Source organism: Passer domesticus, chromosome 2 (genome assembly GCF_036417665.1).
Source record: "Passer domesticus isolate bPasDom1 chromosome 2, bPasDom1.hap1, whole genome shotgun sequence".
NCBI lineage: Eukaryota > Metazoa > Chordata > Aves > Passeriformes > Passeridae > Passer > Passer domesticus.
In genome coordinates, this window is record NC_087475.1 from 1,474,096 (window position 1) to 1,543,873 (window position 69,778).

The 69,778-nt window shown below is 48.7% G+C and overlaps 2 protein-coding genes and 1 long non-coding RNA gene across 3 annotated transcripts; 2 read left to right on the top strand and 1 right to left on the bottom strand.

Moving 5' to 3' along the window:
• Positions 1-3,119: 3,119 nt before the first annotated feature.
• LOC135291350 (uncharacterized) lies at positions 3,120-10,430 on the bottom strand. The gene is made up of 3 exons (XR_010354154.1): positions 6,522-10,430; positions 5,197-5,444; positions 3,120-5,065 (listed from the first exon to the last, which is right to left on the bottom strand). It is a non-coding gene; the product is annotated as an uncharacterized LOC135291350 (long non-coding RNA).
• A 2,494-nt stretch (positions 10,431-12,924) lies between these two features.
• On the top strand, positions 12,925-34,520 carry SLC5A3 (solute carrier family 5 member 3). Its single transcript, XM_064405451.1, has 2 exons — positions 12,925-13,064; positions 26,217-34,520. Exon 2 carries the CDS (start codon positions 26,511-26,513, stop codon positions 28,656-28,658), a length of 2,148 nt encoding a protein of 715 aa, XP_064261521.1. The 5' UTR covers positions 12,925-13,064; positions 26,217-26,510; the 3' UTR covers positions 28,659-34,520.
• On the top strand, positions 12,931-56,578 carry MRPS6 (mitochondrial ribosomal protein S6). The gene is made up of 3 exons (XM_064405463.1): positions 12,931-13,064; positions 42,438-42,577; positions 55,948-56,578. Exons 1-3 carry the CDS (start codon positions 13,020-13,022, stop codon positions 56,126-56,128), a joined length of 366 nt encoding a protein of 121 aa, XP_064261533.1. The 5' UTR covers positions 12,931-13,019; the 3' UTR covers positions 56,129-56,578.
• The last annotated feature ends 13,200 nt before the right edge of the window (positions 56,579-69,778 follow it).

Below are 69,778 nucleotides of genomic sequence, written 5' to 3' on the forward strand. Positions count from 1 at the left end.
TGGGAATTTTACAGCCATGGAATGGTTTGGGTTGGAAGGACATTAAATTCCACCCAGTGCCACCCCTGCCATGGCAGGGACACCTCCCACTGTGCCAGGCTGCTCCAGCCCCAGTGTCCAGCCTGGCCTTGGGCACTGCCAGGGATCCAGGGGCAGCCCCAGCTGCTCTGGGAATTCCATCCCAGACTCTTCCCACCCTGTCAGGGAGAAATTCCTAATTCCTAATATCCCATCAAATCCTACTTTGAAGCCATTCCCTGTGTCCTGTCCCTGCAGGCCTTGTCCCCAATCTCTCTCCACCTCTCCTGGAGCCCCTTTAGGCCTTGGATGGGCTTCTGAGCTCTCCCATGTTGGCTGTATAATTTTGGGGTTGGTTTTTTTTGAGGTTGAGATCCTGAGAGAGGTTTCTGAGTTTTTATTTGAAGTGTGGCAGGAAGAGCTGAGCCTCTGGCACAGGGTGCCCAGAGCAGCTGGGGCTGCCCCTGGATCCCTGGCAGTGCCCAAGGCCAGGCTGGACACTGGGGCTGGAGCAGCCTGGCACAGTGGAAGGTGTCCCTGCCATGGCAGGGGTGGCACTGGGTGGGATTTAAGATCCTCCCAACCCAAATTGTTCTGTGATTCCCTGATGTTGATTTTTACCCACTCAGATTTTCCTGCCTGCAGAGTTTTCCTCCAAGGCCGTTCCTTTGTTGGTTCCCAGTGAATAAAAACTCCAGGCTGAGCTGGAGCTTCCTCCCTGTTCCAGAGGAGGCAGAGCTGTTTCCTGCACTGCCCTGAGGAAACTTCCTGCAGATTCCTGGAGAAGCTCAGGTGCCATCAGGGCACTGAGGTTGGTGATGCCCCTCTGGAGGAGCTGCAGCCCCTGGTGAGCTCTGACCTCAGTCCTGAACCCCAAAACCCCCAAATCTTTCACATCTTGGGGGGTTCAGCAAAATCTCCTGGCTTTTACTTTCAGTTTGGAAGCCTGGCTGGGTGAGGGGGTTGAAGCAAGAATATATCAGAAGATATCTTTCAGTTTCAAAAGGTATCAAAAAGATATTTTACTACTGAATTCCCATCCAGACTGAACAAAAATTACCAGAAATTTCAGAGCGGTTTGAGAAAAACTGTGATTAAATTCTTCAAGCCTCCCGAAGTCCCAGGTGATTTAATGCCCCAGGTCAGTGATATCAGTGACATCCAACACCTGTGAGCTCCTGATCTCTGGAAAGCAGAGTATCTTTGCACAAATGTTAATTGGAGGAATTAACACCTGCATTAATTACCAGCACAAACTGAGTTTGAGGCTTCTGAAGATATTCTGTGGTGTCTGCTGCTGGTTGAACATGCAGGAATAAGGGGATTATCCAAAAGATTTGAAATTATTCACATTGGACCAATCAGTTTCCTTAATGTTTTGTTGCAAGGACTAAATTCCTTTGGAGTGTGACTCCAGTGAGCTCTGCCCAGTGACTTGGGGAAAAACATGGAATCCTGTTTGTCACTTGAAATTTTAAATTTTGAATTGTCACCATGTAATAAAGAAACCAAGAGTAACAGCAAAGCCTTTTGTTGCCCCCAGGATGATTTTTCTTTGCCTGGTAGCAACAAAGGAGGTGCTTGATGAATCAAATTTGTTTCATTCCAAGAGAGAATTCCTGAATCTTGTGGAATCAATGATGTGGGATCTGCAACTCTTCTCCAGGTGGGTGGTGCTGGGTGGACTGGATGATCCTGAAGGTCTCTTTCAACTTTGTGTTTCCAGGATTTCTCATTTATTATTTCCAACATCTCTACACTGACCTACAGAGGTTTCTTTTATTTTTTTTTCCTGGGGATGTCTTGGACAAAACCCCTTGAGCATGTTCTGGATCACGGAATCTTTAAATGGAATTGTTCTTCAAATGGAAATCCAAACATTTCCTGTTCCATCAGAAATCCTGAACAGGGAATGAACTCCTGGAAGCACCAGGCTCGCTGTGCCTGGAGCACAGAGGGACCTGCAGGTGGGCAGCAGCTCCATGAGAGCTGGAGCAAAGTCACAATTCCAGATGGATTTTCCAAGACCTGAAAATGCTGAAGAAATGCCTGAAATCTGTATTTTCTGCCCAGACACACTTTTTGAATGTGAAAAGAATTTTTGAATGGAAAAAGGAATGAATCTCCAGGAAAACCTGGTGCAGAAATTGTCTTTGTAAAAAAAGGAGAGACAGAGCCTGGCTGAACATTCACCACTTCAATAAACTGGAATTTGGGAAGAGCCACCATGATCAGGGAAGCACAAGACAGATGGGCTCCAGTGGAACAAGGGAGAAATAATTTTTCTTGATTATTTTTTTTGCTTTTCTCATGCATTTCCCAGATTCTGAGCATTTCTGCTGGATATCAGCACTATGAACAGCAACATGGCTTTTGCATGTGTGATTTCTAAGGGTGAAGGGATCAAACCCCCTCACTTTCTAAATTAATCTGGGTTAGGGATTCCTTGGTGAAAATGTGAATTTAAACTTGATTAAATTGGATCAGTTGATTCATGATATTCTGTTTGCATGACACAATTTATCAGCAGCAAATTGCTGCCCAGAGAAGAGGACAAACAGCTGGAAAAGCAGAGAGAGGCTTCTGGGGGAGGCATCATTTTAATTGCACGGAATTCCATTATCACATCCCCGGCACGGGGAGGATTGCTCAGCACGACCTCAGAACCCTCTGGAAGGAGCTGAAGTGGCAACTCAGCCAATTTCCCAGAATTAGAGAATCCCTGAATCCCTGGGGCTGGCACAGCCCTCCCAGCCCAGGCAGTGCCAGCTGTGCCCCATGGCCACCTTGTCCCCAGCCCAGAGCACTCAGTGCCACCTGCAGGGGACACCTGCAGGGATGGGCACTGCCAAGCTCCCTGGGCAGCCCCTGCCAAGGCCTGAGCACCCTTTCCATGGGCAAATTCCTGCTGCTGGCCCAGCTGAGCCTGCCCTGGCCCAGCCTGAGGCCGTTCCCTCTGCTCCTGTCCCTGTTCCCTGGAGCAGAGCCCGACCCCCCCGGCTGTCCCCTCCTGCCAGGGACTTGTGCAGAGCCACAAGGGCCCCTGAGCCTCCTCTGCTCCAGCCTCAGCCCCTTCCCAGCTCCCTCAGCCCCTTCCCAGCTCTTGGTACCTCTGCTGCTTCTCATTTCCTCGCCTTGGCTCCTGAATGTCTGCAGAGGGATCCAACCACAGCCATCCCTCAGGTTCCTGACAAAACCTCTCGTTCCCTGGCACAGCAGCAGTGCCAGTCCCTGGTTGTCTCCCAGGTGATGGGATTGCAGGCTGCTCTTGCCAGATATGCACAGGATGCAGCCTTTATTTATTTATTCATATTTATTTATATATTTTTGCAGAAGACACCAACACAGCTTAACATCCCTTTTCTCACCTGTGGTAGGAAACCACTGGAGCAGAAATTCAGCCATTCTGGCACCGTCTGTGTCTGTCTGCAGTCATTGAAGGCACAAAGAGACCTCAAGAAATTATCTGGGACTTGGAAACCTTTCAATGTTTGCATCCTAGAACTGATTTTTCTATATTTTTTTTTCCTGTTTTGAGGTTGCTGGAAAGAACTTCCTGGGAGCTGAGAGATGCCTCACCCATGGACAGCACCCTTGGGATGTCTCCAGCTCCAGATGTCACCTGAGCCTTTCAAATCCATTTCTGCAGCTTTCTAGGTACATTTGCCTCAAAGCTTCTTCCCTCGGGGCTTCCCCAACACACCAATAATCTGTGGTGCATTTTCCAGCTGCATTTAATGCCCTCAATGCCCTCCAAGGCTTCCTTAACTCCCTAACTGGGAAGTTTTCCCTTAAATCCAGCAGAAACTGTAATTCCTGATATTGTTGAAGCTCCCTGTTCCCCTCCAAGCATTGAGAGTTTCCTGCTGCCTTCTACCTGTTACATATTTGAAGACTCTTATCATGTTTCTTCTGTGTCCTATTTTCTCTAGATTAAAACAACCAAACCCAGATCTTTGAGCTTTCCCTCCAGGGTCAGCTTTTTTACAGACTTTCAGCACCTTTTTGTGCTCTCAGGACTTTCCCTAATTGGCCTCGTGAGGAAGTTGGAGACCACGCTGGGGTTTCTCCAGTTCAGTGACCAGAGGGAATAATTCATTTTTCACTTTCAGGCCTTCCCAGGGCTGAGTGGGAGTGCATGAATTATTCCACACATCCCAACCAGCCTGTTTAGACATTTCAGGACAATCCTTGCTTTCCCACACTGTTTTTGATTTCCAGGGAGCTTAAGCTCTTCCAAAATCCCCACAAGTTTTTGTCTCATTTTTTTCTTGTTGGCTCCTTCCACTGGGGGTTTATTCTTATCTAAAACTGAGTTTACACTTGCACTGAATCCTGCTGGTTTTACACCATTACTTCAAGGATCGAGATGTTAATCCTGGTGGAACTTTCCACTCAATCCTTCATCCTCCAAAACACAAGGGAAACAGGGAATGGCCCAAACCCCAGGCAGGGCATCTGCAAAAATGCTTCCCATCATTCTTCCACACCAACAACAATCCCTCTTGGAGGGTTTTTGATGTTTCAAACAGCTGAGTCCACCTTACAATGGTTTCATTTTAGTTCCCTCAGTGGAGGCTGTGCTGAAAGCCTCGCTCCAGTCAAGATATGCAATATCTATTGTCCATAAGAGCTGCTACTTGTCAGGGGAGGAAATGAGCCTGGCCGGGCAGGATTTGTTCCTGGCAAATCATTCTTGGCCTCCACTTATCATTTCACTATTTCCCATGCACAAAAGAAAACTTTGTTTCATTATTTGTTTCCAGAAATTTCCAGGAATTCAAGTTGGGCTGTTTTCTCCTCTGACATTCCCCAAGCTGTTTTTTTTTCACTCAGGTGACTGCAGCACCTGTCCCTGCTCTTCCTTTTTCCAGGTGTGGGAAGGGATTCCTTGTGGATTCCTCTAGGATTCAGCCAGTCCTCCACGTCCTCTCAGCTGGATTCTGCCAGGTCTGGCTGACTGGAAAAACCCCAACTTGCTGAAATGTTCTGCTCTGTTCTCTCTGTTCTTCGTGGTTACTCAATGGACCATTGTTCATTCTCCTTGCTGAGGAGTGAGGAGAAAAAGCCATCAATCATTTTGGCATTCCCTGTGTCACCTCTCCCCATCCTGGAGAAAGAGCACATCTGTTTTTCACAGTTTTCTTGCTCTAACTCCTAAAGAACAGCCACACCTACCTGGAATTTTCTCTTCCATTTGCTAATTACTTTGATTTTGTTAATTTTCACTCTTACAGGCTTCTGCTTTTATTGCTGTTCCCAGTTTGCTGGAGTGTCTGCTCACACTGGAGGGTTAATGAGCCACTGATTGGGATTTAATTGAGTTGTGGCCAGAGGATGGGACACAGGAACCAAAGGTGTGCCTGTGGAGGCTCTGCAGCTTCTGCCAGTCTCCCTCTGCCTGCTCGTGCATTTAGAGCTGTTCCCTGATCAGAAAAACATGGAATGGTTTGGGTTGGAGGATCCCCGAGCTCATCCAGCCCCACATCATCGACAGGGAACCTTCCATGAGGTTCCACACCCAGCCTGAGCTGGGACACTGCCAGGGATGCAGGGGCAGCCCCAGCTGCTCTGGGCACCCTGTGCCAGCCCTGCCCACCCTGCCAGGGAACAATTCCTGCCCAAAATCCCATCTCATCTCATTTTGTATCTCTCTAATGTTGTATTCCACACAAGCTACACTTTGTTACAGTTACTTTTGGACTCTGTCACTGGCCTGCCTCTCTGCCAGTTTAAAGCTTTCCTTGGTTGAGCCATTTCTCCCCCTTGTTTCCCCAGGCTCTCCTGGCACTCGGCATTTGGGATAACCAGCTGTGCCCTGCTGGTGACTGCACCTCCCAAACCACACCTAAATCCCCTGGGTGCCAGAGCTTCCCTGGAAAACTGGGCCCTCCCAGAGCCCCAAATCCCTCCACAGTCATTCCCACCCCCTCCCAGCTGTGTTTCCCAGAATCCCCAAATCCCTGGTGCTGGCAAAGCCCTGCCAGCCCAGGCAGTGCCAGCTGTGCCCCATGGCCACCTTGTCCCCAGCCCAGAGCACTCAGTGCCACCTGCAGGGGACACCTGCAGGGATGGGCACTGCCAAGCTCCCTGGGCAGCCCCTGCCAAGGCCTGAGCACCCTTTCCATGGGCAAATTCCTGCTGCTGGCCCAGCTGAGCCTGCCCTGGCCCAGCCTGAGGCCGTTCCCTCTGCTCCTGTCCCTGTTCCCTGGCAGCAGAGTCCAGCCCCACTGTCTGTGTCCTCCTGGCAGGAATTTTGGAGAATCCTGATCCCACCTGGCAGAGCCATTAACACTCAGGAGAAGGCTGAGAGGGGCAGGAGAGTCACAACAACTTTCCCAGCCATCCTGGGTTTAGGTTTTTTTGGGCAGGACACTTCTGGGATATCAAGGCAAACAGCAGGAAGATGCCCCCTCCTCCCCTTTCCATGGAAAAGATCCATCAGCCATAAACAGGATTTGTTTCCTCCTGGGTGTGATGGGTTTGGGATGGGCTGGAATTACCTGCAGTTGAAGGTTCTGGTTCCTGACTTTGAGACAGTGAAGAGTTCAAGTGAATATTTCAAGAAGTTGCTGCGTTCCTCATTCAGAGCACTTCACATGTGTAGCACCAATTGAATTTATTCCATCTGGGATCATTCAGCACTTCTGCAAATGAGACCACAAAATGTCAATTCAGACACTCAGAAACTGGGAGGGTGAAATTCATGGCCACCTGCAAGAAGTGTGGTTTAACTGACTCGTGCAGCCCCACCCAAGTAAGGAAGGAGGGATTCAATCCCTTCCTAAGGCACATCCCAGCTGGTTTAAACCCAAGAGCTCATCCTTTTCCACATAATCCCCTGCAAATTCACTGCTCATCTTCTGTCTGCTGAAACAAATGTGGAAAAACTTCTGGAGACAGCAGCCTCCTCCACTATGTCATCCTGACACAGCTCCAGAGTGGCTCCACCCTGAAAAATAAATGTGGCACAGAGCCCATGGAAAAGAAAAGTGGGCAATTATCTACTTTGCATATGCAGATGCAAAGGAGAGGAAGGAGAAATAACGCTCCTCATTATGTGGTATTGATTTTGCAACCTAGTCCTCATTTAAAGCAGATTGGATGTGTGCAATTATGCAGCTTTTTAAAAGTAAACAGCAAAAAGAATCTGAACTCCTTCCATCGTGTGCAAGCATCACATTGTGGCAGATGGACACGGAGCTGCTGGAGCAGTTCCAGAGGAGGCACCAGGGTGGGCAGAGGGATGGAGGAAAGGCTGGAAGAGCTGGGATTGTTCACCTGGAGAGGAGAAGCTTTGGGGTGACCAAAGGGAAATACCTGAAGGGAGGTGACAAGAGAGATCCCGGATCCATGGAATGTTTGGGTTGGAGGGACCTCAAAGCCCATGGCAGGGACACCTTCCACTGTCCCAGGCTGCTCCAGCCCCAGTGTCCAGCCTGGCCTTGGGCACTGCCAGGGATCCAGGGGCAGCCCCAGCTGCTCTGGCAATTCCATCCCAGCTCTGCCCACCCTCACAGGGTGGAAATTGTTCCTAATATCTGATCTAAACCTGTAATTTTTCAGTTTGGAAGCCACTCCCTGGGTGCTGTCCCTGCATCCCCTGGAAATTGTCTCTCTCCAGCTTTCCTGGGGCTCCTGCAGGCCCTGCAAGGCCACCCTGAGCTCAGCCCAAAGCTTCTCCTGTGCAGGTGAACAATGCCAGCTGTGCCAGCCTTTGCTGCCAGCAGAGCTGCTCCATCCCTCTGCTCATCCTGGAGCCTCCTCTGGCCACACAAATCCATGATTCTTCTGTTCTCTTTTGGCTCATTCATCTTCCTACTTCCCCATCTTTCCCTGTCTTAATTTTCCTCAAATCGAGCCTTTCTTCATCCCAGTCTTTTCCCATTTATTCTCCTCATTTTCCTTTTACATCCTCTCATTAGACCCTAGTCCTAAATCCTAAACCCACCTGAAATGTGTGGTGTTTATGGACAAACCTGCTGGAGAAATGAGGAAACAGCAGTGAGAACAGGCCTGCACCTGTCCTGCACCCCTGCCCATAGCCAGGCAAACAAAACCTCACCCAGCAGAGCAATTCCTCTTTCCACAGACAATCCCTGCTTCCTACCAGCACCTCCAAATACCTCTCCTGACCTGGGGCTGGAGGTAACCAACATCCCAGTCCTAAACCTGTGATAAATTTTGATTTTATTTTGATATTGAGCGATGTGCCATAGGTGGAAATTAAGGTTTTTAATCAGAGAATTGGCTTTCTGTGATGCACGGAGAACCTGGTGCAAAATGAGGTTTTGTAGAGCCTAGGCAGGAGATGGCTAAAACCGAAAATAGCTGTGGTTAGAGAAGCTCTGAATGGTGATTTTGAGCTTCTGAAAGTGCCAAATTTTCTTTCATTTTCACTCTTAACTACTATGCTGGGCCAGCTTCTTTGTCAGAAGCCTCTGAGATATTGCAGGACATTTTTTCATGGAATCCCAGAATTACTGAGGTTGGAAAAGCCCTCCCAGATGATCGAGTCCAAGCTGTGACCCCCTTCCAAGTCCTGAGCACCCTTTCCATGAGGAAATTACTCCTGGTGTCCAACCTGAGCCTCCCCTGGCACAACCTGAGGACATTTCCCCTCGTCCTGTCCCCGTTCCCTGGGAGCAGAGCCCCACTTTGCTACAAGCCTCAAACATTCCCAACACCTTTCCCAAAGAAAACCTGCACTGACATATGTATATAGAATTTATGAGGACATATTTTTATCTGTGCTTTATTATAAAGGATGATGTATTAAGGGTGGAATTATTCATCCATGCTCTCTGTGCTGCTCTTTGGGATAGGGATGGATGGGATAGACACCAGGATGCAGAGAGGGTGGTTTGCCCAAACTGCAGCATGAAAAAGGACATTTTGCATTACACTTATCACTTAAATAAAGTAAATAAAATCTCTATAAGGGGAGTTTTTATTTCCTGAGTATTCAGGGCATGGTCACCACTCATTATTCAGACCATCCTCTCTAACCCTGTGCTTTTAAATATTAAATATTACATTTCCTACAGTGTTTGGATGCTTTTGGAGGAAAAACCAAACCTGTGAGATTCAAGGGAGCTCGGACATGGTGGACACCTTAGATTGGTGGTGAAAGATCTGGGGATCATCCTGAGATTCCATAAAGGGATGGACAGGGCAGGAGAGGGCAGGGCTGGAGCGTGTCCAGGGAAGGCAACAGAGCTGGGAGGGGACTGGAAAACTCCTGAGGGAGCTGGGAAAGGGCTCAGCCTGGAGAAAAGGAGGCTCAGGGGGGACTTCATTGCTCTGCACAGCTCCTGACAGGAGGGGCAGGGAAAGGAGGAGAGGAAATGGCCTCAAATGGCACCAGGGGAGGCTCAGGTTGGAGACTGGGACAGAAAATTTCCCTGGCAGAGTGGTCAGGCCTTGGGCTGAGCTGCCCAGGGAGGTTTGGAGTCACTGGGATTGTCCCAGTGGAGTCTGGATGTGGCCTTGGGGACAGGGTTTGGGGTGATGCTGGTGGCACTGGATGGTCCTGACGGGCTCTTCCCACATTCCTGATGACTCTGGGATGCTCCATGACATGCCCACACACGTGTGACAGACAGGTGTAGTCACTACCTGTGTTGCTGATATGCACGAGAGACCCTCAGGCCCTCAGATCTCATCCCAGGGATATCAAACATCCACCTGGGAATGGGTTTATGAGGTCTCAGGGTCAAAAATTTCTGCTGGGAGCAAATCCCATCATGGACAAAATGGACTCAGGCTCAGGCTGATGTTTGGGGAGTCTAGAGAGAGCTTTAAATACTGGAGGGGGAGATTCCCAAAAAGGGGGGGAGTTGTTCACATGGAGATGTGTATTTAGGGAGATTCCATGTGGAATGGAGTCAGAAGTGAGAATGAATAGAGACTGTAAATTCATATCCTACGGGGAATCCAATACTGGCATTTGAAAGCAGTGCTGGGAGGGCGACAGGGACAGGCATTGAGAGTTTCCTTTTCTTCTGCCAGAGGAATGTTTGAAGGAGGTAGAGCATTGGAAGAACTGGGAATTAAGAGCTCTCCCCACTCCTTTCTGCCCCTGGCCAAAATGTGACAGCTCCAAATGTGACAAAGAGAACATCATGGGTCACCTGTGGCTGCACAAGGAGCACCTGGAGGGTGGGAATGGCTGATGTAGGAATGGCAGGGATACCTGGGCATTCCCACCTCACCTGGATTTCCTCCTGAGCTTGCCAGGCACATGTTCAGAATAAGGAAGAAACTCAGGCCAGACAACACTGTATTAGAAAACAAACAGGGAAGCAAAGGAAAGGGAAGCAAACCCAGGGAGAGTTTGCATTGTGAACACCAACAGGCAGTAAATTCTCCCTGTCAGCTGCCTGGCAATTACTGCCTGAGCACGGAGGGCTGGGAGCTTGGGAATACCTGTAAACACTTCTGCACAGGCAATTTGTCTTGTAGCAGTACCCAAAACAGCTCCCAGGACTCGCACAGCCCTCGTGCCTGGAGGGCACAGGATGAGTTGGGAACCACGGGGAGCTCACAGCTGCCTGAGATGAGGAAGGCCCACAGCAGCACCGGGGCTGGCTGAGCTGCAAGTCCTGCTGAAAAGCGCTGGGAGGAGTTTTCCACTTCCACTCCTGCCCTCAGGATCCGTGGCACTGACTGTGGCAGCCTCCCTGTGCAGGCAGAGGAGAAGAAAACGTCCCTGGCTATGGAAAGGGCATAGCTGGGGCACTCAGGGAAGCGTTGAGGCCTCTCTGGGTGGGCTGCGATTCCAGTGACATTTCATTAAAGTTGTTTAATCTTGAGATTTGTCGCTTTCTCTGCTTCCCCTTGGGCATGATGGGGCTGCTCAATCTGCAATGGGGCTGCAGGATCGAGCAGTGAGGGCTTCAACAGCTTGGGCAGAAACTTGTCTCTGCCCAAAGCCAGCTTGCTGGCCATCGGTGTGAGGGACAAGTCTGCTGTGGACATGACAAAGAGTGCTCAAACAAACCCCCAGGCCCATCCAACACCTTCTTCAGCGGGAGCAAGTGGTTCAGCTTCCAGCACAGCCCGGCTGGACGCTGGTGTCGGATGTGCTGCAGCTGGAGGGATCCGTGTCGCCGACCTTGGCGGCTGCACGTGAGCACCAAGCGCGTGCCAGGCTGGGAAATGTACGTCCAGAGCCTCCCTCGCTGGGAGGACTCGGGCAGCAAGGCCAGACACGCAGCTTTACCTCCATCCTGCTGCTCCTGGGGCCTCCACACCCCAGCACATCCACCCGAGAGCCGCTCACCCCACGGCTATGACTGCAGTGCTCTGAGAGTAGGGAAGGACCTCGGGGTGCTTTCAGAATGGGGAATGTCCTGACTGTGCATTGGGGAATTCTGAGGATGGAGAAGTTCTGGGAGTGCTCTGAGGATGGGGAAGGTGCTGGACCTGCACCGGGGTGCTCTGAGGGTGGGGAAGGACCTGGGGGTGCCCTGAAGGACTCTGCAAATGGAGAAAGTCCTGGCTGTGCACTGAGGAGCTCTGCGAACGGGCACATCCTGTGGGCGCAGAGGCGCCCTGAGGATGAGGAAGGTTCTGGAAGGAGCCAGGTTGGCCGGGATCGAAGCAACCTGGCGCGGTGGAAGGTGTCTGTGCCCACAGCAGCGGGTGGAGCGGGGTGATTCCACATGTCCTGTCCCACCTGAGCTTTTCAGAGCCCCGGTGACACGAGCAGGGTGTCACACAGGCACAGGGTGTCCCTCACGAGCAGGGTGTCCAAGTGACATGCCCGAGGTGTCTCACACAGCTGGGGTGTCCCTCAGGAGCAGGGTGTCCCACATGAGCAAGGTGTCCCACACACCCGGGCTGTCCCACACACCAGCGGTGTCCCACACGAGCGGGGTGTCCCTCATGAGCAGTGTGTCCCAGTGACACGCCCGGTGTGTCCCACACACCTGGGGTGTCCTACATGAGTGGGGTGTCCCACACACCCCAGGTGTCCCACACGAGCGGGGTGTCCCGCTGACATGCCTGCAGTGTCCCTCATGAGCAGGGTGTTCCACACAAGCTCGGTGTCCCACATGAGCGGGGTGTCCCTCATGAGTGGTGTGTCCCACATGAGCAGGGTGTCCCACACCCGGGGTGTCCCACACACCCAGAGTGTCCCTCATGAGCCGGGTGTCCCGGTGACACGCCCGGTGTGTCCCACACGAGCGGAGTGTCCCTCATGAGCAGGGTGTGCCACACGAGCAGGGTGTCCCTCACGAGCAGGGTGTCCCACAGGAGCAGGGTGTCCCACACGAGCAGGGTGTCCCGCTGACACGCCCGGGTGTCCCACACGAGCGGGGTGTCCCACACGAGCAGGGTGTCCCGCTGACACGCCCGGGTGTCCCACACGAGCGGGGTGTCCCACACGAGCGGGGTGTCCCGCTGACACGCCCGGGTGTCCCACACGCGCGGCGCGGCCCGAGCCGCCCCCGCCACGCGCGGCCCACACGCGCGGCGCGGCCGCGAGCCCCGGCCCCCCCGCGGCGCTCCGTGCGCGGCCCCGGCCGGGAGTGAGCGCGGCCCGGCGGGGGGAAGCGGGGGGGGGGGGGGCGGCGCAGTGGAAATTTCCACTCCCTGCAGCAGCGGCAGCGGCGGCGGCTCGGGCGGCTTGGCGGGGCCGGGGGCGGCGCCGGCCGCGGGGGCAGCGCGGGGAGGGCCCGGCCGTGCCCGCGCGGGGGTCCCGGCCCTCAGGCCGCGGTGCGGGGCAGCCCCGGCCCGGCAGGGGCGGCGCTTGGCGCGGGCAGGGCCGGCCCGGTCGAGCGTGCGCAGCTCCTGCGCCCTTTAAGCCGCGCCGCCCCTGCCCGTACGGGCGTCTGAGCCGCGGGAGCCGCGCGGGAAGGAGCCGCCACAGCGCCGGGACGCGCCTTCCTCCACCTCCTCCTCCTCCTGTCCCCCCTGCTCCTCCTCTCCGACCTCGCCGCAGCCCCCTCCTCCCCACCCCGTGCCCCGCTCCTCCCGCCACTGCCAGCTCTAAGATGCCCCGCTATGAACTGGCTTTGATCCTGAAAGCCATGCAGAGGGTGAGTGAGGGAGAGGAGACGGGAGGAAGGGAGGGAGGCAGGTGGGACTGGCAGACCTTCCCCCCCCATCCTTGCCCCGCCGTGTCCCCTCGGTGCCCGCTGTCCCCGCCGCACCGCGTGGCCCGGCCGGCCCTGTCGCCCGCAGTGTCGCAGCGTGTCCCGGGCTCCGCGGGGCTTCCTCCGCGCTCCGGCCCCTCGCCCATCGCCCCTTCCCCGCCCGCGCCCGCGGGGGCTTGGCTGAGCCGCTGCCCCCGAGCCGCAGCCCCCTCTCCCCCTCCCCTCCGGTCCGCAGGTAAGCAGATCCCACGCTCTCCGAGCGGCGGAGATGCGGTTTTCCTCGCCCATCCCCTCCCTCCGAGCCTGGAGCAGGTGAAGCCGGCCCTTCCCATGCCCCTGCCAGCGCATCCCCCTCTCCCTCTGCAGCACCAGCGCTCTGCATCCCCCTCCCCGCACCTGCGCTGGCACCTCCTCGGCTCCCCTGGGCTCCGGGAAGCCTCGGGGCGAGGGGAAAAGGGGGAACAGCGAGGATTCGCTCCAGCCAGCTGCCAGGCGCGGGGTGCCAGGGGAGGTGCCGAGGATGGGTTTTGCCCGCAGCAGTTGAGCGGGGCCGATAGGCCGGGCCGTATCGCCCCCGGGAAGGGGCGCTGGGGGTGGCAGCAGCCGTTGCCGCTGTTTTTTGGCAGCGCGGTGATAACGGAGCTCGGTTAGATGATGCTCTTCCCATTCGGCAGGAGCTGAGTCAATACGTGGGGGAAGGGGCGGGGGGGGGGTGGGTGGGAATGGGGGATGTGTGTGCGTAAAAATAATAATAATAAAATAAGGCCATCTCCGTGCGGATGGGAGGTTTATTTGGTAAATAACAGCTGATACCGGCCCTTCTCTAGTACCTTCTATAGCCTTTGTTTATCTGCTGCTTTCCAGCTTAATATGCGGTGCTGGTGTTGGAATGTAGCAGCACTTGCGCTGGGCTGGAGCCCTCCGATCCAGCCCGGCGGGGATACTCTGGGATTTACCCTTCATTCCCACCAGCACCTTCTCCCACCGAGCAGCAGCAGCTCAGCAGCGTGGCCGTGGTTTTTTGGGAATTACGGGAGCACGTCTGGTGTGCCGCATGCACTAGTACATTTCCATTCATTTTACATGGACCATCCACATGTCGGGGCTGGCTTTTTTTTTTTTTTAATATATTTTTCCCCGTGGTTTAGCTGCAGAAGCTGTAGTAGAGACATCTCACCTGGGTCCTCTAGTGGAGAAACGCAGCAGCAGGGAGAAAGCCGGGTGACATTGCTGCACCAGCTCTCCGGGCAGAAATACGCTGCTTTTCCACTTGCTTGTCAACATATAATTTTTGTCCGATTTTTTTTTTGTTCTTTTCTACACCTCTCCCCTTGGGTGGATGAGGCAGAGGTGCTTTTTGTAGCCGTGCTGTTGATGTGGGAGATGCTTTAAGCCAGGCAGGCACTCCGAATGCAGGGCAGGACAGCAAGCGTAGCAAATCTGCCGTAATATTGAGGCAGGAATAAACTGACTTCTCTGAAAGGATGCCATGGAGTGCTCTCTGCTGGAAAGGCTCTCTGGTTTCTAGGATCTGACCACGGAGATGCAGGGATAAGCTTTTAGCCGTAAGATGCTTCTAATGAACATCAGTGCACTCAGGATTTAACATCTGCAACCTTTGCCTCTTTGAAGTTGGACTCTCCAGCATGTTCTTTCCACATGGATGTACCTTTAAGGGTTTTTTTTAGCTCTGTGATTATGTCCAAACATTTCAGTTTGTGCTGGTGTTTTTAACCCACCCTGGTTGTAAGTCTAAAATTTAGAGTCTGTTTGCAGGTGCTGCTGTTTTCATGCTGTTTACAGCACACCACATCTAGGTGGTTTCCCAATATTTTGCTGCTCCTGCCTTTCTTGTGCCATGAGGACACTTGGAAATATTTTCTCGAGTGGTTTTATGCTCCGTGGTGCTGCTGGATCTTGGCTGGGAGGTTTCTCTAATGACCCCTGTAATCTGTGCATAATCCTGGCTGTAATACTGAATTAAGTGAGGCAAAATGTGGGCATAATAAGCCGGTCTGAAATAGTGGAATGATTCCGTAACTCCTTCCCAGAGGAGAATAAATGACATTGCTTTTCCACACTGTGACAGCACCTGGGCAGGTGTTCCCTGTCAGTCCCTCTGTGGTGGCTGCGTGTCCTGGTGCTGTCTGAGCAAGTGCTGACTCTTCCTTTGGTGTCTGTCCTTCCTCACCTGTGGCAGCTCCCCTGTCCTCCAAAAAAACCCCAAACCCTTGTCACTTGGCTTTCCTGTGCTTTAGGGTTGTCCTGGACTTCTCGGGGCTCTCTGGCAGCTTGGTGCAAACCTCAGCCTGCAGACTTTGCTGCCTCTCTTCAGAGGCAAACTTGGTGCTTCTGTGGGGTTTTCCCCACCCACAACTTTCTTTTAATAATTCCCTTGGCATTCTCAGGGATCCAGGCAGAATAAGTCCCTCCAGTTCATTTTTGTTACTTTTAAGCCCTGTTGCTGCCCAGCCCTGCTCGTGTCCAAGTCAGGGATCCTTTCCTGTTCTTTCCCTGCATGTGCCTTCTGTTTGGGGTCTGTTGGGAGGGTCTCAGGTCCCATCCATCCTGCCTGATGCTCTCCTCAGGCTTGGCAGGCTCCAGAGCCTCTTCAGCTCTCCTTTTGTGCCTTAAAAATGCAACACCCAAGAGCTTTGGGGATGGGAAAACTTTCACTTTGCACTGGTTCCACTTACCAGCCTTTGTCTCTGGTTGTCTGCATGTACTTTCCACAAAAACTCAGGATTTTATTCTGAATTCAAAGCTGAGCAGCTCTTCTCTGCCCTGATTTGTGAGAGGTAATGGACTAAAACCTCTGTATTTTTATTTATTAAAACCCAGGATATTTTATATGCTCTGTATATATAGAGAATTTTTCATCAGCAGAGCCTCATTAGTGACTCTTAGGAAAACAATAATAAAAGCCACCCCAAAATAAATAATTCTCCCTACTCTGTGGTATATTTGGAGGGTGAGAGGTTTGTGTTGCTGTGTGTGAGTTTGTGGAGGAGATGCTTTGGGCAGAGCAAGGTGTGAGCACACGGAGGTGAAATGAATCATTTTGCCCATTGTGTTGCTTTCCACACTGCAGCATGGAAAGAGCAAATGCTGGGGGGAGCTTGGTGGCAGATTTGGGTTAGGGTTAACAGATTTGTTACCTGTTAGCATTGTCCAGGTGTTTGCAAACCAAACCTCACCTGCCCACAGCAGCCCCAGCCAAGCCCTGCAGCTGTGCTGGAGGAAAAGGTGCAAAATGAAGACACAGCTGTCCATGGCCTGAATTCCCTGTTCACAGCAAAAGCTGAGTTTCTGAGAATTCCTAATTTTCTCCCATCTTTGGCTCTGAGTGGGGGGATTGTGGTGGAGCAGCACCTTCAGCAGGGAAGGGCAGTGAATCTGCAGGAATTCTTACTGCCTGGAAGAGCAGGGCTCTGCAGGGAGCTCTGAAACTGCCTGGGAAGGAAGGAAGGAAGAGCTGGAAATGGTTTCCTGCTCTGAGGCTGTTTGTCAGAGTGACTGAGGGTGGCAGTGCCTGACCTCCAAGGGGACTGGGACACAGATGGGAATCCCACAGTCCTTGAGCTTGGAGAGGATGGATCCAGCCTTTGACTGATCCCCACCTTGTCACCCAGAGCAGAACACAGGGACATCCATCCCCAACAACACCCCTTTGTATCTGGAACTGATGGGCACTTTGTAAATAACTCAGAGTATTTCACTACAAACGAGGAAATTCATCAATATTTTATTAGCAGTGTGCTCATCTTCACCTGTGACAAAGTTCAGACACACAGAGTCATAATCTAAAACCTAACCACTGGTTTTTTTTACAGCAAATACCTGGACTAGGAGACCCATCCACCCACTTCTGGAATCCCAGAGTGGTTTGGGTTGGAAGGGGTCTTAAAAATCACCTTGTTCCACATGGCAGGGACACCTTCCACTATCCCAGCTTGCTGCAAGCCCTGTCCAGCCTGGCCTTGGACACTTCCAAATAATAATAATAATAATCCTGCAGTGAATGTGTGCTCTCATTTCTCCAGCCATGTTCTCACAACACAACTTGTCTTCAGCAGCTGTTTGTTGCTTTTGGAGTGGGTTGCCGTGTTTCCAAAATTCCCTACCTGCCGTGTGGGGATTGTTGGCTATTTTGGGAAAGCCAAAGTAAATGGGCAGTAGTGTTGCTTGACATCTTGACTATTTCACTTAATTGCTGTGTAGGCAGCTGCAGCAACTGGGCTTTTGATGTCTCAGTTGCCAGGAAGGAGGGGGAGAGAATGAAGCAGGAAGATACTGGGTTTATTTATTTTATTTTATTTCCTTTCCTTTCCGGTGAACCACCTGCTCTTCCAATGGAGTTGTGCATCTTCCCCACCCCTCTTCCCAGCTGAGCAGGTTAAAATTGCACAGAAGTTTTTTCCTCTGTTCCCACTGGCATTTTCAGTAGGCTGGAACAGGCTCTTGAGCCTGGCAGGGAGGGATCCTGGAGCTGGGGGTGGTGCTGGGAAGGAGACCAAAGCCTTGGAACTAAAGACAGGATCAGAAAACAGCAAGATCCAGCCCTGACTCTGCTGGAGGAGTCACCTCTTTGTTTTCTGCCTTGAGCATTCCATAAGAAGAACAGGATTTTGGAGAGTGTGGTGCAGACAGCATTTGGGAACGATACCCTCTTGCCTGATATTTGACATTTTCAGTCTTGGAAGAGCTGGAATTTTTGCCAAGTGTGGCATACGTGCCTGGGTCTGAGGGGACATACAGGATTATTCTCTACTGCAGAATAGTTTAAGCCTAATTTCAGTTTCTTGCAGGCCCCTGGTGGGATTTCAGTGGGGTTTGGCCAGTGCCTCTGCAGAGGACAGCAGTGTGGGCTAAGCTTTGAGTTCAGACTTCCCTGGGCTGCCCCTGGTTCCTCCTCAGCAGTGAACTCTGTGCTCCTGGTTGGGTTTTGTTCCTGATGTGTTGTAGCTGTGAACAGGGAGGTGTTGGTAACTTCAGCGTGGAGCAGATTCTGTCCCTAAACTCTTGGGAGAAACCTTTGTGCTGAACAGCATTAATGTCTGATTGTTGGAAAGCCCTGAAACGTGACTGACTCCTGTAAAAGTTGTCCACTGTAACACTGAGGGGAAGCTGCTCCTTCAGCTCATGTGTGTTTGTGTTTTCTGTCTCCTAATCTTCCTCAGTTCCATACTTTGGAATGATGGAAGCTCTGCTTTCCTCTGTGAGCTGATTTCTCCAGTTCCCTTGTTCCAGAACCATCGCTGCCACTCAAAAATTGCTTTGGCAGTTGTTAAGTTGTTGTCAAGTAATTTCTCTTCCCTCTTTGTTTCCTTTGCCCAGAGAAGCTGTGGCTGCCCCTGGATCCCTGGAAGTGCCCAAGTCCAGGCTGGAGCAGCCTGGGACAGTGGAAGGTGTCCCTGCCCATGGCAGAGGTGGCACGGGATGGGCTTTAAGGTTCCAACCCAAACCATTCCAGGATTTTATGATTTGTCAGCTCCATCCATGGCAGACTGATAATTCCTGGAGCCACAGCCACTCCCACCTCCCTGGCTGCAGATCTGGGATGAAGGAAGAGCTGTTTATGTGGAAGCAGTTGCTTGGTAGAGCTTTGTGTCCCACCCTCTGTGTCCCTTATCTGAGGGCAGCAGGAAACTCTGGGCACCAGGTTATTCCCTGGAAAAATTCCTGCCCTATGGAGCAGCAGGGATATCCCCAGTGTGCATTGAGGGGCTGATAAAAAGCTGAAAGCAGGGAAAAATAAAAACACAGAAAGAGGTGCAAAATAGAACTAATTATGGAGAAGTGGAACAGGAAAAATTGGAAGTAAATATGTGGAAAGTAAGGCAAGATGTGAAGACCTATCCTGTGGAGCACTGGTGCAAATACTGGTGCTGAAAATGAGATTCTAGAGTAAAATTTGTCACCCCTGGTGAGGAGAAGGGCAGGAAGGAAGTGGATGTGTAAAGGGAGGGCCATGAACCCAAGAAATAGCGTGGAGGAACTGCAGAAGAACTGTTGTTCTGCTATTTTTTAATCCTGGTTTGTCCACTTACAAACCAATCCTTGTGTTCAGTCCTGCAAATATCTAAGGAATAATAAAAAGCCAGGTCCATGCAGAGGAGGGAATGTGTTCAGTGGAGTTGGTGTTTTAGGAAGAGAAATTCAGTTCAGTAGCTTTTAATAGATATATTCTGCATCAAGCTTTGTAATTAGCATTAATTGTTTTAGAACCAACAGAATTTTACTGAACTCTGGCTTTGTTGTCTTTGAGATCTCCAAGAGGGATCACAAGTCTTGAAACAGCCCCCAACTGACTGGGAAGCTTGGAGAGCCTCAAATTCTTGGATTCTGTATGATCCTGCACTTCTGTCTCACTTTTCAATAATCCTGGGGGTGCTTTACATTCTTCCAAAGATTGTGGGCAGCCAGAAATGTGCTGGCAATTTGGGGAAGTCCTAAAGAAGCTTAATGAGCCTGGCTGTTTTTTTTTTTTTTTCTTTTTTTTTTGTTCTTCCTAGAAATTTGAAGAAGAATTTCCTCCTGGTATCTTGCCCAGTTTCATGGGGACTGACACTTCTCCTTTCTCATTTCCCAAGTAATTTCTGCACTCTCCCAGCCAAAAGCCTCCTCAAATGGGATGAACCAGCACATTTTTTGGGCTGGGATTATCCAGTTCCTGCTGAGTGGTGATCACCACCAGCTGCATCACAGCACTGAACCTCCAGCTGAAGGAAAAGTCATCCTCAGCAGTGGCAGAGATTTTGCAGCATTTCTGATATTGCCTTCTAAAAAGGTGATAACCTTGTCCAGGGAACTGAAGTGTCCCAAATCTACTCCAGAAATCAGATTCTTGGCTGATGAGGCTTGTTTAACCCCTTCTCTTGCTGCTGCTCTGGTAACCAGCTCTTCACCTCCTCCATCCCTGCCATGGCTGTGAAATTTTTGTGCTGCTGCATTTTTGGGTTGCCAGAAGAAGGGATTTGAGCCTTGGGACTCAGTGTCTAGCTGCACCTTCCAGTGCAGTGTGGCCTGGCAGGGAGATCTTGCTGTGTGATGCCAGAACCTTCCAGTTTTTGCCAGCCCCTTGCCACTTCCTTGGAAATGTCTGGCATTTTGCCCTCTGGTGCCCTTGGTTTTGCTGTTGGCCACGTGGCTTCTGGGTTGTCTCTGCCCCTTTTGCTTTCAGTTCCTGTGGAAAAGAACTGTGTCCTGTGGAGGGGGGGATGTCACCTCTCTGTGGTTTCCGTGCTGGGCTGGGCTTTGTGGTGACAAACTGAGCTCAGGAGGGCCCTGCTGGAGCTGCAGCCGAGGCAGGAAAGGTTCTGCAAGGCCCAATTCCTTGGCAGGAATACTTCACAGAATTCCAGAGCTTGGAAAAGCCCTCCCTGCCCATGGAGTGCCAGCTGTGCCCCATGCCCACCTTGTACCCAGCCCAGAGCACTCAGTGCCACCTCCAGGCCACCCTTGGGGACTCCAAACCTCCCTGGGCAGCCCCTTCCAGGTCCTTTCCATGAAGAAATTCCTCCAGATAACATTTGTCACCCATGGAAACACTTTGGGCTGACAAGGGGAAAAGGAAGGTATTAACTCCTTATTTTCTTTAAATTGATAATTGATGGATTAATCTCCTGGGTATGATGGGTGTCCTGTCTAGGTAGGCCTGGAAAAGACAGAATTTCTTTCTGGCATCTCTGTATTTAACAGATAAAAAAGGGGCTTTCTGTCTCCTTCCCTCTGTCCCCAGCTTACCCCCCTTGCCCTGTAGGTGTTTGGAGTTTTGGGAAGAACAGTGGAAGCAAATCAGTTCCTTATTCCTGCTGGAGTGCTGGGGACTGGCTCTTGGCAAAGGGAACCAGCCAAGTGTGAATGTCACAGGCAGTGGCATGAAGTGGCTCGGGGAGAGTGTTGCAGATTCTGAAAAAATCCATCTTTTCTTGCTTTGCAAGGCTGGAGCTTCTCTTGTGTCCACTGACTGCTGCAGTGTCCTTCCTGTGCCTTCTGCCCTTCATTCGTGACTTGGTGGGACACTGGAATAGATGTATTTGCTTGGGATGAGGGAGGAAAATGGTTAAAAAAACCCCAAAAATGACAGCTAAATGATGTCCTGTCAGTCCCAGTGCCCTTGAGCTCCAGCTGGCTTCACATCACTCCAGTTCCTGCTCTGTAATTGTCCACTGCACATCCCATTTCTGACTGGCACTGACTTCTCTGTGTCTCTTGCTCTGGGGTTACTTATTTCTCTCATGTCTCCCTCAGCAGTTGTGTAGAAAAGAATCCAGAAGAATTTATGCTGGAACAAGCTGCTTTTTTGTGCTGCTGCAGTAAAATGAAGACCAGAGCTGGAGTGATTCCTGACCAAAACAAAAGTTCCTTACGTGTTCATAACAACTCCTTTGAGTGAGTGACTTGTTCCTTGCACCTCAAATTGGATTTTTTTTTTTTTGGTAGTGGTGGTTTATCCTGAGTTCTCCAGACCAGCAGGAGGTGGATGTGGTGATGATGCAGAGTGTGACCAGCAGGTTCAGCCAGGTGGGCTCAGGTACCCTGGAAATGTGGCCCTTTCCTGCTGCAGCCTCTGGAGCTCAGGGCTGGCCTGGCATCCCCAGCAGCTCCAGTTATTTATTGGGTGCTCCAGGTCAGCTTCTGCCTTCCCTGTCTGTCCCAGGGGGGTTCCTGGCACGTTCCTCTGCCCCAGCTCCTGGTTTTCAGGGAAAAGCCTGGAACTGCTGCCCTGGATGCTGAGGGCTCTGTTGAGCAGCTGCCAAGGATAGCCCCTGCTTCCTCAAGGGCATGTGCTACATAATTTATGTATCACTTACTCCATGAAGAGCTTCAGTGCTCCTTTTTTTGTGTTCTGGAGTGCTGCAGTAAATGGAACAAATCTTTTCCTCTTTTTTTTTTCCCTTGTAGATTTTTTTCCTTGTGTTTACTGCAGAGTAGTGGACAGGTAGGAACTCCCTGGTGTGTCCATGGCCAGGAGTGTGAGGGGTCTGGAAAACACTCAGGGGGTGACACATGGTACAGACTCCACTCAGGGCACGAGACTTCTGGTATTTATTAATTTTTTCTGTGGCAGAGTTAATATTTTCCATGATCCTGGCAATCTGGAGAGATTTCTTCCACACAACAGAGCTGTTCAGTAGGTGAAGTGCTGCAGATCTGATTTCGAATACTCCTGCTTGAAGGTGGAGAGGGAAAATGTTGGTCCTAAGAAATAATCTAAAAACTGCTGTGAAATCTGTGAGCAAAGCACTTAATTTGCTAACAGTGGACCCTCCTGTGGGATAGGTGGGCATCTACATCCCCAAATTAACCCTTAAAACATCAGGATTGGTGAGGAGAAAAGGAAAGTCAGCTCAGACACTTCCCATCTGCCAAAAAGCCGACGGAGCTGAGAACAAATAGTGGCTTCAGAGCTGGAGCAGTTGGACTCTGGCATGTTTTAAACACCCATTTTATTAGAAAAGCACTGTGGAGAAAGTTTTCCTTTAGAACAGTCGTACAAATTTCTCCTCAAAATCCCACCCTGGGTCTGTTTCACATTATGAAATCTCTCTTCAGGGACTTGCTTGGGATTTTTTTTTTCCCTTAAGGAACAGGCTGGGTGTTGGAGAGACATATGCATTGTTTCACCAGAGCTGCAGCCTCTATTTCCAGACAAGAGGGAAGCACATTGTTTTGTGTCTTTGATATGATCCAGCCAGAAAACAGCCTCAGGGAAGAAAATTCCCAGTCCTTGGCAGCAGCACTGTCTTTCTGCCTATTTTTTTTTTTCCTCCCTCTGTCAGTGCCACAATGTTCACTGTTCTAATAACTCAGGACTAAACTCACATGGGGCATCTCAAAAGTCCTTTGTAAGACTTGAGGTCAGAACTTGCTGAAAGTTCAGAGGAACGAGGCTCATTTTCCTAATGAAGAAAAGTTCCAGGGTTATTTTGGAATTAGGTCTAAGAAACTGGTACAAGAAGCTACTTCAGTGCTGTAATTTAGTGACAGTGCAGCAAATTTGTGGTGGCTGCTGAAAACTTTCCACCTTCCAGCTCAGGCTAACTGAGCCCTGCCAAAAAACCCTCAGGTGTTGGTGACAAAGGGCAGGGTTCAGCTCTCTGAAATTGGATTATTTCAGGTGCATGGTCTGGCTGTATCTTCCTGTTGAAGACACTCCAGGAACTTCACTTGTTTATTTTGGTTGGAATGAGCCCCCTGGAGCTGAAGTGACTTAATTGAGGAATGTCACAATTTATTTGAGGGCAGCTGCATCTAATACTGATACACTTGTCAGAGAGTCTGATCCTGGAATTACAGGAGGTTTGGATTCCCAGGGACCTCAGAGCCCACCCCCAGGGCAGGGGCACCTTCCATTATCCCATCCAGCCTGGCCGTGGACATTCCCAGGGATCCAGGGGCAGCCACAGCTTCTCTGTTAATATCCTTTTTATAGAAACATTCTGTATGCTTCTGGTATCAAATAGAATTGGTTTTACAGATATTTTTGTGATTTTTCCATATTGCTGTCTTAGGATATTTGTGACAGGTCACTGATGAACCTATAGGGAAGATGGTGGGGGGTGCACTCAAGTTAAAATCAAATATTTTTTAGTAATGAGAAGGACAACAGAACATTAAAAATATTAATTATTACAATTTCCTTATCTGGCTGTTTTTCTGGTTTTCTGTACAGAAGATTTTCTTTTTGTCATATCTCAGTAAAATCTCTTCTTCCCTTTCTCTTCAAATATTTATAGTTTTGGTATAAACATAATGTAGTTGAAAAATTAGCTGAATATAGCAAAAGACACAACACTATTAAAGTGTTGCTCCAAAGTGCTTAAAACTAAGAATAGTCCATTAAACTTGGCTCTGACTGCGTCATCTGATGTGAAGTGTTTATAATTTTGGGTTGGATTAAGCTATTAGACCATTTAACTACTCCTGTATTTGCGGGTGGGGAGAAATGTGAATTCTTCTGTGGAAGAATTGAAAATACATCTGTGGTTTGAGGCTTCTGAGGAATGATAAATTTAGCCCAGTGCTGTAATCAGTCCGTTTTGTGCCATTCTCCTTAGTCTCTCATTATTGGCTGTAATTCCAGCAGAAGGAATATCTCTATTCTCAAGTGGGTTTGTGGTACTGGGGGGGAACCCTTATTATTTTTATTTTTATTTTTTAAATTTTTTCTCCTGAAAAACAGCTGGACCATACAAATGACACAGTGGTGGATTTCTCCTTAAGGCTGAAGTTGTGGCTTGCAGAGAGCTAATTTTAAAATCTATGAGGAGTTGCACGTTTTTACCTCAGCACCATTGCTGCCTTTAACACAACGTGTGCATTTTCAACCTTAACTCTCTTGGAATTTGAAATGATTTTATTGACCCTTTAAACAAACCCAATATATGGCAGGGATGCTCAACAAGAAACCAACCAAATATTAGAATATGCTATCAGGCTGTTTGTATTAATGATTAAATAATGGGGAAATGGGAGCTTCAGCCTCGTGCCAGAGAAAGAGCTGGAAGGGGATGCCTGGAGCTGATGCTTGTAGGACTTGTGAGATTTTATGGCCAGAAAAAAGACCCAGAGTTGGTTTTCTTGTGCTTTTACCAGTGGGTAGGAAAGAGGAGTGGAGTCAGACCCTGTTCCTCACCTTCTGTAATAATCTCATTATTGCTACTGAAGGTTTGTGTTCTGATCTTTAGACTAAACCTGTTCTTTGCTTTGGTCTTTGGTGTAGGAAATGGAAGAATCCCGTGTCCAGCTCTCTCTAAACCCATTAGAAGCCTTTGGGCTGGTAGAGGGTGGGCAGGGCTGGCACAGGGTGCCCAGAGCAGCTGGGGCTGCCCCTGGATCCCTGGCAGTGCCCAAGGCCAGGCTGGGCACTGGGGCTGGAGCAGCCTGGCACAGGGGAAGGTGTCCCTGCCATGGCAGAGGTGGCACTGGGTGGGCTTTCAGATTCCTCCATCCCAAACCATTCCATGATTCCCTCCCAAGGCATAAACAGGAGATGGGAGCACATCCCAAATCCATGAGGGAGCCACCATGCAGCTCTTTAATGCCCCTTCTTCTGCCACCACATCTTCATTGTCCCCTTCCCTCCACTTCCAGCGCTTCAGTCCTGCTTGCCAAAAAGGGTTTTGTTTCCTGACGTGTTTGGGAGCTGTCAGGTGGGATTGGGAATTTGGGAAAGCTTTGCCTCCCTACCTTCCAGCTCTCCATGCTGGGATGGGAATGGATGCTGGAAGGGCATTTCCTGGCATTCTTCCAGCTGTGACTGCTCCTAGAACCCGCCCAGTGTTCCCTCCTGTGCCTCTGGTGCTCCCACAAAACCCCAGGTGAGGGTATCCAAAGGCACTGGCCCTAAAGTGGGATGTCAGGTGGAATTTTGTTTCTGCCACTTGCTGGAATGGGATGTTTTCTCCCCTTGGATGACGTGGATGTGTATGGAGAGCTTTCCCAGTGAAAAATAACCCTGTGATTATCTGACCCCAGACAGGAGCAAACTCACCTCAAAACCTGCGGAATAACCTTGATTCTCCAGCTGATGTGAAATGGATGTTGATTTTTGACAGCGCTGTGACCTCACTTTGATTTTTCTAGCAGCCAACTGGTGTCTCAGGTGCTTTCCTGTGGTGCCAGGATCTCCCAGGATTTGGGGGGTGCGGTGCAGGAAATGCTGAGCCAGGTTTGGGCTCCTTAGCCATTGTTATTTGTTGGGCTATTTGAATTTTATTTTCCTAAGATTGCTTGGAAGAGGAAGATCTGGTTAGTGGCTTGAGAAGGAGACTTGTGAGACACCAGAGCAAAGAAAAAGAAAATGTATTTTTGTTGCTTGCTGTGTTCTGGGGAATTTGGGTCGCTCAGTCCTCTCGAATCGCTGCGTCTCTGAAGGTACCTGTAACCACTGAAGTTGACTTGTGAAAGGCTTTTACCACTTAGCCCTACAAATACTGAATGATGTCTGTTATGGATTGCAGAAAATATAAAGGGGGAAAAATCTGTGGTGTTCAGTGATTTGTTTTACTACACTTCAAATTTTTTCTCATTACTTCGTGAAATTCCTCTCTAATTCAATCTTTGTCTTTTGTCTTTGCTGCCTTGCAGGGTTGGTACAGTAGGCCTCACTAAACTTAGCTGCAACTAAGAATTTCTCCTACATCAACTGAGTTAAGGCTGATGCTCTTGTGGAATGTGGATTAAAAGTGCGTGCTAAGTTCCCAAATTTGAGAAGCGGAGAAAAGTAAATGTACCACTGCCACCAGCATCAGGACAGCAAACCAAGGGACAAAGAATTTGACCCGCTGTGTTGATTTTGGTTAAAACTGGTTCACGTGGTGCTTAAGAGACGTTGGCTGGGGGGCGAGAAGTGGACGTCAGCGAAGGCTTTTTGGTTACAAAATGAGGGCTTCTTTGGAGCCAGCAGACATTGCCATTGTGGCCCTGTACTTCGTGCTTGTAATGTGCATAGGTTTCTTTGCCATGTGGAAAAACAATCGGAGCACCGTGAGTGGCTACTTTTTGGCAGGGCGTTCTATGACCTGGGTAGCTATCGGGGCCTCGTTGTTTGTGAGCAATATTGGAAGTGAACATTTCATTGGGCTCGCAGGATCTGGAGCGGCGAGCGGATTCGCCGTAGGCGCGTGGGAGTTCAACGCCTTAATGCTTTTGCAGCTTTTGGGATGGGTCTTCGTGCCAGTCTACATCCGGTCGGGAGTGTACACCATGCCCGAATACTTGTCCAAGCGGTTCGGAGGGCATAGGATTCAAATCTATTTTGCAGCGTTGTCTCTACTTCTTTATATCTTCACCAAACTCTCGGTTGACTTGTATTCAGGGGCGCTTTTTATCCAAGAGTCCCTAGGGTGGAACCTCTACCTGTCGGTGATCCTGCTGATCGGAATGACGGCGCTGCTGACTGTGACCGGAGGGCTGGTGGCCGTCATCTACACGGACACCCTCCAGGCGCTGCTTATGATCATCGGGGCCCTCACACTCATGATCATAAGCCTCATGGAGGTCGGTGGGTTTGAAGAAGTGAAAAGGAGGTACATGTTGGCGTCACCAAACATCACCTCCATCCTCCTAACCTACAACATCTCCAACACCAACTCATGCAACGTCAGTCCAAAGCCCGACTCTCTCAAAATGCTGCGCGAGCCGACAGATGAAGACATTCCCTGGCCTGGATTTCTGCTGGGACAGACCCCGGCCTCAGTGTGGTACTGGTGCGCTGACCAAGTCATAGTGCAGAGAGTTCTGGCCGCCAAAAACATCGCTCATGCCAAAGGCTCCACCCTCATGGCCGGCTTCTTGAAGCTGCTGCCCATGTTTATCATCGTGGTGCCGGGGATGATCTCCCGCATCCTGTTTGTGGATGACATCGCCTGCATCAACCCCGAGCACTGCTTCCAGGTGTGCGGGAGCAGGGCCGGCTGCTCCAACATCGCCTACCCGCGCCTGGTGATGAACCTGGTGCCCGTGGGGCTGCGCGGGCTCATGATGGCCGTGATGATCGCCGCCCTGATGAGCGACCTGGACTCCATCTTCAACAGCGCCAGCACCATCTTCACGCTCGACGTCTACAAGCTCATCCGGAAGAGCGCGACCTCCCGGGAGCTCATGATCGTGGGCAGAGTCTTTGTGGCCTTCATGGTGGTGATCAGCATCGCCTGGGTGCCCATCATCGTGGAGATGCAGGGCGGGCAGATGTACCTGTACATCCAGGAGGTCGCGGATTACCTGACCCCGCCGGTGGCCGCCCTGTTCCTCATGGCCATCTTCTGGAAGCGTTGCAACGAGCAGGGCGCTTTCTACGGCGGCATGGCCGGGTTTGTCCTGGGCGCCATCCGGCTGATCCTGGCCTTCTTCTACCGCGCTCCCGAGTGCGACCAGCCGGACACCAGGCCCGGCTTCATCAAGAACATCCATTACATGTACGTGGCCACGGCCCTGTTCTGGATCACCGGGGCTGTGACGGTCGTGGTGAGCCTGCTCACGCCGCCGCCCACCAAGGAGCAGGTCCGGACCACCACGTTCTGGGCCCTGTGGAAGCGCGGCGCGCCGGAGAGCGCCGGCAAGGGGGAGATGTACCAGGCGCAGGAGAAGAGCATCCTGAAGTGCAACGAGAACGCCAACCACATCATTCCCAACGGGAAGTCGGAGGAGAACATTAAAAACGTGAAGCCGGAGGACATCAACCTCCTGGTGACGTGCAGGGATGACAGCAACCCGGTGATCTCGGTGAGCCACTCCGAGGTGGAGACGCCCGTGGATTGTTATTCCAACGGACAGGCCGCCCTGATGGGGGAGAAAAAGCACGAGGAGGAGGAGGGGACTGACAACAGGGCGAGACATTTGAAATTCATAGATTGGTTCTGTGGCTTTAAAAGTAAAAACGTAAACAAGAGAGTGGTTCGGGAGGTCGAGGAGGAGACTGTTTGTTTACAAATGCTGGAAGAGACTCCAAAAGTTAAACTATTACTAAATACTGGACTGGTCTGTGTCTGTTCGCTTGGAATCTTCATGTTTGTCTACTTCTCTTTGTGAGTGAATAGTGAACTTTTAAGGGTATGGCTTAAACATACAGAAGTTGATACAGGTCTCTGGAGATTTTTGGTTTTTCCTTTCTTTTCTTTTCAAACAACATAACCACAACCCAGGCATTGTTTACGCTATAATTGTAAGATCAACTCAGCTTTAGCCTATTTCGAGACCATTTGAGATGTGTTGTCCTCCCTCTGCTGAAAGCAGAACCTGTCCTGTGGTGGCTTTTTCTTTTTTCCCTTTTGTGTTGTTTTTTTTTTTTTTTTTTTTTTCCATTTGCAGCACTAACCTTTTGTTTTTCTGTGTATAAATATACCAAAGGCAGGCAGGTGGCTGTGTTTGAAGTCAGGCAGTTACAGCTCAGTCAGCATTAAGTGAAGATAACAGGTAATCAGTTACCAGTGTGTAAAATATGAGTGATTAAAGCTGTGTCAAAAGATTTTTAAACGCAGAGCTGTGATGCACATTTATAAAATAGCTGTATTACCTTGGCCAACTTAGCACTTTTTAATTGCACTCACTGCTTTTTTTTCTTTTTTCAGTTTCTCATTTTTCTTCTGGCAACAACAGGAAGCTGTTTTGTCTCATTTTATAGCACTTAAAACATGATGGCTCTTAGCAGCTTTCTGCCTTTGTTTTTTTTACTCTTTGTTAGGAAATTCTTGTCTTTTGATTTTTATCCACTGTAAATTCCATTACTGAAAAGTTTCTGTATTAAAAAAAAAAGAAAAAAAGAGTAAAAATGAAAACAAAAATAAGCCTGGAGATGACAAACTGTCAATGGAGGAGGACAAAAAAGAAATTTTCTTTCTGTGGGATTTTGTAGTATATTGAAATTGAAGAATCACAGAATTCTTGGGGTGGGTTTAGGATGTCTCTGGGCAGATGTTCCAGGGTACTGTGACCTCCATGGAAAGAAATTTTTCCTCAGGTTTGGGTGGAATTTCTTGACTTTCAGTAAATGGCCAAAAAGATTCATTCAGCCTCTCCACACTCTGAACCTTTAGGACATTGTTAGGATTGGCTTCCTTTTAGGGAAAAATCTGTTTGCAGGTTCTACCATATGGGAAAAAGAGAACCATGAGGCTTTGCATGTCTTGAAATACTGTTCTTCACCCTGCAGAAGGGTTTTCCTCTGCTGTGTCTGGGAGGAATCCCAGAGGAGGAAGAGGAGGAAGCCCCGATGCTGCAGGGGAGAACAACTGGGAAGGCAGGGAAGGGGAAATGGGAGAGAGAGGTGAAAGTGCTCCTTGTTTTCCAGAGTCCTTTTGCCCCACGTCTTCTCCCACTTCCCCTTTCACCCTGTCAAACTTCCTTTTTGTATTTTGAGGAATCCCAGAATCCCTGAGCTTGGAAAAGCTCTCCCTGGTCATTGAGTTCCAGCTGTGCCCAAGCCTCACCTCGTCACCCAGCCCGGAGCACCACATTCCTTGGACACCTCCAGGGCTGGGCACTCCACCAGCTCCCTGGGCTGCCCCTTGCCATGAGTGACCTTTGTGTGAAGAAATTCCCTCCTTCCCTCCCTCCCTCCTTCCTCAGAAGGATCCTGAGGGATGCGGTGTCAGGAGACGGGGAGCGTGTGCAGCCACAAATCTGTGTCGGCAATTGAGGTCTGTCCTGTGCTCAGGATTTTTCCAAAAACCTGAATTCCTCCCAGGCAGTCACAGCTATTTGTAGGTCTCCAGAATCCAGAGGATGTTTCCTCCTGAAGGATGGGTGCCCAGGCAGGGATGAGCAGTTCCCAGGTGTGGAGGATGTGTGTGCAGCAGCTTGGTGCTCTCATCCTTCCCCAAGCCAAGCTGGGTGCTGCTTTTGGGAGCAGAGCCCACCAGTGTTGAACTCCTTCCCTCTCCAGGACAGAGTGGTCATATCCAGGCTTTCCATGGAAATAATTCCTCCAGATGTCTTTGCTCCTGAGCTCGTTCAGGAGAGCACGAACTGGCTGGGCCAAAATCGGGCTGAGGGACCATTGTGAGCGTTCACCAAAACCACTTCAGGGGTCCAGCACCATTTCCGTGGCACACAAAGAACCAATTCCTATGGGGAAAACCATTTTGTAGAGATGAGATTTGGGTCAATCCTGCCTTTGCCTGCTGGAAGAAGTTTGTTTTTCCAGTGGTGCCATCCACATGGCTTCTAGCAGATAATTCTCAACACGTATTTTCAGATAAAATGATTCACTTCTATTTTTGGGGTGGTTTTGTTTGTTTTGGTGGTGTTTTAATATCACTTGAATCTCATTCATTCCAAAACTTTGACCAGAGGCTGAGCTGTGCCCCACTTTTCTCCACATGGTTTAGTTGTTGCTGCTAGGAAGTAGAACTATTCCAAAGTGGAAAACTTGGAGTGTTGTTGCAATATTTGTAGAGACAAGAGGAGTCACCATACGTGGTGTTGATTTTGCTACCAATGGGACAAGACATGTTTTCTTATGATTTGTGTGACCACAGCTTGGGAAAACATTTTAAATCCTATTTAAGGGTGAAATCCAGGTGTGTGAAATTAATGGCATCTCAAGTTGCTTCATTAGTGGGCTGAGCTGTGAAGGATGCTTTGATGTAAAAACGTAGGGAATTGTTTCCATACAGGATAAAATCATTTAGGGCAATGTTTGATCGTATTGGGATGAAAAATAAATTATAGAAGATAAAGATAATTCTCAGTCCAACACTCCTGAGAAGGCTGGGATGTGGCTCCAACACCTAGTTTGGCCCTGGGAAGGAGACTCGTGTCCGTTCGGAGCTTGGCACGATTTTAGAGCAGCTCTGGCACTGGATTTTCCAGGCTGCTCCTCGATGCCCAGCGCTTTGCCACCGCCTGGGATGCCAGGTTAGCTCAGGGACCCTCTGGCTGGGCTCCATCGCCCCCTGTGCTGTCCCCAGGGTGCCTTACGCGGGCGGGCGGGCGGCCCCGGGCGCGGCTGGAGGAGGCGCTTCCCGCGCTTCTTCCAACGGCTTCTCCCTGCTGCTTCCATCCCTCCGCCCCTCCCCGAGCCATTTGCTCCTCCACGAGGACACTTGGAAGAGTCAACAGAGAGAATTCCAGTGTCCTGCTCGGTCAGATCCGTGAGGAGCTCCTCCTTGGCCGTGGAAGGGAGTCAAGTCCTTCAGGAGCCCGAGGTGCTCCATCTCCCACTTGGTTTGTTCTCCCTTTTGCTGCACTAACGAGCTGCCACATTAATCACACTGCTAATTGGCAGGCAGGATCATCATGGATTATTAATCTGTCTCCCCACCCCATCTTCTGGTATTGTGAAGCTTTTAAGCAGATTATTTTCTCCAGTGCTTTTTCTCTTCAGGTGTTTCCCAGGTGTTTTGTGTGCTCCTCTTCAGCCTCATTGTGTCGTAGAGATCCTGGAAGTTGCTGATGCTCTTTGCTGCATAAAACCACTTAATAAAAGGCCTTTATTAATAAATAAAGATATTCCTAAGGTTCCAAGCAAGCTGCCTGCTGGCAAGAAGGGCCTTGTGTAGGAGAAGGGATTTTTTATAGCGTAAACAAGCCTTTGCTGAGGGGGGAAGTTGATAAATTTGGGGTTAAAAACCCATTTTTTGGTCCAGCAGAACCACAGAGTGTTTCCCACAATGGAATTTTGTTGCCTGGCCCCCTCCCCCTGGGCGGGGCTGGTTGTGCTTCTGTCTTGCAGCAGTGAGTTTATTTATTATTGCCTTGAGCTTAGGATGACAGGTCTTGGAAAACTGAGTTTGGAATGACAGCTTTTTTTCTTCTTTTTATTTCCCTTAACTTATTTTTTTTCTGGTAAGATATTTGAATTTTGCTCCTGGAAGTGGTAGAAGCCTTTTATTTAAAAAATAAAATAAATAAAATGAATTTAAAAAAAAGGGGCTTCTTGAGAGTTTAATAGTGCATTTTGGGAGACTGTTTTTATTTAAGTTTTTTTAAATGGCTGATTTGATGCTATTCTCTGCCAAAGTTTAGAGGCTTTTTTTGTTGTTTAATTTTTTTTAAATAATTTTTCCTGTTTAGCTTTTAGAGAAAGGAATCCGTGCGAGATTGTAAGAAATAAAAATGGCCTTCCGTATATTCCTTATATTGTGTATTTTTTACTTCTCCACTTGTGTTTTTCCTGATCCCAGAAGGGCCAGGATGAGACTTCTGATGAGAGTCATGAGCCCTGTAACCGAGCAGAGAAAAGGATTTATTTCCACGAGGTTACAGTGGAGGGGGCAGAGCCACCCAGGGAGCTCTGCCAGCACTTAAAAGATGCTTACAACTTTAAAACAGCTTTATTTTTTTTATATATCTATTTTTTTAAATCCTGAGATAGAGGAGGTGTTGGGAATTGCTCCCTTTCAGAGAACAGAGACATGGAAGAAGCTGGAGTTGCCAAGCTCCAGCTTTCTCAAGGAAATCTTTGGATTTAGCATGTACAGAGAAGCAAAATTACTCATCTGTTAATTTGGTATTCTGTATGTTCTGTGCCCTTAAATGTAATTGTTTTGAAAATAAAACTAACCTTGTTATGTGATGTTAAAAGCAGACTTCTGTGCAATGTTTTAATTTTTTTTGTTTTTTAAAGAAAATGTTTGTATATAATTAAATGGTTTAATGTGCTTTAATTGGCCTAAGGTAAAGAGTAGTCCTAGAATGTAAAACATATATAATTAGAATTTCTGATTTCACTGTGAGATCTCTGAACTCTTGGTTTTATTTGGTTCTTTTTGGTTTTTCTTGCAAAGTGGTTTTGTTTTGTTTACAAAACACTTTCTCTTTGATTTCTTTCCTGGTGTTGGTTTCAAGGCATTTACTTCACTTCTGTTCCAATCTTGAACTCATGGTATAGTGACATCTGGTGACACTTGGCATTCTCAGTTCCACTGTGTAAAGTCAGACACTTTGAGCAAAACTGACGGTGAAATGACAATTCTGTGTCTAGGAATTCACGCTTTTAAAATGAGGTGGTTATAAAAATAGTTGCTGTGCAAAATGTTAGTAGTCTTCTTCAAGAAGAAAGCAAAATTTTCTAATCTCACTCGAGCAGTCTCTTCATTCATCATCTTCTTTTTTAAAGCACAGTGTCAAAGTGATGCTGCTTTACCTTGTATCTCTGAGAAAAAATGTTTTTTTAGATATCTGTGAAGTATTTTTGGGTTTTGTTGCTGTTGTATTTTTCTGCAGATTTTATATAAAATACCAGTTAATGAACTGCCTTTTTTCTGTTGGTTTTTTTTAACTCTCTAAAATACATTTCAGACCAAAACCAAATGATATCATATAGCATTTGAAACCTGCCTTTTTCCTTGTCCCTTGGTTGTTTTTTTGGAAATAAGCCAAATGGGCATGTAGATAAGATCACTATAATGGATCCAGGTCTCTTTTGGTAAAGTGTTATTTAAAGGTCTGTTAAGATCTTATAAGACAATATACTGAAAAAAAAAACCTTTACTGTAGTAGGAATATAGATTTAGAAGTGTTAATGAGATTAATACAGCTTAATTATATTGTAAGTTGCTACTGTCCTTAATGACAAGCTTTTTGTCATAGAAACGATGTATGATAAATTAATTTTGGTCTAGTGTATAGAATTATCATATTGCTATCAATCTTTGAAGTAAATCTGATGCAAAATTTTCATAGTTAGCATTGCTGGCCCTGTGTATACTGTTCTTTGTATACTGTATGCATTTTATTTTGCCTCCTGCATTAGTCTTCAAACTAAAACTCTTATTAGAGAGTATTTGGATACTTTCAGACTGTGTTTCTTGCAGTTTACATTCCTTTACCATGGCATTTTGTCCTGTCTCAAAGTATTGTATGGAAATGTTTCAAACTTCTGTACAAAGTTTCAATAAAAATAGAGGAAAAAAAAAATCCAAAAAACCCAAACCGACCAACCCACCAGAACAGAGATTTTTGGAGTATTTTACTCTCAGTAAGCCTTGCGTCCCTGTAGGTAAAAATGATTCCTGCTTATTCCAAAGGCAAAGCCAAACTGGGTTCTTTGAAAGTGCCAGAACTCCAGGATCCCAAATCCTGACTTTGGGCTCTGGTTTTGGGAGGTGGGGCTGGGCTGGGCTGGGCTCAGGGCACAGAACAGGAGTGAACCCCTCCTTTAGCAGAGAAATCTGCTTGGATATTGTGCAAAATCCCTTTTTTTTTGTTGTTTTATCTTTAAATATCCTGTTCAGTTGCTGCTTAAGCAGTTCTTGAGTGGGACCAGCACCTTCTTACTGATTCTGGAGTTAAAACATCAGCACATTCTGTGAGCAGAGCCCTGAATCTCCCATTTCCTTCTCCTCATCCCTGTTCCCCCCATAAGGACATGATGAGCTTGGGAATCATGGAGGGAATCATGAATTCCTTCTCCAGTGTTGGTGGTTCAGCAAGGGCAGGGGCAGGCCTGGTGTTAAATTAGGGATTCAGGTTCCTCTGGAGATGGGAGCTTGGCAAAAAACATGACAAGGCTGTTAAACCCAGAATTTCAGCTGCAGACAAAGAAATTAACCCAAATTTTACATTTATTCTCTTCTTTTGCTGCCATGATGTAAAAGAAAAATGGAAATTTTGCTATTGTTTGTTTCAAGGGGTGGATAAGAAACATTTTTTGAGAGGAAACTTTGCATTTGGGATGAAAAACAAGCACTTTCCCGCCTTACAGACTTGGTTTGGATTTGTGTTTTCCAGGAGGGAGCGTTTTCATGAGTTAACTATTAATTAGCCAGTTCCATAATTAGTTTATTAGGTGTTTACTCAGTGAGCAGCTTTCCAGGTCAGTGATTCTCAAAGAGGTTCAAGCAGCCTCTTTGTCACCAGCTGGTTCTGTTTGTGTTGGCCGAGCCTCACTCCCCAGTTTCCTGCTCTTTGGGGTTCTGGGCAGGATTTGTGTGGAAAATCCCACAGAGATGGTGCCAATGAGGCCTTTTCCTGCAGGGATTTCTCTTCCTGGGATGGGGCTGCCTCACTTTCCCTGTGGATGTTCTGTGCTGGGAAAGGGAATGAGCCAGGAGGTTTCACCTCTGGTCCTTCTCACTTTTAATCAGATTGTACTCATTAATTATTTTTTTTTTGGTGTTTGGGCTTTATTTTTGAGGTGTTGGTGGAGTGATAAAAGTTAATTGAGTTTATGATGTTTACAACTCTTTGTCAGCAGTGCTTTTTAATATTTACCTGACTCCTGTTGTGAGATAGTTTTGTGTATCCCAGGTTTTATGTGGCAGAATTTGAGCAAGGAATTCGCAACATTCCCTCTTCACATGGTGAAAACATTCTGACTTCCACCTTAAACCTTCTTCTGCTCCAGAGCCAAGGATGCTTGTGTTCTGCAAAAGCAGGAGGATACAGCTGTGGTCCTCAAAAAGTGCTGTGGCAGGTTTTTCACTCACCACGTTCAGCATTGTCTTTATCCCAGCTCTTTGTCCTGGGGCAGCAGTGAGGATGTGCAGGGTGGGAGGAAGAGCTGCATGTCCAGAGCCTGCTCTGATCCCTGACAATTCCTCTCCTGGAAGGGACAGATGGCTTTGACCAGTCTGGGTGGGGCAAGAGGCCACTGGCAGCTGGGCTGGGTGAGGAATTGTGTGTCCAGCAGGAGCAGGGCAGGGATTGTCCCTCTGTGCTGGGATCCCTCCAGGGCCGTGTCCAGTTCTGGTCCTGCAGGAGAGACCTGGAGGGGCTGGAGCGTGTCCAGGGCAGGGAACGGAGCTGGGAAGGGGCTGGAGAATTGCTGAGGGGCTGGGAAGGGGCTGGAGAATTGCTGAGGAGCTGGGAAGGGGCTGAGGCTGGAGCAAAGGAGGCTCAGGGGCCCTTGTGGCTCTGCACAAGTCCCTGGCAGGAGGGGACAGCCGGGGGGGTCGGGCTCTGCTCCAGGGAACAGGGACAGGAGCAGAGGGAACGGCCTCAAGCTGTGCCAGGGCAGGCTCAGCTGGGCCAGCAGCAGGAATTTGCCCATGGAAAGGGAGCTCAGGCCTTGGCAGGGGCTGCCCAGGGAGCTTGGCAGTGCCCATCCCTGCAGGTGTCCCCTGCAGGTGGCACTGAGTGCTCTGGGCTGGGGACAAGGTGGCCATGGGGCACAGCTGGCACTGCCTGGGCTGGGAGGGCTGTGCCAGCCCCAGGGATTTGGGATTCTCTAATTCTGGGAAAATGGCTGATTTTCCACTCCAGCTCTTTCCAGAGCTGGGACAGGGACCCCAGCTGACCATTGGGACATCCCAGCCCCTCTGGTATCCAGTCTGTAAAACTGGGGAAAAATGAGAAAGAAGGGGAGATATTCCCTCCATGTCTTTTTTTTTTTTGTTTGGATTTCATTATTTTTCCTTTCCACTCTTAATTAAGCTTAATGAACATACAAAGTAAACTGGATGAAATATATTCACATCAAAAGTCATGGCAGGAACACAACTTGGAGTTCCTGGGGAGATCTTTCTCAGCAAGTTCCTGATAAGGAGAACTTTGCAGTGTTACTCTGAAGCTCTTAGAATTTGTTGGGGTTGGAAGAGGAGTTGAAGTTTCTGGAGTTTCAAGGAAGGTGTTTAATTAATTTTGAGGTTTAACTGATTCTGAATTGATTCTGCCTGGAAGGTTGAGGGTTCTCCATCCCTGGCAGTGCCCAAGGCCAGGCTGGACAGGGCTTGGAGCAGCCTGGAACAGTGGAAGGTGTCCCTGCCCTTGGCACCGGGTAATCCCTAAAATCCCTTCCAACCCTTCTCTGATATTTTGGCCAATTGTTACTTTAACTGTTTCTAGTAATAAACCATTAAAATTACCCTAAATCATAGAGGATTTGGTTGCTGTTTATTTCAGATTTAAAAGGCACCTTTTTAGGCTTCTTTTAGAAATTCTCAAGACTTTCCACTCTCTAAAATGAATTAAATTCAGTGTTGGGATTGATGTTTTAATTTAACTGTGAGTTGGTATTTATAGAGTACTTTTATTCCTTAGATTTTAGTTTAATTTCTTCTCTAATTTCCTTTGATCTTAAAAAATGAGTTAAAAATTTAAAAAATCCTTCACAGAATTTAGATTCTTTGAAGAAGAAAGGTGGATTTGGGAACAGAAGAGTTCAGGCACCACTTTGAGTTTAAAAGTTGCTGCTTCCTCTGCATCCAGGTCTGTGGGCTTCGTATTCACATCTAGTTCTTTGCCTTACACACCATCCAAATGCCAATTAAAATCTGGTTTGAGGATGGGGTGCTCATTTTAATTCAGAAGTCATTTTCATCACTTTCCCCCAAGTTATTTTTGGTGATGTGCCTGCTGTAACTTTCTGTTTGCCATTTCTGGAATGGTCTCTCCTGTTCACTCAGTGTGGGGTGGGAGCATGGGAGGGTTGTCATGGTCAGGAGCACCTGGGCTTTCCCATTTGTCCTTTATTCTTGGGAAGATGGCTCTGTTGTAGCTACAGAAACCTCTGCCCCTGCATCCTGCTGTCCCTAAAATGATCCAGCTCTGGGGCTCCAAGAAAGGTGTGGGAATGTTGGGATGAGTCCAGAGGGGCTGGGGCCCCTCTGGAGCCAGGCTGGGAGAGCTGGGGATGCTCCCCTGGAGAGGAGAAGGGACCAGGGAGAGCTCAGAGCCCCTGGCAGGGCCTGAAGGGGCTCCAGGAGAGCTGCAGAGGGACTGGGGACAAGGCCTGCAGGGACAGCACCCAGGGAATGGCTGCCAGTGCCAGAGGGCAGCAATGGATGGGATCTTGGCAATGAGGAATTGTTCCCTGGCAGGGTGGGCAGGGCTGGCACAGGGTGCCCAGAGCAGCTGGGGCTGCCCCTGGGTCCCTGGCAGTGCCCAAGGCCAGGCTGGACACTGGGGCTGGAGCAGCCTGGCACAGGGGAAGGTGTCCCTGCCATGGCAGGGTGGCACTGGGTGGGATTTGGGGTCCATTCCAACCCAAACCAGTCTGGGATCCCTCCCCACCCCTGAACTTCCAGGCAGGTTTGGAGGTTTTCCCATTCCCACTGCTCCATTTCCAGACAGCACATTTCCAGCACAGCCCATTTTCCCCAGGGGATCAGCCCAGCTCCCCCATCTGCTGTTTCCTTGGGATGCTTCATTTATCTGGATTTTGGCCTTTCCTGACTGCCCAGAGTGGTTGTACCCAACCTGGGGCTGCTGCTCTGGGTCGTTGATGCTCTTACAGTAATTACAGAGGTTTTAATCATTTTCACTAATAATTTCTAATGTTTTATTAAGTAGTAAATGACAGCAAGGAAATGGTTTTCCCCCTTAGTTTTGCTGCCTGGAATTGTAGTTTCCCTTCTAAACATGGATTTTTGCCTTCTTTGATTTCCACCTCAGTAAATAATCCCAGACCAGCCTTTTGTAACTGCTGAGCAACCAAAAAAAGACATAATTTTATCCTGCTGTTACTACATTGAAGGGATAATCAAGTAATTGGGATGGAGTTATTCCTGTTTATAATTTGAGATGTGCCCACTGACTTTAAATGCTTCCTGTTGGACTGAGCAAGTGGCCAGAAGAACTTGAGAACTGTCCTAGCCCTAGAACTACTGAGGATTTGATGTTTGCTGCTTTTTCTCTTTCCAAAGACTCTTGGTTGACAAATCTTTTTCGTAGCCAGTGCTGGATTTTCTGTCCTTTGGACTTTTCTGGGGGAAATGAGATGGAAAAAGGAGCAGTGGAGCCGAGTCCTTTCACACAGCTCTGGTTCCAGGCTGGTGACTCCTCATGTTTTAGGAGGTATCATCATTCCAAGGCTTTATTTTCACATTTGGTTTGTCTCCAGGCTGCTCTCTGAGCTTCATGGCTGATGGTCATGCCTGAAGCCACTTTGCCACCAGAGAATTCCCATTTTTTCCCAGTTCCCTTTCCTTTATACCTTTCCTGATTGCCAGGTGAGTCCTGTGGGACTGCTAGAACCCATGGGAGCATTTTTGTTCCCTATGGTACACAACATCCCCTCAGGACGAGGTGCTTGGTGCTGCTTTGATGCTTCTTTTGGGGCATTTGTGGCTTTAATCCTGGGGGGAAGGGATGGGGCACCCCAGCTGTGCATGGAACAGCCTCTGCTCTTGGGTGGGATTGTGCTGACAGACTGTGAGGAGAGAGGGAAAGGCCAGAATCACAGAATTGCTGAGGTTGGAGAAGACCTTTAACAAGATCCAGTCCAACCATGGACCAGCAGCAGTGGCTTTAAACCACATCCTCAGGGGCCACAACCCCACATTGCTGGGACACCTGCAGGGATGGGCACTGCCAAGCTCCCTGGGCAGCCCCTGCCAAGGCCTGAGCACCCTTTCCATGGGCAAATTCCTGCTGCTGGCCCAGCTGAGCCTGCCCTGGCCCAGCCTGAGGCCGTTCCCTCTGCTCCTGTCCCTGTTCCCTGGAGCAGAGCCCGACCCCCCCGGCTGTCCCCTCCTGCCAGGGACTTGTGCAGAGCCACAAGGGCCCCTGAGCCTCCTTTGCTCCAGCCTCAGCCCCTTCCCAGCTCCTCAGCAATTCTCCAGCCCCCTCCCAGCTCCTCAGCAATTCTCCAGCCCCTTCCCAGCTCCTCAGCAATTCTCCAGCCCCTTCCCAGCTCCTCAGCAATTCTCCAGCCCCTTCCCAGCTCCTCAGCAATTCTCCAGCCCCTTCCCAGCTCCTCAGCAATTCTCCAGCCCCTTCCCAGCTCCTCAGCAATTCTCCAGCCCCTTCCCAGCTCTGTTCCCTGCCCTGGACACGCTCCAGCCCCTCCAGGTCTCTCCTGCAGGACCAGAACTGGACACAGGTTTTGAGGTGGGACCAACTGAGGACAGAGTGTTCAGGGTGTCCCCTCACCTGTGGCTGGTGTGACACTTGGGGCTACATTTGACTCGGTGGGAACTGTGGAGTTACCAGCTTTCTTCTGGGCAGCTCTAAAACGTGTGGGGGTGGAGGAGTGGGGAATTTGGATCTGTAGACAGAAGTCCTTTGGCTCCTTCTTCCAGGAGCCCTCAGCCCTGTCTGTCCCTGTGTCTGTCCCTGTGTCTGTCCCTGTGTCTGGCCCTGTGTCTGGCCCTGTGTCTGTCCCTGTGTCTGTCCCTGGTGTCCCTGTGTCTGTCCCTGTGTCTGTCCCTGTGCAGAGGTCAGATCAGGCCCAGGCTCTGCCCCAGGCCCAGCAATGGCCCCAGAGCCACGGGCAGGGCCTGAGCCCAGCAATTCCCCTCCCAGGAGGCACAACTTCTGCCCTGGGCAGGGGCCGAGCTGGAGCAGAGCCCACCCAGGGGCTGCAGGCTCCTCCCTGGGACATTGCAGAGCCTCCTGGAGCCAGCCCTGTGCCCTGGCTCTGGGTGACCCAGAGGTGGCTCCAGGTGAGCACTGGGGGCCCTCCCACCATGACCCTCCAGGATTCTGCACCTTTCTAGAACAAGTTGACAACTTGTGACTGACTGCTGTGGCCCCAGGTCACTGCCAAAGCTCCCCAGGGATGGTGACAGCAGTTGGGAATGGCTCTGGTTTGCCCTGGGGGTGTCCAGAGCTGGAATTCCAAACCAGGCCATCCTGCTCTTGAGAGCTCTTCCTCGTCCCCTCTGGAGCAGCAGCTCCCATTGTCTCCTCTTCCCTCCCCACCTCTGTAGGACTGGAATTAGAGCTGGGCTGTGGGACTGGAATTAGAGCTGGGCTGTGGGACTGGAATTAGTTCTGGCTGTTCAGGAAAAAATGTTGTGGCTCCCAAGCTGGGAGCCAGGCAGGCCCATTTCCTCTGTCCCCAAGTGGGCTGGCCCTGAGGCAAACCAAGGAACCTGTGTCTGTGGATCTCTTGGTTAGCAGAGTTCAGCTTATTTTTAGTTTGGGTGATGGCTTTAGGCAAGCCAGGATAAACCATGGCAATTTTGGGAGATGGAGAATGAGAGGGATTATAGTGACAAGCTTTCCAACCCAACAATTAGTTGATGTTTTCAGAGTATGGCCACAAGTGGGGAAGGTTGCAAATTTTACAGTCCTGAATGTAGAAATCTGTGGCTTTCTTTTCTTGTTCTTTCTTTCTGGTTTTGTTTTTAAATACATGGGGCTCAAATCTTTGGCTTCGTTGTGTTCAGAAACTGCACCTCACGTTGGCCTTGCAGCCACTCAGGGAATGTGCTGATCCCTGGGCATGTGGAAAAGAGACAAAAAGCCTCTCTGTCACTTGGGGGATGAGGGATGGAGGGCAGGGAGTTTACCCAGCAATATTTTATTGAATTTCATTTAAATCTGCATGGAGGTTAAGCAGGGTTTGTCATTGCTCTCCACAACTCCCTGAAATGAGGTTGTGGAAAGGCTGCCAGAGCTGCAGGAGCCTTTGGAGAACGCTGCCAGGGACAGAATGGGGTTGTTGGGGTTGCTGGGGTTGCTGCGGCAGTGATCCCTGTGGGCTCCTTCCAGCCCAGGATGTCCCATGGTTCTCAAAGAGTTACCCACATACAGTGCAAATAAGGATGTAAATGATTTACATCATTTATATATAATGGTGCTAATTGCTATCTCCATATCAAGCCATGGATTTGTGTTTTCCCCACACTGATCACTTGAAATATTCATGAACAACAACGATGTAAAGACCCCAAAGCTGTTCCCAATCCATCATTTTCCTTTGCTAGGAACATTGACTTGTGCAAGGCTCAGACCAAGTGATTCAAGGTGAGTCAAATCCACAAACTCATCTTCTTTTTGCTGGGGCCTGACTTGGAAATGGCAGGAAATTTTCCTGAGGAATTACCTGCTCCTAAAAATTCTCTCCCCCAGTGCTTCCACTTTGTCTTCTCGGGTTGCAGCACCCCCTCTCCAAGTGCTGAGCAAGTGCAGGTGTCCTTTCCACCACAGAAAGCACCCAGATTTCCATGAATTCCTCACTTTTCTTTCTTTCTCTTCAAGCCTGAGACAGCTGCCGTGCTCAAACGCACCGTGGAGGCTCTGATGGAGAGAGGAGCCATCGTGAGGAACCTGGAGAATCTGGGGGAGAGGTCTCTGCCCTACAAAATCTCCAAGCACAAGGAGCGCCACAAGAGAGGAGGGTACGTGGTGATGCCTTCTCCTGAAGTCCTGGCAGTCCTGCTCCTGGAAAATGGACACCAGGACCAGCCCTTTGGTCTTCTGGGGATTTTTGGGGTGCAGGTGGGGCCTGGGAGGGCTCTCAGCAAGATGCTGGGTGGTTGTTGGGGGTTGTGTGTCCTGCTTGGAGTTTTGTGTGGTTTGTTCTGAGTGCTGTGAGTTTTGTGGTGGTTTTCAGTGGTGTTTGCACTGCAGAACTTTCCCCAACATAAACAATATTATTATTTTTTAAATAACTATTTTTAGGCTGTTTTCTGATAAAAGCTCAACCTAATCTCCGAGTTGGCAGGATGGGTTACTTTCCTTCTGTGTTAATAATTAACAAGTAAGACTTGGTTGTGTTTCTGATACAGTTTTGGGGTTTGATAAAGTCCAGAATCATGGAATGGTTTGGGTTGGGAGGCATTTCAGGGATCATCCCATCCCACCCCTGCCATGGCAGGGACACCTTCCACTGTGCCAGTCCCAGTGTCCAGCCTGGCCTTGGGCACTGCCAGGGATGCAGGGGCAGCCCCAGCTGCTCTGGGCACCCTGTGCCAGCCCTGCCCACCCTGCCAGGGAACAATTCCTCATTCCAAGATCCCATCAAATCCTACTTTGAAGCCATTCCCTGGGTGCTGTCCCTGCAGGCCTTGTCCCCAGTCCCTCTGCAGCTCTCCTGGAGCCCCTTCAGGCCCTGCCAGGGGCTCTGAGCTCTCCCTGGAGCTTCTCCTCTCCAGGTGAGCTCTGCCAGCCCCTCACTTAAGGGTGTTTAAGGTAATCCTGTGTTTCATGGAAACACAATAAATGGGAATTAACACTGGGCTGCCCCACAGTGCACTGGGAGGTGCTGCAGCTTCCATCCCCTGCCCAGGGTGGTTTTGCTCCTGGAGGCCACCTCTGAAATGGCTGCTGCCTCTCCCAAGGCCTGGGAGGTGTTGCTAAGCAACTCCCACTGCTGGGGCTGCCTAATCCAAAGAACAATTAACGAGCTCCTCCTCATCCTTCAGCGTGCAACAGGAGCTTGGCCAACCCTGCCCTTCCTTGAGGGGCTCTGGAGCAGCTCAGGGGACTCCAGAGCTGCAAAGTCCTCCTTGGATCAGCTCTCTGGGGCTGGCTCCTGGTTTCATTCCCTCCTCTGAGCACCTCGTGGTGCTCCTGCCAGATGGGAGTGGTGAGAGCTGCCAGGGGAAGGGGGGATCTCCACCACACTCTGTTCCATCAGCCTGGGGAAGAGGAACTTCAGGGAGACCTCAGAGCCCTTCCAGAGCCTTGAGGGATGCTGTAAAAAGGAGGAAAGGGGACTTTCTCCAAGGACATGTAGTGACAGATGGGGGAATGGCTTCCCACTGCCAGAGGGCAGGGTTGGGTGGGTGTTATGGTTTGAGGTTGGCATAATGTCAGTGCTCCCATGAAAATATATTTAGTGGCTTCTGTGAGATGTGATCAGGAACAGAGCAAAGCATGCTCCACCTTAGGAATAAAGGGAAAAAAAACCTTTATTAACTACAATATCTAAAAAGGAACAGACACAAAACTGAGAATGAAAACCTTTCAAATACATTTCTCCTCCTCCCCCCTATATCCTCTACAGCATGAAATAACATCTTAGATTTCTACTCCATCACCATCTCTTTGATAATTAACTTTCAGTCCATCACTGCTTCTCAAATAATCAACTCTCAGTCCATCAGGGGGAGAGGAGTCCCCTCCTTGCACCATAGGCTTCCCCCAGAAACACAACTGAAACCTCTTGTGTTTCCATGTTATTTGTGGCACCGTTTGGAGAACATTTGCTTTTGTGATTTCTTCCTTCCATGTCCAGTGCTCTCACCACTGCACATGGGCCAGAACTGCTTTTAGGGTTCCCCTTTTAAGGATGCTTTGCCCAGTTTCAAGAAAGCAGCAGCCTTTCAGTTTCGGGACACCAGTCCCCCCCAAATTTACCCCCTGGGGCCGAGGGGCCTTGTGAACAGAGATCTTCTTCTCCACTGAAGACACAGGCTATCTTACACCCTCTTCAGCTGTCTTTATTCATGCTACTGCTTCACCACACTCTCTCGGCTCCAAGGCATTGCCTCCCTCTAAATGCAGTCTTTGCATCACAGGAAAAACACGGGTTTGTCCATGGCCATACAGGAGAAGAGTCCAGCCCAAGGCCACTCCATCATCTCCTAACCTAGGATTCTTCTCACCTCTTCTGACATCTCTCACTTGCACCAACTTTCTTCACACTTGCCCACTTCCTCCTGCTTCATCTCTCTCTCCTCATTCAGACTCAGGAGGATCAGTATTTGTAAGGTCTCCATTATTCTAGAAAGGGGTTAAAATCTTCTGTTCTGTCTGACCAGAACTCCCATGGAAGGTGCTTGCCAGTCCTTCACCCCCTCCTCTGCCTGAGGCTCTAGCCTCCCTCACCCTGGCTGCATGGCTTCCCCTCCCACAGCCAGCTCTGCTGATTTCCTCCACTGACCAGGACCAAGGAAAAGAGTTCTCCTGGGGGTTCTCTGCTCTTTTAACCCCCTGTGTTCTCAGAGGCAGTCCATACCTTCAGTGGCCAAACCAGGTGCCAATATTCAAATCCAAGCACTGATTGGTTTGATCACAACCTCCCAAAAAACTCGCTTCCTTCTTAACCTACGACATTGGGATACTGGGGAGGATTTGTCCCTATGGAGGTGAAGAGGATCTGGCACAGATCCCCTGGAGAAATGGCTTCTCTTCATCTCTTCTCCAAAGTTCTGGAGATGTTCCTGTCTTCTGTTGAAGAACCCAAAACTTGACCTGCAGAAGTGCTGCTGCCCAAACCAAAAACTGTCATCCAACCTCTCCACTTCAGCATCCAAAATCAGTGGAATTTCATTCCTCTGCCTTAGCTCCCCTCTGGCACAAGGAGAGGAACACCAGCTCCTTGTTCTGCCCTTGGAAGAGGCTTTAATGTTTATAAAATGCTTCTGCTCAACAGCAGGATGAGGTAATCACTAATTCTGTCCTGAGACAAGAATTTCTCAGCTCCCATGGGCATGCAACAGGATTTCATCCTATATTGCAAAACTGGCAGGGTCAAGCCATAGTTTAGAAAAAAACCCACATGGAGCAGGAGAGCAAAACGGGCACAGGCACAATGGCAGTGCCTGGAGTGAGTCAGGGACTGGTTTGGGTTGGGAGGGACCTCAAATCCCACCCAGTGCCACCTCTGCCATGGCAGGGACACCTTCCACTGTGCCAGGCTGCTCCAGCCCCAGAGTCCAGCCTGGCCTTGGGCACTGCCAGGGATCCAGGGGCAGCCCCAGCTGCTCTGGCAATTCCATCCCAGTCCTGCCCACCCTCACAGGGAGGAAATTGTTCCTAATATCTGATCTAAACCTGTAATTTTTCAGTGTGAAGCCATTCCCTGTGTGCTGTCCCTGCATGCCCTGGAAATTGTCTCTCTCCAGCTTTCCTGGGGCTCCTGCAGGCCCTGCAAGGCCACCCTGAGCTCAGCCCAAAGCTTCTCCTGTGCAGGTGAACAATGCCAGCTGTGCCAGCCTTTGCTGCCAGCAGAGCTGCTCCATCCCTCTGCTCATCCTGGAGCCTCCTCTGGGCTCTCTGCAGCAGCTCCAGCTCCTCCTGGGCTGGGACAGGGCTGGGGCAGCTCTCAGGTGGGCTCTCACCTGTGGGGCACAATCCCAACCCCAATCCCCATCCCAATCCCAACCCCAATCCCAATCCCAATCCCCATCCCAATCCCAACCCCAATCCCAATCCCAGTCCCTCTCCTGATCCCTGCTGGCCTCAGGGGGCTCTGGGATGGAGCAGATCCAGCTCTCACCCCCCAGCACTTCCAAATCCTCCCAGAGACCTTTGAGCAAACCCCTCCTGTCTGCAGAGCCCCCAGAGCAGGAGGATTTCATGGGCTGAGTAAAACCAGGCTTTAGTAAGGAATAATTGCAACCTTCAAGCAGGAAACCATCAGATCAAAGCCTCCTCCTCCTCCTCCTCCCAGGTCAGATGTCCCCAAATATTTCTCAGTCCTTGTTGCTGCCCTCCCTGGATGTGACAGGAGCCTCCCCCAGATGCCTGGTTTATGAGAGAGGAGCTGCAGGACATGGTTTGTGTGCCTTTCTTTGGGATCTCAGCCTCCGGAGCCACGGGATGGGGGGCAGCTGCCACTGGCAGTGCTGGGAATTCCTGAGGATTGGATTCCTGGGGATTTTCCTGTGGAATTTGCAGCTCCACGGACAGGCAGGGTGGATTCCTGCTGGACCATCCTGTATTTTATACTGGAAAAGAAAACGTTCAGGAAGTCAAACATTATCCATCAATAGGAAGGGATAAGTCAGTTGTTGAGCCACCTTATAAAATCAGCCAGTTCTACTTTACAGCAGCTATACATTTTTTTTTTTATTCATAAGACCAAGTTAAAAAGAAAACAAACAACTTTTCCAGATACCTCCCTAGGCTCCTGGACTTCCCATGAAATCCTGGAATCTTTTCTCCCTCCCAGCCAATTTCTAATTCTCCTGTGTCCCTTTTAGAGCAGGTTGGTGTGGAGTGGGACATTGGATAATCCAGAATATTCCACCTTTCCTTAGTCTTGATTTATTCTGAATCAATTTAAGTGTCTGGAGGGAAGCATCTTGAATCTTCCAAAGCTTTTAATTTTTTGCTTGTTTGAGGTTTTTAATATTTTTAAGTTTACTTTTTTTAATTTTCCTGACTCTTAGAGCTTTAACTGATTTATTTTCCTATAGCATATAGTAGTTAGTTGCAGATTTGGGATGAACACTCAATCCATTATTTCCTTGGACCTCTGGCTGGTGAATTATATGCAAATGAATCTAATATAATTATATAAAAATTAAAGGAAGGGGACTTGGGCTCAGCTGGGCTGCTGGAAGTTTCCCTGCCCATGGAATGATCTTTAACTTCCCTCACAACCCAAACCATTCCCTGATTTTCAGGGCAAAGTTTGTGCAGGTTTTGGTGAGGATTTTAGAGACAGGGAAAGAGTTGAAGTAGAAAATGGAAATTGATAAATCAGCAGGAGGGATGGTTTATCCTTAAAAAGGGCTTTTTTCTCTGAGCTCTGGAGTGCTCCAGCATCATCTGGGATATTGGGGATATAAAGTGAATACAGGCATGTTACAAATTGAACAATATCCAGGAGACTTCACAGAGAAAAGGAATTCTCTGGCAATTCTGTGTAAAGCAGATTTCTCCAAGCCTGCCAAGGGGATTGTGGCCCTCAGCTGTCACTGGCAGGAGCAGTTTTGACTCTCCTGAAGCCCTCAGATCCTACAAATAATGGGATTATCCTACAAACAATGGGATTATCCTACAAACAATGGGATTATTCCCTCTCAGGAGATCCTGCTCATTGAGGATGAGGTGTTAAAATTTAGGTTTTTCTCTTAAATACATCTCTTTGGGCATCCTCCTCCTTTTCTTTTATTTTTTTGGAAGCTCTAATATTGACAGTTTTTGCCTGTAGGTCGTTGTGAAAGCTGAGTTTTGGGAATTGTGTGGATTGATTAAAGAATCAAATTTATCAATCCCTGATTTACTGATCTTTAAACTGAATTAGCCACCCATTCACATTCATTTTATTCACAGTAGAACACGAATATTTTGGTTTTTAAGTATTTCAGAGAATGATTTGAAATTGTAGCACTTCATCTTGTGGCTGAATAAAATGTGCCAAGGACCAGGTTCCAGGTATGGAAATTCAGGTGAGACTTTGAGCCTGACTTGCCCAGAATGTGAAAAACCATGGGAGGAATGTATTTAAATAAAGATTCCCAACCTTTCCCTCCTGCTGGGCAAACAGATTTGTGCCAAGCATTTCTTTTACTCGCCACTACTTGTTATTAATGAGCTGCATTTCAATTGCTTTTAAGGTGCTTGGTTGTTTTTTTTGGTCCCAGAGGTGTTTCTGTCTGGCACAAACAAAACCAAACCGATTTAAATAAGGTGTGTGCCAGCCTTTGAATGGAAGGAATGTTCAACTCGGGCTCTGTTTGCTCTTTGAGAAGCTCTGAATCCCTCTCCAGGGCTGGCTGAGGACAGCAGGGCAGATTCCAGCTGGTTGTAAAGTGATAGTGGCACACTGGGGGTGGCACTTTGTGTGTCCCTGTTTGCTCTGGCCCTGCCCCAACCCCACCTTTGTGCCTCTGCATGGATCAGGGCAGGGCTCAGGGGGTGTTTGGGGTCAGCCTTGGGCTGGGGGGGTTTGACTTTGGGCATGATCCAAAGGCAGCTCCAAAACAGCCAGGAAAAAAAAAAAACCAAAACAGGATTCCCACATTCCTTTGGGAAGGTGATGGCTCCAAGGGTTTGCAGGGCAGGAATCTGTGAAGCTGCAGGAGCTGGGATGGGGGATTGAGGAGGAACTTGGAACACTGGGGGCTGGAATTTCAGAGTTTTTGGTGGTTTTTAGCCCCACTGCAGTGTTGTTTCCATTCTGAACTCTGGAGCAGAGGTGGTGGAGCTCAGCCTGCTCAGGTTTTGGGAGCTGATGGAGCACCTTTCCTTCTCCTTGGTTTTGGGAAGTGTGGGATTCCCTCTGTTAAATCTGCCTGGGACACAGGAATGTTTTCACCTCGCCGCATTTTCATAATTTCATTAATTTTATTTTATTGATTTGCACATTTATTTCTGTGGCAGTGCCCAAGGCCAGGTTGGACAGGGCTTGGAGCAGCCTGGGACAGTGGAAGGTGTCCCTGCCATGGCAGGGGTGGCACTGGATGAGTTTAAATTCCCTTCCAACCCAAACCATGCCATGACTTATGAGCTCTCCATCAAAAATCCGATTATTCATAACAATTTCCATGTTCTATTTGCCAGTTTTTCATTGCCTTGTTGTTTCTTTTTTCTTGCTTTCAAATTTGATTTTGAAAAGATGGCAATTTTCTTTTGTTATTTGCTTGCTTTTGCTCTTCATTTTTTTGTTTGCTCTTCACTCACAGTTGTCTCCTCAGCCCCCGTGTTCTCTGAAATAGCAAACCCAGGGCTTGCTTTTGTTCTTGCTGAACAGCATTTTGGGAATTTATCAGGAATTCTCACCCAGGAATTGCATTTTGGAGAGTTTAGCAGGAATTATCATCCAATTTCGGGAGTTCATCAGGAATTATCATCCAAAAATTGCATTTTAGGGAGTTGATCAGGAATTCTCATCCAGGAATTGCATTTTGGGAGTTGATCAGTAATTATCATCCAAAAATTGTATTTTAGGGAGTTGATCAGGAATTCTCACCCAGGAATTGCATTTTGGGGAGTTTATCAGGAATTATCACCCAGTTTGGGGAATTTATCAGGAGTGCTCACCCAGGAATTGCATTTGGAGAGTTAGTCAGGAATTCTTATCCAGGAATTGCATTTTGGGGAGTTTGTCAGGAATTGCATTTTGGGGAGTTTATCAGGAATTATCATCCAAAAATTGCATTTTAGGGAGTTCATCAGGAGTTCTCACCCAGGAATTGCATTTTGGGGAGTTTAGCAGGAATTATCATCCAATTTGGGGAATTTATCAGGAATTATCACCCAGGAATTGCATTTGGAGAGCTGATCAGGAATTCTTATCCAGAAACAGCATTTTGGGGAGTTTGCCAGGAATTGCATTTGGGGAGTTGATCAGTAATTATCATCCAAAAATTGCATTTTAGGGAGTTGATCAGGAATTCTCACCCAGGAATCGCATTTAGGGAGTTGATCAGGAATTGCATTTTGGAAGTTGATCAGGAATTATCATCCAGAAATTGCATTTTGGGGAGTTCTTCCCCCGTGCCTGGGGGATTTTCTGCAGGAAGTGAATTCCAGGGTCCCTGAGGATCCAGGGATACACAACAGCATCCAAGGGGTCAGGAGGCAGAAATTCCAGGTGGCTTTGCCAAAGCACCTGCCCAGGAAAGGCTCTTGTTCCCAGAACTTAAACCAGCAGGAATGGATGGTTATGGAGAGGAACAATTCCATATTCCATGGAACCACGGGATGGGTGGGGCTAGAAGGGATCCTGAAGATCTTTCCATTCCAGCCCAACACCTTCCACTCTCCCAGGCTGCTCCAAGCCCCATCCAGCCTCACATTTCCACAATCCACAACCTCTCTGGACACCCTCTGTTTTTTTGACTCCTGTGGAAACATTTCCATGTAAATTTTCTTACATGTTCAGGCTTTGCCTCTCCCCGCAAAGCAGCTGAGCTTTGGAAGTTGCACAATTCATGTTTAAACCTCCTGCTTGTGGCAGGGTGAAATTTTCCACGTGGATGGGAGAGGTTGAAGTGCCCTCTGATCATCCTCACCGCCTGGGCATAATTTGATTTGTGAGAGTGAAATAATGGTTACCTGTCAGAAATGTTCTCTGGAGCGTTCACAGGTTTGAACAACCCTCTCCCCACCCTTTGCTGAACCCAAATTATTCAGAGTTAATATTTTTTCTTTATTCACCAAACGTGTTTGGCCTCGCTCAAGTCGAGCCTCTTGATGCTTTTCATGGCTCTTGAAGACCAAAGAGGGCAAAACAAAAACAGATGAAAGGAGCTGCAATTTTTCCTTACTTAACCTCCCCCCAAAATAAATTTAAACTGAATGCCCAACCCAACGTGTTGTTGCTGTTTGGATTTTAGAACATCTTGAGCTGTTTGGGCAAAAAGGTGTCCTGGCTCTGCAGTGCACTTGGAGGAGAACAAAAGCAGCTGGAATATTTGTGGATTTATGCACATTTGGAGTATTTTCTGCTCAACTGATTGTCTTCTTCCACTAGATGGGGCTTTCTTCATTGATGAGTTGAACCATTACTGAGCCTTCAAATTCTTTTCCCCATCTAAGTGTGGCTGTGCCTCAAGGATCAAAGCCCTGAAATGTCTGGGATGTTTTTTCCTTTCCACCTCACCCGTGGAAGTGCCCTTTGGCTTTTTGGTGCTTTTTAGAGGCCTTGAGCAGAGCTGGTGATGTGGAGGCACCAGAATCCACCAAATCCTGTGGCACCCTTGTGCAAGCTCCTTGAGTGTGATGGCCCTGGCCTTGGTGGGGTGGCACCAGCCACCATTTGAGGGGGTTGACTTTAATTTAAATTATTTTTCTTAATGATTTTTAAATTAATGAAGCATCTTTCCACGGTTCAGTCAGCTGAACACAGGTGCCTGTGGATGGAGTTTGGGAAATGCCATTCCTGGGGCTGTGGATGTATCTCCCCCCAGGCTCTCTGTGGATCATTCCCATCATTGCTGTGGCACAGTTTTGGTCATTAAAGTCCAGTTTTTGGGTTGGATCTGGTCCTTCCCAGATTCCCAAGGAACTCCCACTGCCATATTTGTAAAAGCTAAAGGCAACCCTTGTCCTGGCCCTTCTGACAATCCTGATCATGAACTTGCCCTGCTGAGGAGGGGCAAAGCAAATTCCCCCATTTCCATGATCCTAAAAATGAACATTCAGGTAGGAAAAAAAAAAAAAAAAAAATTTGTGGAATTACCTTAATGAGGACACCGTGGAGCTCCTCCTGCACCTGCTGTGGGTTCCTCCAGGTGTTTTCTGCTCCTTTCACCTCTGCTGTGCCTCAGAACATTTTCTTGCCCTTGGATCTTCCACCTTCACACAAGGGAGATGTTTTGGGGCCAAAACCTTGGGACCCCACAGCCTCTTCCATATCTTCACTGTTCCCCTTGGCTCAGAGTTGTATTCCAGGAGGATTTCAAAGGGAATTTTCATCCAGGATCCTTGAAGTCCTCCTACCCTGGCCATCTGCATGCAACAGATTTGAGCATCCTTAGGACTCAAGGTTCAAACAATTTCTGGCCTGAATATAGTAAAATTGAGAAATGAAACCTGGCTCTTTTTTTTTTTATTTCCCTCATATACAAAGGCACGTCCTCCTTTATTTGAGACCATCTTACATTTAATTTTTTTGGGAGTTAATGCATAGTTTTAATGTGTTCCAGTCTGCTCCCCTGCATTTAAATCATCCTTGTGTTTGCAGTCAAGCAGGAGGACAAAAATAACTGTGGGCTCATGGTGAATCAGTGGAATTTTCCTGCATTTCTCCCCTGGTGGCTCCTAGAGAGCACAAATGCTTTTTGCATTTCTGTTTGCAGGAACGAGGTGGTTTCCCTGCTGCATTCCTGTATTTTTCCCTGGCTTTGTCTCGCTGGGATTTGGGGTTGTTTACTCCACAAACAGCAGCGTTGTGGGGTCATAGATCGCTGCCTGCAAGGAAGGTTGGAGGGTTTAAAAACCCCCGTGGCCTCCTGGAGGCTGATTTCAGTGGGGGGATTTGAGGGGAAGGGGTTCACATCTCCTCAGGGATGTCATTGTCCATTGTGCTGCTCATTGTTTTTCCAGCCCTTCTTTCTTTCCTGAAGAAATCCAATTTATTTTTTAATTTTTTTTACGCTGCTTCTTTCTCCCTCCTCTCTCCTCCTTTGTTTTGTTGTGGCAGAGGGAAGCAATCTTGCTCACGTTGGAGAGAGGTGGTTGTTTTTGAAACCCCACGTTTTTCCCAGTGCCTGCAATTTTGATAAAATACCTTTTCCTGAGAGGAGTCAGAAAGATCTGCTGGAACAGCTCATCCTCCCTTCCCCCCCTCTTCTCCTTGGCTTATCAACAGTGCGTCAGTGGAAATTTCCACCCTTTGCTAATGGCAGAGAAAGCACAAAGTTGCAAAGCAGCCTTTGGAGGGAAGGAGGGAAAAAAAGAAAAAAAAAGCAAAACAAAACAAAACAAAAATCCCAAAACAAAAAACGACCATCTTGCCCGTTTTAGGAGCACAATGAAAAGCAGCAGATGAGAGCTGGGCAGAAATGGAATTAAATTCTGGGGATCAGTGCGAGGGAAGGGCAGGAAGCACCAGCTGGAATTGCTCCCCATCCTCCCTGCTGCTAGGTGAGAGGGTTTGGAAGGCTGTTCACAGGGAGGAGGTTCAGGTGTCATCTGCTGAATTCACCACTGGGTTGGAATGCCTTTCCCAGAGAATCAACCCCACGTTCCCAGATTTCGGGGGGGTGCATCCTTAGATCCTGCTGGGCTGCACTTCCACAAAATTGGCCAGGCTGGAAAATGGTTCCTAAACTCCAGCCCTGGTGGCATCTCTGCATTCTGGAGCAGTGGGCAGCCCAGGTGCCCAAAAGCCACATTTTGTTGTTTTTGTGATGAGGAGGGAGCCCAGCAGAATTCCTCCAAATCCCTGGGCCAATTCCTGCAGCTCAGGCACCCTGGAATGCTGGGCTGGCATGGGCTGGCACTGCTCCCTTGGCTTCAGGGACACCCATTGCAGCTGGGCACCTCTCCTGCCTCAGGACTGGGGGGGTCAAGTGGGATTTTTACCATCCTACCCCTCCCATAAAGAATTCTGGACCTTCTGGGAAGGATTTGGGAATGAGTTGAGGCTGTTCTGTGGCTGCTGGTGTGAGAGCAGGGTGGTGGCTGAGGAAAAGTGTTGTTCCCATGTTTTCCAGGGGTGGATTCTGCAATCCAGCAGTGCTGCCTGAGTCATTCCTGGCCCCATGGGGCTCTTGGGGTGCAAATATTTGGGATGTGATGCAAAAAAAATGAACCTGGGCTTGTTCACAGCCCCACGCCCTGTATTTCCCCTTCAGATTCCCAGTTCCCTTGTGGTCTTGGGGACTTCCCCTCCAGGATCACCTCCTGCTGTAGTTGATTTAGGAGAATCCAAAATTCCTGCAGAGCAAGGTCCTCTCTGTCAGGGGCAGTTTTGAGATGAAGCTGGGGTGTCTGATCCTGCTTGGACAACGTGTCCTCATTTAAGGGATGTCACTTTTGGCTTGTGAGGTGCTCCATGGGGAGGTGGGCTGGGAAATTGTGGGATTCTGGAATGGTTTGGGTTGGAAGGGACCTCAGAACCCATCCATGTCCCATCTCAAACTTAGTCAAAACTCCTTCAAAAATCCCCATAAATCTCCTTGGGTCAGCAGTGCTGGACAGAGCTCCAGGAGTGTTGGGACAGCATTCCCAGGGAAAAAGTGGGATTGTTGGGGGGTCTGGGCAGGGCCTGGATGATCCTGTGGGACATCTTCCAGCTCAGGATATTCCATGATTCCAACAGAGTTCAACTGAACTTCTCATAATTGAAATCAAGCTAACCTTGAGCTTTTATTTCAAACAATCTGGGTACCAAAATGTGAGAAAAAAAAAGAGGAATTCTCATTGGAAAAAAAAAAAAAAACCAAACAAAAAACAAAAACAAAACAAAAAAAAAAAAAGAAAAAAACAGGAGCAGAAAAACTTAGGAATCCTCATAAAAAAAAAAAAATCCCTGGAATTGCAACCCAGGTATTTTGGTGGATTTGGTTCCAGCCCAGCTATTTTGGTTAATTTAATTTTGTCCCAGCCCAGGTATTTTGGTGGATTTTACCCCAGCTCAGGGATTTTGGTTGATTTTGTTCCAGCCAAGGGATTTTGGTGGATTTTATTCCAGCCCAAGTATTTTGGTTAATTTAATTTTGTCCCAGCCCAGGTATTTTGGTGGGTTTTGTCCCAGCCCAGGTATTTTGGCTGATTTTATTCCAGCCCAGGTATTTTGGTGGATTTGGCCCAGGTATTTTGGTTAATTTAATTTTGTCCCAGCTCAGGGATTTTGGTTGATTTTGTTCCAGCTCAGGGATTTTGGTTGATTTTGTTCCATCCCAGGTATTTTGGTTAATTTGGTTCCAGCCCAGGTACTTTGGTGGGGTTTTGTCCCAGCCCAGGTATTTTGGTTAATTTAATTTTGTCCCAGCCCAGGTATTTTGGTGGATTTTGTCCCAGCTCAGGGATTTTGGTTGATTTTGTTCCAGCCAAGGGATTTTGGTGGATTTTATCCTAGCCCAGGTATTTTGGCTAATTTGGTTCCAGCCCAGGTATTTTGGTAGATTTTGTCCCAGCCAGGTATTTTGGTGTGTTTTATCCCAGCCCAGGTATTTTCATGGATTTTGTCCCAACTCAGGGATTTTGGTTGATTTTGTTCCAGCAAAGGGATTTTGGCTGATTTTATCCCAGCCCAGGTATTTTGGTAGATTTTGTTCCAGCCCAGGTATTTTGATTAATTTAATTTTGTCCCAGCCCAGGTACTTTGGTAGATTTTGTCCCAGCCAGGTTTTTTGGTGGGTTTTATCCCAGCCCAGGTATCTTCATGGATTTTGTCCCAGCCCAGGTATTTTGGCTGATTTGGTTCCAGGGCAGTATTTTGGTTAATTTTGTCCCAGCCCAGGTATTTTGGTGGATTTGGCCCAGGTATTTTGGTTAATTTAATTTTGTTCCAGCCCAGGTATTTTCATGGATTTTGTCCCAGGCCAGGTATTTTCATGGATTTGGCCCAGGTATTTTGGTTGATTTAACTTTGTCCCAGCGCAGTATTTTGCCTGATTTGCTGTGTTTCTCACTGCAGGTATTTTCTGATAGACTTGGAGGCCCCCCCTTCCCTGGTGTCCCCCATGATGGATCATTTGGGACGGGACATTGATGTCATCAGGAGAGCTTTTATCAAACACCCCGCGGCCAAGGCAGAAGAATGCAGTGGCATCCTCCCAGTCAGCCCTGAGGAGAAACTCTCTGCCAAGAAAAACTGAAAATCCCAAATGGTTGAAACCTTTTTTAACCCATTTTTTATTGCTGCTGAGGCAAAGATTTATGATAACTCCATCACAAAAAAAAAAAAAAAATCACTTTTGGCCATGGGATGTGTGTGGTCTGTCACAAGATCTTCATTACTGTAACAACTGAGGTTTCTTTTTGTTTAGAATAATTGGGATAGTTTTAATCTGGGTGCTTATCTTGCTGTTTGACAACTCTGCAAATTGATTTGCTTTTCTCTTGGAGCATTACATTGATAATGAAGATTTCTCCAGCAGCAGGATGCTATAAATAGCATTTTTTTTTCCAGAGATTACTCCAGAATATGGATATTTACAGGAGAGATTAAGAAGTCTGCAGTGTAAATATAGAAATCTAGGATGTGATTTGGTGAGGGTTTGTTTGGGGGGAAAAAAAAGGCAATAAAAGTGTGGTTAAAAGCAAAACCTGACTCTTTTTAAAAATACATATTTTAGAATCTCAAAATTTTCACTGCCAAAAGCCACCTCATGGTCCTCAAGGTAAATAATGTTCAAAGCACAGGTAAAAATTCCTTTTTAGGCGAGGCCAGAAAATTCCAGGTGGGAATTAGTGACTCCCCAAGCTTTTGTAGGAGCAGGAGAATCAAAGATGCTTCATTTTGCCATCAAGTGGGCATTTCAAACTGGGAAAAAACATCAGAATAAAGTGTTCATGTGTCTTTTTTGCCTTTCTTTTGTGGAAAACAGGAGGAGAATCAATAATATTATTGTTATATATAAGGACCTTCTGCTCTCTGATGTAAATCCAGTGGTTGGATCATTCCTAAGGGTGTTTTGTTCTTTTTTTTTTTTTCCCTTGGATGTGAAATTTTGGGGAGGAAAAGAAACCTGTTCTTCTGAATATCTTATTTCTTTTTAAGTGCATCAGGAAAAAAAATAACATTTTCTTTTTCTCTACATCTTCCTTAAGAATTATGAATATCTGGATTTGTGGGGTTTATTTGTTTGGGGGTATTTTCATTTTTTTTTTTTTTAATTTCTATTTGATTTTCTTTTTTTTCTTTTAATTTTCTTTTTTCCCACTATTTTATTCTTTTCTTTTCTTTTAATTTCCTTTTTTTCCCTGGAAAAATCTTTGGAAGAACAGAGGGAACACACTACACACTCCCTGAAGCTGAATCTGTATCAGAGGTGCTTTTATTGTTCTGGTTGCTGCCTGCTCCAGGCAGAGCTTTCCTTTTCCATGATTTTTCCTTGTGGGACACAGCTGGCTCCCAGCCAGGGATGAGCTCAGCCAGGAGGAGCCCTGGATTTGGGAATCTGTGCCCCAGCTTTGGCTCCCTGAGCTGCCCTCGCTGCTGAAAATTCTCATTTTGGATCTAAAAAGTGACAACTGCAAGAATGTGTCTCACTCAGGGGTTTCTCCAAAAGTTTTCTGAAACAGAAAGTGGACAGAAAAATTTGGGTTAAAGGGATTTTGCCTCAGACCTGGAATTTGGATTGAAGGGGAATAACTAAGATTTCAACTCCACTCCATGGAGCTCAGCAGAGGCTGCAAATGTAAAAATGTTGCTTATTTGTCCTTTTTCTTTGGTGTAGTTTTAATTTTTACATTAATTTGTCCCAGTTTCAAGGCTGATCCCCAAATCCCTGGTGCTGGCACAGCCCTGCCAGCCCAGGCAGTGCCAGCTGTGCCCCATGGCCACCTTGTCCCCAGCCCAGAGCACTCAGTGCCACCTGCAGGGGACACCTGCAGGGATGGGCACTGCCAAGCTCCCTGGGCAGCCCCTGCCAAGGCCTGAGCACCCTTTCCATGGGCAAATTCCTGCTGCTGGCCCAGCTGAGCCTGCCCTGGCCCAGCCTGAGGCCGTTCCCTCTGCTCCTGTCCCTGTTCCCTGGGTGTTAATAACAAATACTCAATTTCCTCCCAAGAAAAGATTCTGTCACATCCTACATTAACATGGTGCTAGTTTTCAGTGGAGGACTGCACATTTTTTAATATTTTTTTTAACTTCAACTCTTTGCAATTCAGTTAAAGCAACAAGATTCTCAATGATGATACAAGTAAAAGTCTCACCAAGTCCACATTACCCTTCAATACAAAGCTTTAAAATTGATATATTACAATAATTTTTTATGGTGATCTGCCTGTCTGAAATGATTTCTCTGTATGGGACCACTGGTGGTTGACTCCTCAATTCAATGCTGTGTATCTCTTAAATTTGCATGCTGTTAAATTTGAAGAATGCACAGCAGCAAGCCAGACTTCACATGTGTTTAATGCTCCATTTGTAGGCAGGAGTCCTGACATTACTGATCATATTCCATACATTTTCTATAAATGACTGTCTCTAGGGCTTTTAAATTCTTGTCCCATTTTTTGGGGGGTGGCAGGAGTGGGGCTGGAGCGGGGTTGTCCCAGCACTGGAGCTGCCCCAGCACCTGGATTTATTTATAAACCTCTCAACTGCAGGTGCTACTTTCCTCATAATTGATAGTTTCTAATAGGAACTTCTTAAAAAATTGTTGTTTTAATAGGTGGAGGTGGAGTGATGGGTTGCAATTTGTTGAGCCCAATCAGCTCCCAGACCAAGAGTTGGATATTTTGGGAAGTGAATAACAGCAAACACCAGAATGGAGGTGAGGGGATCAAACTGGAGCAAAGAGTTGTGCCAGGGAAAAAAAGGGATATCTGTGCCCTGAGGGACCATAAATCCCTGTGGAGGAAGGGAAACCCTCAGGATAAAGAATTCCTAATTCCCAATATCCCATCTAAATCTCCTCCCTGTCAGTTTGAATCCATTCCACTTTTCAGGCTCCTTTCAGCTTCTGGAAAGCTGCAATTTTAAGACAATCCCACCCAGCTATTTTCAACTTACAGCCTGGAAGCACAAGCTTAAAACTCATCAGCATTGTTTAAAATATGAGGGGTTTTAACGTGAGATTTTATGATTCACTTCTCTCCAGCTTGGGTGCTGGCAGGATTTTCCTGGAACATCCCACTGAAGAGCCCTTGGAAAAACACAAACTCCAGCAAAGGAGATGCTTGAGAAGGAGGCAGCACTCCTGGAAGAGGGGGAGCTTGGCACTGACAGATCCCACTCGGAAGCATTCCAGGTTAAAGGAAGTTTTCCTGGGAGGGCTTTAATCCCTGCTGGGGTTGGGCTGTGCTGGGGCTGCCAAGCTGGGTGTGTGTGGAGGGTGCTGCTGGCTTAGGAAAATCCTGAGGGGAGTTTTGTGGGATGGTGAGATTCCACTGAATCTGTAAGAGGCCCCTGGCTGAGTTTTGTAGGAACAGAGGAGTTGTGGATGCTCAGGGAAGCTGTGGCAGCTCCCTGGAAGTGTCCAAGGTCGGGCTGGAGCAGCCTGGGGTAGTGGAAGGTGTCAGGGATGGGATGGGCTGATTTAAATTCCCTCCCTACCCAAACCATTCCATAATTCCATGTATCTTGACAGTACAATGCCCTTTATCCCAGGAGGAATCCCTCAGCCACCTCAGCAGGGTTTCAGAGTTGGGAATTCTGCTGGTGAAGACACACAAAGCTTCTCTTGGTGGAGACATCCATCATTCCCTAGGGAATGCCCAACTCCTGCAGGGCTCTCCAGAGCTGCTGCCTCAGTCTGGTGCTGAGGGCAGATGTGAAGGTCACAGGTAGGGAGGAGAAGGCTTTCAGCTGGATTTTCCCTCCTCAGTTCCCCTTGGAAGCAGTGGAGGAGTCTCGTGGCACGCTCAGGGTCTTTGCAGCCTGGTGATGCCTTGGGAAGGTTGAGCTAGAACAGAGACAGGACAGAGCTAAAGAATAAATTAGGGATTTATTAAGAGGCTTTGATAGATCCACCTTGGGCAGCACCAGACCCCAGCCAGGGCTGCACCCAAGATGAACCAAAATGGTCCCAAAATGCACCCAGGATGAACCCAAATGGTCCCAAAATGCACCCAGGATGAACCCAAATGGTCCCAAAATGAACCCAGGATGAACCCAAATGGTCCCAAAATGAACCCAGGATGAACCCAAACGGTCCCAAAATGAACCCAGGATGAACCCAAACGGTCCCAAAATGAACCCAAGATGAACCCAAATGGTCCCAAAATGCACCCAGGGTGAACCCAAATGGTCCCAAAATGCACCCAGGATGAACCCAAATGGTCCCAAAATGCACCCAGGATGAACCCAAATGGTCCCAAAATGCACGAGCGCTGCCGGGGTCTCTCCCTGGGCTCAGCTCTGCTCCATGTGCACATTGCAGTTCAGTGTCCAACCCCACTGCAGCCCCTGCAGTCCCATCCTTGTTTTTCTCTCTGCAGCCCACGGGGTTTGTGCTCCTGGGCTGAGATTTGGATCATTTGTCCTTGGTGCCCAGCTGGAGCAGGAATTGTTTTGTGTCCCTGCTCTGTGCACAGAGCTCACCATCCCCTCATGTGAACCCAGACCCCACACACTAAAGCAGCACAGAATCTGAAAATATAAAAGCTCAACCTGAGGCATCATGGCTGTCCTCTGTTTTTGGCGGACAAGCAGGGTGACAATGACAATGTCACAGGGTCTGTCACATCTGTGGGCACTGGGACCTGGCAGAGACAGGAGGGAGCCAGGAGCAGGAGGATCAGTATACTAAAGAAGCACAGGCAGCATTCCCACTCTTCTGCTCAGGGAATGTCAGGAATGAAATATCCTCATTCCTTAATATTAAGGATGAGGGGCCTTCAGGAGTGCTCCTGGGCATGAAGGATCCTCCAAGTTGCTCACTGAAGGTAGGATATTCCCAGTTGTCCCAGCCACTGCAAAGAGCAGAGAGTTTGCTTTAATAATCCCTGGAATCCCTTATAAATAATTCCCTGCCCTCTACTGAGGAAAAAAAACCCCAACAATTCCAGAAGAGCTGCACCCAGCCCAAAGGGGAAGAGAAACAAACCCGAAAGTGATCTGGTGCTGCTCAGATCAGTTTGGGATTGCTGCCAGAGGAAGCAGGATGATCATCAGGAAGGCGAAGCTGCAGAATCTTGGGCTGGAAAAGGAGTTTTCCAAGAAGATTTCCAAGAAACTCCAGAGCCAAAGGCTTTGTTTGCTCTGCAGGCCATGGGCAGGGCTGGAGGTGGGTGCTGGGTGTGTTGGGTCATGCTCAGCTCCTCATCCCTGGCAGTGCCCAAGGCCAGGTTGGACACTGGGGCTGGAGCAGCCTGGCACAGGGGAAGGTGTCCCTGCCCTGGCAGGGCTGGGATGGGATGATCCCTAAAATCCCTCCCAACCCAAAACAAGCTGGGATTCTGGGATTCTGTAATCCCCAGCTCCTAGAGATCAGGGCAGAGCTCTGGCTTAGTCCCACCACCAGGAATCTTCTCCCCTCACAAACCTGTGTTCCTCAGCCCAGAGAAGTGAGAACCTGCACCCAGCCCTCAGAGGGGACAAACAGGGGACAACCACAGCCAGGGAAGTGCCACCTGGAGCAGGTCTGGGAACGCCACAGCTCTGAGAGGAAATAAATCAAACAAACAACAACCAATAAACACCACAGCTCTGAGCACAAATAAATCACCGTTGTGACCAGAGACTGTGAAACTGATGCAAAAAAATGCTCTTAATAAATCTGTTTTAACACATTCCAGTCAGATTTTTGATGTATTTCCAGTGGTGCCAGTGATAGGACAAGGAGCAGTGGCTATGAAACTAAAACACAACAAATTCCACCCCAAACAGAGGAGGAACCTCTTTCCATGGAGCCCTGGAAGAGCTGCCCAGGGAGGTGATGGATTCTCCCTCTCTGGAGCCATCCCAAGCCCACCTGGATGTGTCCCTGTGTCTCCTGCTCAGGGTGACCCTGCCTGGACTGGGTGATCTCCAGAGGGCCCTTCCAACCACAACAATTCTGGGATTCTGTGAGCTCAACCCTTGGGGCACCAAAAAGGAGCTCCAAGATTTAAGCTCCAGTGGTTGAAGCTGGCAGCCAAAGCCCAGCCAGGCACAGGGACACCCCCAGGGGATGGGGAGACAACTGGAAAAAGGGAAAACATGTGGGCTGAGATAAAGACAGATGACAGGACACAAAAAGAAAGGAAAGTCATGGAATCATGGAATGGTTTGGGCTGGAAGGAACCTCAAACTGATCTTGTTCCACCCCTGCCATGGCAGGGACACCTTCCACTGTGCCAGGCTGCTCCAGCCCCAGTGTCCAGCCTGGCCTTGGGCACTGCCAGGGATCCAGGGGCAGCCCCAGCTGCTCTGGGCACCCTGTGCCAGCCCTGCCCACCCTGCCAGGGAACAATTCCTCACTGCCAAGATCCCATCCATTGCTGCCCTCTGGCACTGGCAGCCATTCCCTGGGTGCTGTCCCTGCAGGCCTTGTCCCCAGTCCCTCTGCAGCTCTCCTGGAGCCCTTCAGGTGCTGATTTCCCTGATCTCCCTGTGCTGGGGAGTGAATCACTGCTGAGAATTCCAGCATTTCTCCCTGTGTAGGATTTTCTGCTCCTCAGCCTATGCTGACTCTGAGCAATCAGTGACTGGGAGAGGGCTGTAAACCCCAGCATCCCAATCCCTGCTGCCCAGGACATTCCTGCCAACCTCGGGGAGCTCTAAAAACAGCTGTGGGCTAAACCCCCTCCCTAATTGCACTGTGAGGAGCACGAGCCCCCTCCCAGAGTTATTCTGGGGGGAATTGCACAGTCCCTAAAGGCTGGCATTTATGGAAGGACAATAGTGGTGTTCCTCATGTGAGAATCCACAGAAATGTGCTGGGTTCTTTCTGGGAGAGCTGTGGCCAAGCCACAGGGCCCAGCCGGAGTCCCGTGGCAGGGGGGGTGACCAGAACTATTTGCTGAGGGATTTTTGGGAGGATGAAATCCAGTCCAGGGGTTTACCAAGGTGCCTCGCTCCTGCAAACACGTGCAAGGCTTTGTTTTCACAGAATCCCCAAATCCCCGGGGCTGGCACAGCCCTGCCAGCCCAGGCAGTGCCAGCTGTGCCCCATGGGCACCTTGTCCCCAGCCCAGAGCACTCAGTGCCACCTGCAGGGGACACCTGCAGGGATGGGCACTGCCAAGCTCCCTGGGCAGCCCCTGCCAAGGCCTGAGCACCCTTTCCATGGGCAAATTCCTGCTGCTGGCCCAGCTGAGCCTGCCCTGGCCCAGCCTGAGGCCGTTCCCTCTGCTCCTGTCCCTGTTCCCTGGAGCAGAGCCCGACCCCCCCGGCTGTCCCCTCCTGCCAGGGACTTGTGCAGAGCCACAAGGGCCCCTGAGCCTCCTTTGCTCCAGCTCCTCAGCCCCTTCCCAGCTCCTCAGCAATTCTCCAGCCCCTTCCCAGCTCCTCAGCAATTCTCCAGCCCCTTCCCAGCTCCTCAGCAATTCTCCAGTCCCTTCCCAGCTCCGTTCCCTGCCCTGGACACGCTCCAGCCCCTCCAGGTCTCTCCTGCAGGACCAGAACTGGACCCTCCAGTCAGGGAGTTGAAGTTTTATTTCCATGTCATTGATTTTTCCTTGGATTAGGGGGTGAACCTGTGCTCACTTAGCTTTTCCCTGATTTTCACTCCAACTCAACGCCTCACTCGATTCCATCCAGCTCCAACAATCAGAGCTTTTTGCAGAGTTCTCCTGAAAGATTCCAAACAAACATTCCTTAGAAAATAATAAAAAAGCAACCCTTGGCAGAGTGAAGACTTTCCAGGCGGCCAATTAACTTTAATGAGTTTTCTGCTCTTTTTGTGTCCCTTATTTGAAAATACCTCGTGGGGTTGTGTGGGAGCCCTCTGGAGTTTTGGGAAGGCTTCTCCAGGCTGCCATGGATTAGGGAAGCTTAGGGGAAGATGAAGGCTTTCTCTGAGCTCAGATAAACAGATTCCATTTGTTGGTGACATCTCCCAAAGTGCTGGCCCTGCCTGGGAGCTCAGGACTGAGAAGGAAATGTCTGGATCTGCTTTTGTCCTTTGGAAAAAAAAAAATACAAAAAAAAACCAAAAAAAAAACAAAAACAAAACAAAACAAAACAAAACAAACCACCAAAAAAAAAACACAACCAAAAACCAAAAAAACAAAAACCCAAAACTTCAGGTTTTTCTCTGGTGCTTTTTTCCCCCTTTTATTTATTTTTAAATTTTTATTTTTTTTAATTATTGGTACAAAGAAGTCCAATTTTAGTTCTTGAGCCTCATTGTCAGTAACCAAACAAATCCTCTTCCTCTGACAGGAAAAACTGCACTTTGTTTGCTTTCAAGCTGCATCAGGTGTCTCCTATCATTAAATTAATTTCCCTCTATTCTTCACTTCTCTCCTCTCTGCTTCAGTGCATTCCTGAGGCAATTGCAGCTCTTTGGAATTCTTCTCGTGGAAGGATCTGTAATTGTTTCTGTCATTGGCAATGGCTGGGGAGCTGCTTGAGGAATGTTCTGTCCCTGGATTTCAGGGATGAGCCCAGGGGTGCCCAGGTGGCCAAGAAGGCCAAGAACATCCTGGGCTGGATGAGGAATTGTGTGTCCAGCAGGAGCAGGGCAGGGATTGTCCCTCTGTGCTGGGATCCCTCCAGGGCCGTGTCCAGTTCTGGTCCTGCAGGAGAGACCTGGAGGGGCTGGAGCGTGTCCAGGGCAGGGAACGGAGCTGGGAAGGGGCTGGAGAATTGCTGAGGAGCTGGGAAGGGGCTGGAGAATTGCTGAGGAGCTGGGAAGGGGCTGGAGAATTGCTGAGGGAGCTGGGAAGGGGCTGGAGAATTGCTGAGGAGCTGGGAAGGGGCTGGAGAATTGCTGAGGAGCTGGGAAGGGGCTGAGGCTGGAGCAAAGGAGGCTCAGGGGCCCTTGTGGCTCTGCACAAGTCCCTGGCAGGAGGGGACAGCCGGGGGGGTCGGGCTCTGCTCCAGGGAACAGGGACAGGAGCAGAGGGAACGGCCTCAAATTGCACCAAAAGAGGTTCAAATTAGAGTCTGGAATTTTTTTCTTTTCTCTGGAGGAGTGCTCAGGCCTTGGGCTGAGCTGCCCAGGGAGGTTTGGAGTCACTGTCTCTGGGAGTGTCCCAGAGGAGTCTGGATGTGGCCTTGGGGACAGGGTTTGGGGTGATGCTGGTGGTTTTTGGGTGATCCTGAAGGGCTCTTCCCACCTCAGTCTTTCTGGGATTCTGGGATATTCCCTGAAGAGATTATTGAGCAGATCAGGTGCCCCTCAGTTCCCAGTAACCACCATTTTTATTGGAATGTTTTCCTGTGAAATCAGCAATATTAAGATACAAATCAGGCATCCTGCAGCCTCCAACATTTGTTTCCCTCCTGAGACTTTGTGGAGTTCTGCTGTCCCTGATCCCATCCCACCCTGGAATCTGCCGGGAGCAGGTTCTCCAAATCCAGCCTTGACCATGGAGCTGCTCCTGGAGATTGGAGCTTCTCCTTCTCCTTCTCCTTCTCCTTCTCCTTCTCCTTCTCCTTCTCCTTCTCCTTCTCCTTCTCCTTCTCCTTCTCCTTCTCCTTCTCCTTCTCCTTCTCCTTCTCCTTCTCCTTCTCCTTCTCCTTCTCCTTCTCCTCCTCCTCCTCCTCCTCCTCCTCCTCCTCCTCCTCCTTCTCCTCCTCCTCCTCCTCCTCCTCCTCCTCCTCCTTCTCCTCCTCCTCCTCCTTCTCCTCCTCCTTCTCCCTCTGTTTTTCTTCTTTCTTCTTCTTCTTCTTTCTCTTCCCTTTATCCTTACAAACCCTTCCTCTTCCAGGTAGGAAAAGTGGGAACTATGGAACAGTTTGGGTCAGAAAGAAACTTAAGGATCACCTCATTCCAACTCCTGGCCATGGCCAGGGCCACCTTCCACTATCCCAGATTTCTTTATTTTTAATTTTACCTCCTTTGTTCTCTTTTGATTGCTGTGGACATCGGTTTGGGAAATCCGATGGTGGATTTCCATCGGAAATCTGCTGGATGCTGGGAATGTGATGGTGGCCCCACATCCCAAAGGATGTTTGAGTGCCTGGAAACCTGCACCTTTATTTTATGATATCATTTTTTACAGCCTCATTAAAAGAGGAGCATTTGGACAGGGTTGGATTTTGGGATGCCTGGAGTGGCACTGGGTGATCCCTGTGGGTCCCTTCCACTCAGGACATTCTGGGATTCCATGAAAACTTTTCCCTACAAACGAAGAGTCCCAGTGAGGCAGCATATTGATTCCAGTTCTCCTGGAATTTTAAATTATTTAAAATAATTTAAATAATTATTTAAGCAGTGAGGCAGCATATTGATTCCAGTTCTCCTGGAATTTTAAATTATTTTTAAAATTATTCCAGGAATTCTCCCGGACTTTTAAATTATCCCCGAGTATCCCAGGTCCCCTGAAGGGAAACCTTGGAGCTAAGGGGTGCTGGTCCATGAGGAGTGACACGGAAGTGTTGCAGAGATGAGGAGAATTTGGAATAATGGATTTTTTTATAATTTCCTTCCCTTTGAGGGACACAATTCCCCAGCCAATTCCTATTTTATTGCTGCTCTGCCAGAAGTGGCAGCTCCATCTTCAAAGGGAGAAGTTTTTGCCACCCAGGTGGTGCCAGATTTGGGATCAAAAATTGCTGCAGAATCAAAGAGATCACAGCTCTTTTCCTCCTGCTGCACCTTTTGTGTGAGAAACAACCTCATTTTCCATAATTGGACTGGGGGTTTTCATTTAAAAATTATTTCTATTCTGTTTAATTTTGTATTTTTCAGGGTTTTCAGCTATTTCTCAAATTGTTGGAGAAATAACCTTATTTTATATAATTGTAGTGGGGGTTTTGGTTTAAAAATATTTTTATTGTGTTTTATTTTGTATTTTTCAGTTTTTTCAGCTATTTCTGGTAATTGTTGGGGAAATAACCTCATTTTATATAATTGTAGTGGGGGGTTTTGATTTTAAAATATTTTTATTGTGTTTTATTTTGTATTTTTCAGGGTTTTCAGTTATTTCTCAAATTGTTGGGGAAATAACCTTATTTTATATAATTGTAGTGGGGGTTTTGGTTTAAAAATATTTTTATTGTGTTTTATTTTGTATTTTTCAGTTTTTTCAGCTATTTCTGGTAATTGTTGGGGAAATAACCTTATTTTATATAATTGTAATGGCGGGGTTTTGATTTTAAAATATTTTTAACGTGTTTTATTTTGTATTTTTCAGGGTTTTCAGTTATTTCTCAAATTGTTGGGGAAATAACCTTATTTTATATAATTGTAGTGGGGGTTTTGGTTTAAAAATATTTTTTATTGTGTTTTATTTTGTATTTTTCACAGTTTTCAGCTATTTCTGGGTATTTTATGTGGTGTTGTACACACAGAGTGACACCCAGTTCAAACATCCCATCACTTCCATTTGATTTTTTTATTTGATTCTCAAATAATTTGGAGTAATTCTGCTGAGAGCTGACTGAAGTATTTCATCTTCCTTTCTTTTCTGTGTCAAAGCACCAAACTACCCTATGAGGGGAAAAAAAGATGTTTTGATCAGTGCCAGGCAGCAACTGCCCTTAATGCTGTTAAAAATAGCATTTTTGGGTAAAAGAGCAGGAGATTTAAATGATGCTGTGTCATGTTATGACATGCTGGTATTAGTCAGTGCATAATTCCATTGATTAGTCATGAGATGACAGGAAAATAGGAAGTAAGAGAATTTCTATAAGATAGGATACAGTTTAAAATGAAGATTGAAAGGTTTATAATGGACTCTGGGAACAACTGAAGCAGTTAAAACCAGGTTTGATTCTTGTTTTCTTCCAGATTGGGCATTTCTGGGGAAATTGCTGAAAAACTTTGATGGAGTTATGGAAAATCCTGAGCTGGAGGGACCCCAAATCCCACCCAGAGCCACCCCTGCCATGGCAGGGACACCTTCCACTGTGCCAGGCTGCTCCAGCCCCAGTGTCCAACCTTGGACACTTTCAGGGATCCAGGGGCAGCCCCATCTGCCCTGGGAATTCCATCACAGCCCCTTTTTGCCCTCATAGGAAAGGATTTTTGCAGGACTCAAATAATTTGAGTGAAGTTCTGGGATGATCTTGTTCTCTTTTTCAAACTGGTTTAACTCCGAGCTCTGGTGGTGTTTGACTTGGTTCAGCTTCCTGAAAAAGCTCCAGAACTCTGCAGCCTCCCAGGCATTGAAACAGGGCCTGGGTTTAATGGATTTATTTATTTCTGTAAGGACCTGATGTGATTTCACCCAGGCTCAGCAACGTAAACCTGAAAAGTGATTTAAACTCAGTGCTGGGCTGGAGCCTGACCACAGAATCCTGGGATGGGTGAGGCTGGAAGGGCCCCCAGTGCTCACCTGGAGCCACCTCTGGGTCACCCAGAGCCAGGGCACAGGGCTGGCTCCAGGAGGCTCTGCAATGTCCCAGGGAGGAGCCTGCAGCCCCTGGGTGGGCTCTGCTCCAGCTCGGCCCCTGCCCAGGGCAGAAGTTGTGCCTCCTGGGAGGGGAATTGCTGGGCTCAGGCCCTGCCCGTGGCTCTGGGGCCATTGCTGGGCCTGGGGCAGAGCCTGGGCCTGCTCTGACCTCTGCACAGGGACAGACACAGGGACAGACACAGGGACAGCCACAGGGACACCAGGGACAGACACAGGGACAGACACGGGGACACCAGGGACAGACACAGGGACAGACACAGGGACACCAGGGACAGACACGGGGACAGACACAGGGACAGACACAGGGACAGACACAGGGACAGCCAGGGACAGACACAGGGACAGACACAGGGACACCCAGGGGTTGGAGCTGGGCAGGATTTCCACCATTGCTCCAAGCCTGGAGCAGAGCACACCAAGTGAAGATGAAGAAGAAGTGAAGTTGCTCCAAACCCTTCTGTTGACCTGAGCAGGGCACAAATGGAGACAAACCCTGCCCAGACCTCGAGCTGATTTGTTTGAATACTTTGGTCTATTTAATTTTCAAGCTCCAGTTCGGCTTCTCTGATCTCCCTCCTCTCTCTTGCTCCCAGTCATTTATCATTCCCTTCATCAGGAGTGGTTTTCCAAACATGCCACTGCCTGCTAGGGCAGCCTGAATCCCCTCCTGGAGTTCCCCGTGGAGCCATCTGCTCTTTCCTCAGGCCTTTCCTTGATGTGCTCCCCTCGGTGATGATGGGGTGGCCCCAGGTGCTGTTTCTGCTCCCTAATTCCCCAGATTTGTCAGTCTGAACACAGAGTCCCTGTGCAGCTCCCCTCCCTCCCCCGGGGACAGTTGGACATTTCGGGCTGTCTTTGTCACAGTTGATTATTTAAGCCTTGTTCCACAAGTGTCATTTCTCCTCTATTGTTCCCTGCTCCTCGTTCTCCTTGGCTGGGAAGCAAAGCAGGACAAGGAATTACTGTCAGCTGCTTCCTGGCTGCAATGAGGGCATGGAAGGGGCTCCTGAAGTGTTCCAGGAGTGGAGCAGGGCTGGGACACTTCACCTGCAGGGAGAACCTTGCTCAGGTTCCTATCTACCTGCCCTCAGTGTAGGGAGGGCAGCTCAGCAGCCAGGAAAAGTCACCTCAGAGGGAATCCCAGAATGGTTTGGGTTGGAAGGGATTTAAGGATCACCCAGTGCCACGGGCAGGACACCTTCCACTGTCCCAGGCTGTCGGGTCAGCTGTCACTTGTCTCTGCCCCAGCACGGGAAAAGGTGGTTCTGGGCAGGCTGCGCTTTGAAGAAGGAGTCTGGACTCTTGCTTTTTCAGTCTTCAGTTGAGTTTATTGTTCCTTATCTACAAAG

Bases quoted from the DNA above. Each gene is read 5' to 3' on its own strand.
- MRPS6 (XM_064405463.1), top strand. From the start codon at position 13,020: ATGCCCCGCTATGAACTGGCTTTGATCCTGAAAGCCATGCAGAGG. The intron at 13,065-42,437 runs GTGAGTGAGGGA...TTTCTCTTCAAG, and splicing joins TCCTGAAAGCCATGCAGAGG to CCTGAGACAGCTGCCGTGCT. The intron at 42,578-55,947 runs GTACGTGGTGAT...TTCTCACTGCAG, and splicing joins GAGCGCCACAAGAGAGGAGG to GTATTTTCTGATAGACTTGG.
- SLC5A3 (XM_064405451.1), top strand. From the start codon at position 26,511: ATGAGGGCTTCTTTGGAGCCAGCAGACATTGCCATTGTGGCCCTGTAC.